Here is a 72,089-nt window from a genome sequence, read left to right as displayed (position 1 = left end):
GTACTTACTTGGGTGATTATCTGTATTTTGCTTGTCTCGCCTCCTAGACTATAAGCTCCAAGAGTGCAAGCAATGTCTTTTTTTTTTTTATTCACGACTTCCATAATCCATTGAGTCAGCTTCAATGTCAACTTCTACCCAATGGGTTCATGCTCTGTCTGCCACAGGCCAAAGCAAGTATCATGAAATTTTCTAAGAGCTAGGATATGTCATTGAAGCCTTTTCTTCAAATTTAAGTGTGCAGTTATATTTTCTTTATTGCAGAACAGGAAGTCAAGTAGTTTCTTTTGCCAGAAATGGGGAAATCTTATATTAATAACCCTAGCACTAGGAGAGTGAGAAGTCTTCAGGTCTGTGAGTCCAGGCATGACATAGCAAACTCCATAGATTTTGGAAGGCTAACTGTCAGCAGTAAGGAAGAAGAACTGGTAGGAGGAGAGAATAGGGGCAGGGTTATTTGTTGTGATTCTGTTTCAGGGGAGAGCTGATGAAAGCCTTTGCTCATGGATGGCCTTGAGAATAGAGAGGTGCTGAGATCACCTTAGTTGGGGAGACCCTAACCCAGTGGCGCTAGAGGAATTAAAGACACACACACAGAAATATAGCATGTGGAGTGGGAAATCAGGGGTCTCACAGCCTTCAGAGCTGAGAGCCCTGAACAGAGATTTACCCACATATTTATTGACAGCAAGCCAGTGATAAATATTGTTTCTATAGAATATAGATTTACTAAAAGTGTTCCTTATGGGAAACAAACGGATGGGCTCTGGCTAGTTATCTGCAGCAGGAACATGTCCTTAAGGCACAGATCGCTCATGTTATTGTTTGTAGCTTAGGAACGCCTTTAAGTGGTTTTCCACCCTGGGTGGGCCAGGTGTTCCTTGCCCTCATTCTGGTAAACCCACAGCCTTCAGCGTGGGCGTTATTGCCATCAGGAGCATGTCACAATGCTGCAGAGATTTTGTTTATGGCCAGTTTTGGGGCCATTTTATGGCCAGATTTGGGGGCCTGTTCCCAACAGAGGGGAAAGGAGAGACTTTCAGTGATGAAATAACAACTGATTGGGGGTGAGATGGTGGGCAGTGAGAGGTGGCCCAGAACCTGAAGACTCTACTGCTTCAACCAGCATCCTCTCCAATGGGCCCTCACATGCATGCTGTTCTTACTCCCTGGGAGGACCTGCTCCACCCTTCTCTCCTTGTAATTCTATTTCTCCACCATGACCTCTATGAAACTCGCCTTGACTACTCCTGGGAAAGTAACTCTTTCTTTCCTCTTTACCCCAACAGCAGTTGTCAAATGGTCAGTTTTATTTCCAGTTGTATGCAACACGAGTGCCCGTGCAGTTAGCTATATCAAGGCATTGTGCCATCTGTAATGAAATGGCTAAAAAAACCCATACATTTGAAGAAACACACTTGCTTTCTTTATTTCCTTGACTTGCAATTAGTATTAACTGACCAAAAGCATTATCTTCCTCTTTTTGCTTTTTTATGAAGTTTTGGTAGGTCGTGTTAATAATACCCATTACTCATTTCTCTGATAAGATTATAGAATTCCAAGGTCTTGGATGATATTGGCCTGCTCCTTCTGTTATGGGTGGGTCTTTGTTCTTAGCGATCCCAAGATGGGGTGGGCCACTTCCAAGATGGCAGCAAGGCTTTCGTTCTCTGACCTGGGGTTCTTGGCCTCACAGATTCCAAGGAATGGAACCTTGGGCCATGCGGTGAGTGTTATAGCTCTATTAGAAGCCATGGGTCACGGAAGAGAACCGTGGAACCCAGTGACTAGTGTTCAGCTCGATTAGGATGAACCCAGGCACTTAGCCATGCAGGAACAATGGCAAGCCTCTAGACCGATCGGGAGCAGTGATGGGTGCCTCGCTGGATAGGAAGGACAGTGGACACCCTGCCAGATCCGGAGGGGTGGGAGTCAACGGCAGATCTGTGATGGTGGCATTCAGCAGTGGTGGACTGTGAGTGAAAGCTCAGCTCGAGCCGGAACAAACACAGACCAGAAGAGTGTGCAGTTGCAAGATTTAATAGAGTGAAAACATGGCTCCCATACAAGGTGAGGGGACCCAAAGGGGGTTGCCCATGCCTGGCTCGAACGCCTGGGGTTTATAGCCCGATCATTGTCCCTCCCGCTGTGCTCTCAGGTGATATATGATTTGACTATTTCTTTACCTCCTGCTTTTAGCTTAATTTGTATTTTAGTGAGCCCTCTTTACTACCCGATTGGCCCAGTGTGAGCTGAGATACAAGCCCCATGTTTAAAGGTAGGTGCAGTCACCTTCTCCAGCTAGGGTTTAAGAATTCTTAGTCGGCCTAGGAAATCCATCTAGTCTTGTCTCTTACTTCCTTTGATTTTGAAGTAAACAATCTCTTAACTTTGGGATAGCCTGAGACACCACCTCTGACTAAATGACTCAATATCCTGAAAACCCATGGTAATTGTGCTCCAGCTCAGCTGGTTCCAATTAACCTCTTTCCAAGCTATCTGTGTGGGCCTGCTTTAGCCTTTTAAAAGGAACCAGACGTTGTTAGTCACAATGGATGCATATGATAGCATAGTTTACCTCAGATATGCTGTGGGTTAGCTTCTATAGGCTTCCTTGTATTTAATGCTTTCCCTGACTTCACATTTAATGCTTTTCCAAAAATTTCCCAAACTAAGGCTTCAGCAGCCCTTTAGGACCAGTATTTCTGGGAAAACACTCAAAATACATCTGAATCTGTGTGTTATATCATCACCTACAGCATGCTACCATCTAGTTTTAGCAAAATCCTAGTGATTCCACCAGACAAGAAAGATTGCCTCACTGTGAGACAGCTGCTGATTCCTGTTTCCCTTCCCTGTTCTACTTTGATAATTTGCATATGCCTTTCCTGCAGCATTTTATCACATAAAGCTTTGCTGTTTTTATCTATGTTCGTGTCTTTCTCTCTAGTTGTATCACTAAAGGCAAAAACAATATTCATTTAGTGTTCTTCTTACCTGTCCTCTTCTCCCCAGTACTGGAATCGTAACACCATGCATTACACTTTTTTGGTGTTCAGGGTTCTAGGAAAGCTGATAAATGGATGAAGCATAAAGGTAATTTGGGGCAATTTTTTCACAAAATGTGTCACCCATCTTTGTCTTTTCTCTGCCCACTCATACTGGCTTTCTGTGGCTTCTCCCCATCTGTCTAGCATTTCTCTCCACCTCTGAAGAATGTCAGTCTGGTGCAGCCCTGGCACCTGCACCATCACTCCCTCTTTGGACTCATTGTTAAAGATGTTGAGGAAGGCTAGTTCCAAGGTTTACCCTTTGCATTTGCAGAACTGTCTTACCATGCCTGGTTTCTTCAGCCCTGATAAGACTATGCCATCTTCACCCTCCCTTCTCCCGACCCTTCCCTGGCCACCTCAACCAACCTATGTCAACGCAACAAGAAAAGCTTACAAAGTCTTCCTTGGCAAAAGAGCTGGTTGACTTGGAGCCAAAGGAAGCTAGGTGCAGTGTCCAATTCACTCCCTCAAATCCCCCTTGAAACTGGAGAATTGAACACAATGTGGTCTCTGGGTTCTTTTGTTATACCATGTTTTCTTGCACATAGACAGAATAATGTGGTTGTTACAATTATTTATAAATGTAGTGTATGCCAGAAACCGATCACTGTGTGTAACAGATACACTATTATTTTTCAAGGAAAAAAAAATATTTTGGGCTTTGGTGATTACTAGACAGATGTCCTTGGTGGTAATAATCACAGTAAGTCCCAACTCTACCCAGTACTTCACAATTCTCTCACTGCTTTCACTACTTGTTGTCTCCTGTGATGACGTATCATGTCCTGAACGGTGGGAGGGCGGGGATCATTAGTCTCATTTTACAGATGCGCAGTCTGGGACTGGGAGAGGGATTTCCTGATTTGCCTAAACAGCTACAGTTTGTCAATGATGGTGGGGGGATGGGGACAACACTGAACCTCCAGCTTCCTAAGACTCCCACTTTCTCAAGCTTTTGTCAAATGTGTCATGAGCGGCATTCACTTTGGTCAACTTTGGTTCCTTGGATATTTAGTCATCCACTTATGCTGGCTCCCCATTTTTTTGGATTTAAACTCTTCTAATTAAATAAATCAGATTTACATTTTAAAAAGAAAGTCTTATCTAAAAGACCCCTTAGTTTTTGTAAGTCTTTTGTAAAATTTGTAAATAATTTCAACAGACCTTACCTTAGAATTTCAGGCAATAGGTACATATCATACACCTCTTAGTTCTTCCAGACTGGTCCAGGGGTTGGAGATGGGAGGGAATAGATGGGGGAAGGAATGTGGGGCAGGGTGCCTGGACTGTAGTCCAAGCTCTGCTGAAAGAGGGCCTTTTCCAAAGTGGACCCTCCTGAAGGCAGAGGCTCGTCTAGAACACATAAATGTGCAGCATTGGCTAGTAGGGGTCCTGCTGGAACAAGGCTGAGGCACATACAGGATAGTTTATAAGAGAGTCAAGTCGCATGCATAAAAATTAAACAAGCACGTGGGCTTTGTTGGAATAAAGATATGCTAGAAATGTCACCAAGGATATATACCAAGTGCCGAATGCAGTCATGTACAATGAAGGAGAGCAGTGGTAGGAGAGGTGTCAGCAGGCTGGGGAGAACGACAAGCGCTGTGGGCTAGGAACTGTGATTTGGAAGTATGCAACCCAAACTAAAAGGAGAGAAAATGGTCCCAGCCACTGGCAGCATCCCAGAGTCCTACCTACTGCCTCCGGTCCTTTGCAAGTAGGTAGGATATAAATATAATGTTAGCTACCCAGCACAAAAGAGAGGGGAGAAAAGAAAGCAAGAGGCAGTCAAGAGGACAGAGCCTAGTTCTGAGTCCTATTTTACCACTCAATCCTTGGGTGACCTTGAGCAAGTTGCTTCTATTCTGGACTTCTATGGTAACAGCTACCTCACAGAGTCGACATGAGGATTAAATGAGACTACTGGCTAAAAGGTGCTTAGAATAGTGCCTAGCACAGAGTAAGCTCTTAATAACTCTTAGCTATTATTATGATAATACATGCATAGAAATATATGCACACATGTACATTTACCAGTATGTACACATTTGCACACACAAAATGCCCGTTGCGATCTGCAAGTAGTACTAGGATCCATAAACTGAAAGTTATTATATTCCACAGGGCACCTTGAAAAGTCAGGGGTAAAAAAAACTTGACCTTCATGTGTTGTTGCTGTTTTTAAGTGGCTCAGCACTTTGAAATAACATTTGGAGGAAAGCATTGCAATGGAAGCTGTGCTGTGTGGGATTGATCTTGGGGACCTGGGCTCAGGCACTGGAGCACAATGTCCAGGAAGCCAAGGCCTGTTTGGGTTCCTTACACTATGACATGGAGGCAAAGCTTCTCTTGGCTGCCAACCCAAGAGCCCACAGTCCTGTGAGCTTCACCCCTCCTAGGGGTGTTTGTGGTCTGGGCCCTTGAGGCTGTGGGAGACCAATTTGATTGCTAAGGGAAAATCCCAGAATGGCTCTTCTTGTCCTTACTGAATCACTACCCTTCACCTTGCTGTGTCCTGCCCCAGCCTGGAGGGCTGACCTAGGCCTGCTATTACTTCCAGCCCAGAAGTGTAGCAAATTGGGGCCATGACCACAAGGTTTACACTTGGTTACCTGGTGAAATATGAACTCTTGGGCAAGTTACCTAATGTTGCCAAGCCACATCTGTAAAGTGGATATGAGAATAGAATCTACTTTATGGGTCTGATTGTGAGGTTTAGATGTAATGAGGTGAAGTTTGGCACTCAATAAAAGGTAGCCATGCTCATTCTTACTAGCAGCAACAAGGACAGTATTGATGCTGCAGACAGAGAGAAAGGGGGTGGCTGCCGCCTAAAGCACCCTTGCCACTCACATGTAATTAGGTGACGATACAATTTATTATCCAAAAGGGGACACTTAAGATTGAAGGGGGTGCAATTAATAATGGTGCCAGAACAACAGACATAAATTAGGACAGTCTTAGGCAGACTTGCCCATGATTCCTTACCCACTGGCCACCCATCATCTGACTACACCTCTTTCTTGAAAGCATAGTTCTCAGTGGGATATTTTTCTTCTCCCTGATCGCTTTGTTTTTTGAAGGGTATGATTCTGCTATTAACATTAGCTATCACTTACTGAGGAGCAAACATGTGTTAGCCATTGTGTTAGGTGTTTTATGGAAATGAGCTCTAAAATCCTTGCAGCAACCTTGGGAGGCAGGTGCTACCTCCATTACTCGGTTGTAGAATGTGAGGCTCAGGGAGGTTAAGTCACTTGCCCAGCCAAGGTTACAGGTCTATTAAATGGTATATTTGGCATTTACCACTCACCATTTTAACAGCATTTTATTGGCCTTTGCAGGCCAGAATCTTTAGCAGTGACCCCAGAATGACTTACGCAGGACCCCCACTCCCACCCCTCCCCTGCTGCACTCATGGGGTAGGTGTCAGGGTGTATATCTTCCTGTCATACATCCACCGGTTCCCCAACTCTCAGGTCAGAGCAGTGGGCTGAATAACGATTGGCTGACCTCAGATTTCCGCAGAAATGGAAGCTTCTTAAATATAGGTTGTGAAATCTGGTTTGAGTTTCTTTGTAAAAGGAATCTTGTATAGTTTTCATAACTCCTAAAGATTGTATAGCTAAGCCTGCTGAATAATTTATCCTTATTTTTTCCATTTCAGATATTCCCAGGGTTGGGTTGGGGGGGTGGTGTTGGGGGCTCTCATCTCTAGAGCCAATGCTGCTTATTAATATGCTGTACAGACACGCTTCTTCCAGGAATACCCACTTCTGATTCTGCTGTGGTGATAAAGATACATTACCTTGCCCATTAAGTGTTTGTTGGTGGAAAATATTAACTCTAAATGTCTAGTTCCATGTGAGCAAAGCTAGGGCTCCTGTAAAACTGGGCAACGATACTCTGAATTCAGCTGAACTGTTTGAGCAACTTTGTCACTTCTGGGGCCATCATTTTCAGGATAGTTTCCACAGTGTGAGAAAAGGACTGCTTCCTGTAGTACTGGCACGAGTGTGAAAAGAGAGCTCTTTAGCAAACACATTATTTATCCACCCTTAAAAAGCTTGTCATCCCCAGGATGCTTGTCCAGAAGCAATCTCATTACTTAAATCATAACCTAGCATGTGGAAAAACTGCCCGAGTCCCCCACCTGCCCCACCTACTGATTTCTCAGGACCACTGATAACAGCTTTCATGTGGAATTTGGGATTAATATCAAGCAAGCCACAGATTTTGTCTCCACTGGACTTGGGCCTCAGGGACAGTTTGCATTCCAGGTGTTAAGGGCTTCCTGACTTTCAACAGTGGTGCTGATCCCAGTTCTGAGGAATGGAACATCAGAGAGCCTCCCCTCCTCAGCCACTTGTAAGCATAACAAACTGAAAATGTAATCTGCTTTCAAATATTCTGTTGAGTAAAGATTCCTTTGAATTACTTTCACTGGGTTTTTGTAGAGACAAGGGACCATTCTCTGTTTCCCATGTCATAAATGACTTTAATGAGGAATGGTGAAAACATCAATTAGGGCAAGCCCACCTGTACTGGGGCTACCCTCCCTTCAACTCCCCATACCCTGTTGGGTAGAAACCATGTGGGAATTTACCGCTCAGCTATTCCAGAGACCCTTAGAACAAATAGCGTTTGCTCCCAATTACTGAATCATGCAGACTTCCTACTTTTGGTAAGAACATTGCCTTCCTCACCATCAGGGCCTTTGAACACACTGTTCTCTCTCCCTGGAATAAGTCACCCCTTTGCCATTTCTTCTCCTGGTAAATACTCGCTCACCCTTAAGACTCAGCTTAAGGGAGCACATGACCGTGTTTGGGGTTCTGGAGGGTTTTCTGTTACATTCTCCCATAGGACCCCACAGATCCCTTTGATCCATCTTGTCTCATTTTTCCTGTTAGCCAACTGACTAACAGGAAATTTCAGCCACAAATGAGCACATACTAAGTAATCACTGTGCATTTGAGGAATGCCAGCACCTTGAAAGGAAGCCATAAGTTGTAAACAGAGTTTATACCAGGGGAGACTTACTGATCATTCAAAACATTCAATATATTCAAGTATATATTGAATTGTTAGCATCAGAGACACAAGCAGATATTGCATCCATAAGAACATAAACAGATAATGGACATTACTATTTTGATTTTTGAAATAAAAATATGAATGGACAGCCTGAAAGGACAAACAGATGACAAACTGAATTGAGAAAGTCAATCAAGGAATTATCCCAGAATGTAGCACAAAGAGAAAAGAGATGAAAAATACGAGAAAACAGGCAAGAAATAAGAAGGATGGATCCATGAGACTGAATGTTTATCTAATAGGTATTCTAAGAAGCAAAAATGGTAAAAATGGAGGGGGGTGGGGACACAGTCAAATATTAAGAAAGAACTGAAGACTGCTTGAAGTCTCAGAAGTAAAAAGTCACAGATATCTCACTGGGGCCAATCCTTCAATCAGTAGCTGAAGGTAGACTTAATTTGGAAAGCAGTCAAAGGTCATTTGCAACCAAGTGTGATAGAAGAGATGGATGATCAAACTTAGTTCTTGTCGACAATGAGTTGTAAGTTAAATTAGATGAACATTTTAAAAATTATTTGCAAGGCTCATAATAGACTTCTGAAGATGCCTGCCTCTGCCATCAGCACCCATAGGGAGTTTAGTGAGTTGAGTTTGCTCTGTCTTTCTCAAAACCTCCTCTAGTTTCCTTGTATCACCGAATGGGAGGTCATGAACAAATTAGAAACCTGGGGTCAACTAAGAGAGCACTGCCTCTCCTGTATCCTCCCTCATCAACTGCCTTTCTACTTAGAGTTCCACAATAGATATCATTGCTTCCTAACACAAATCTAGCCTCTTCATTCTTGTTATCCCCCAACTGCTGTATGTACTCCTACCTCCAGAATTGCAAATACCTCTCCTCTACTTGCCATCAAAATCTCAACCACATTTCAAGGCCCAGAACATGTCCCATCATTCACATGAAGCCTCCTTTGGTCTGTATGCTAATATCTCTTTGGACTTGTCAACAGTACCAAGCTTCTTAGTTTTTCTCTCCCAGTAGACTGCAGGCTTCCCTAGAGCTGAGAGTGTGCCAAACATTTTCTTAATGATCATTAGGAACTGCTCCAGGTACATGTTAACATGAAAATATCCCAGCAGGGAGAACAAGTTAAAGGATTAGCCCCTGGATACGAATTATTTTGATAAGGTAATATCCTCTGCCTGGGCAGAGCATAGTAGGTGGATAGAAAATGTGGGGAAATTACACAAAAAAAGAAGTGTGGGTGGGAAGGGGCACTGGAGGCAAATGTTGAGAATCCCACAAGTGTGTTCAGTGACCTCGTGGCTCTCACATGATCCCCCAATATAGCTGTGACAAGAGGGATGTATTGGGAGCTACGAGACTACCCCACTCCCCAACCTGCTGCATGTTCTCAAGACAGATATAGTGAGCTGTTCAAAGGCATACAGCTCTTTAGGGACCCCTGAGGGTACAACTCCAGTCCAAACTGTTCCAGCTATTCCAGGGACTGTCCATTGTTACTTCTGCTCTTGCTGGAGACAGAATCACAATAAGTTTATCGAGGTTTTACCATATGCTAGACACCTGATAAGGCCCTAACAGGCTTTATCTTGTTTCTTCCTCCTAGTAACCACATTAAGAAATACTGCTGTTTCCCTCATGTTTTTGTAATGAAGAAACTAAGCAGAGATCTAGCAGTGGACACAGTGATAGAGGGTCTCCCTGGACCCAGGAAAGTGAGTGGTGTGGGGAGGGATGCAGAAGCAGCTTTGAGTTTCCCCCTGCCAATTCGTTTCTCATTCCCTCTATCTGCAATGCCCTTCCTCAGCTTGGTGTCTTGCAGAGTAATGCTTCTCCTTCAAATCCTGCTTGTAAAGCCATGCGTGACCTTCCTAGGGTAGTCACTTTCTCCTCTCTTTTCATAGCTGTTTATGCCTCTGGTTGAACACTTGTGCAGTCTGGCTTATGATGATATGGGTGGCTCTGTCTTCCCCAGATTAACTCCGTAAGAGCAACAACCTCGTGTCCCCATGTCCCTAGAGCATAAAACAGCGGCTAGGATGTTGTAGATTTACTCAGTGTTGGAGGTGAAGACAGTGGCCTCCACATGCATGCACTCCGTGTGCCCTCCATGCACTGGAACCCTCCTTGGCAGAACCCTGGAGATCCCAGGAGCCTTGATGCCCTCTTCAGGGCCACAGTGTAGCCATGGACAGTGTCAGTCTGAGGGCCCATAGATGGGATATCAGGGTACCAATTGTGCCCCTCACTCTTTCCTTAAACCTTTCTCACTGGTTCTGTGGACCGAAGAATGTAACACCCCATTATCAACTGTAATTTGGGATCTAGTTAAAATGAAAAATCTTCAAGAGAGATTGTATTCACTTATAACCTGGAAACAACTTTCTATTGGTCAGTGAAGGCGGTTTTAATCAGGAAAGAACCTCTGGGACATTGGACAGCTTGAAGCAGAAGGTTGAGAAAGGAACTGGGCCCAGGAGTTGTTCATTTGAGGTCTTTGGATGGGCTTCAGAGGGTCCGGGATCCCAGAATTGTACTGAAAGCTTTGCATGTTGATTCCTGAGTGTGTTTCTCCAGAGCAAGATTCCACCACGTTCACTGGATCCTCAAAATGGGGACTTTAAAAGAAATGAGAAGAGATAGAGAAGGTGACCAAAGTGGGCCACGTGCACCCCAGCCTCCCTGACGTCTCAGTGTATCTCTGCAAACCTGGGCCTGCGGGCACCACTGGCTGGCCTATGACAACGCGAAAGAAAAGAACCAAGGAAGGCGACAGGGCAAAGGCACAGGGAAGGGCTGGGGGAGGGCAGCTAAGACAAATGGTAAGAATGCTGGGCAGCAGATACAGAGATAAGAGGGGCCCTGTGACTCAACCCCCTCATTTTATAGATAAGGAAACGGACGTCCAGAGAGGCTAGGTGGCCCCAGCACTCTGGGGTCAGCCAGGGGCTTCCTTGCCAGAGAGTGTCCCTGCTCTAGGACATCTCTATGGCCTCACAGTCTGTTCATTAAACAACAGATAAGCTCTCAAGGAAAGGCCAGCAGTGCTGCTGCTATCTGACTGTTTGGGTGGTAGCTATGGGCCACTGTGTTGCTGGGACTTGGCATTTGGAATCACTGCTAAGATGTGCAGAAGGCAAACATCCCTCTGAGGATATGTGAATGTATCATTCTTTGACAACTCCGGGCCTAAAAGGCTTAAGATGCTAACCATTGGTTCACTTCATTTCACAAACGTTTACTGAGCACTTACTGGGTGTGAGGCACTTGTGGTAGCCCCCAGGGGCTAGATAGAAAAGCGAGATGTGAGTCCTTGCTCTGGAGGAACTTATGTTATGGGAATATTGACAGACATCCCCTATTTCTTCCGTTACAAGAACTTATCATATCCAGCTAGATGAGCGGAAGGAAGCAAGGCCACTTGGGACTGCAGTGCCATAAATCTTGGATGCCAAGACTCAGGCATGGCTCTGGATCTTGCCACAGAAAGAGGTTCAGGGGGCCTCTCTGGCTGGTGGCACCTGGGCTGCCCTAAGGATTGTGTATCCATTTAGGGACCTTCCGTCTTTACTACCAGAGACAAGGAATCCCACAACTCCATGTGCCACAGAGACCTTAAAGCTGGAGGAACGACAAACACCACCACTGGCGCTTGGCTCTGGAGGCTTCCCTTTCACCGTCACCTCAGTGTCCTGAGGCAGCTTCAGTGCACCCCCTCAGCCAGGGCATGGCAGGCCTGGGAAGTAAGCACATCTTTGAGACTCGTACTCAGCTCATCTGGCCCCAAAGCCTGTTCTTGTGATGTGGTCTCTGGGACTTGTACTCAGCTCATCTGATCCTAAAGCCTGCTCTTGTGCTTTTGTCACTTCTGCCTTTTCCCTCCTCCGGTTAAAAGCCCAATTTTGGCTGGAAAATTCCACTACCTTATCTCCTGTGGGGCCAGGTAACCCATTAGGTCTTATGAAATTGAATTGAAAAGTGAAGTCATGGGAAACCTCTTAGAAAAATGACTGCTGTTGCTGGAACAGTCCCCAACTGGCCCTTTCTGCCTTCTCCGTAAGGCGAGGTTGAACTCCTCGTGAAAAAAACTATGGTTCGGGTGTCAGGCAATCCCAATACAATAGGAACTGAGGGATCAACCCCAATTCAACAGGTTCCCCAAATACTGCCCTGACTTGGTCTCATGGCCTGAAATGCCTTAAATAATCAAGAAGTCTTTTAAGACAGTCATTTCTCACTGTTTAAAAAAACTTCTCTGGGAGACTCTATCAGATGCAGCCCACTGGGAAGACAATAGATTAGGTATCTGAGGAACCAGAGGCACCATCAGACAGGCAAAGAGGCTAGCTGAGATAAGGGCACTCTTGGACTACTCTTGCTTTTGACTACCAATGTTCCCAAGTCCCAGGCTTGCTGGTAGTCAGCCACTAAGTCATTGTGAAGAAAGGAGTGATTCCACGAACCCACACAGAGCACCTCCTGGGGCAGGTGTTGTGCTGGAAATCATGGGACCTCACAGGTGAGTGAGAAAGTCACAGTCCTGTTTGATGGATGCCCAGGAGCCTTGGGTCTGCACACACATGTGAAATGTGGGTGTTAGCAGCAGGTACCTTTCATACACCGTCAATAGTCTTCCCTATGTGGGTAGAACCCTAGGGGCTGAGGTCTCCCATTGGTGCCTTCAGGGCTTTTTGCTCATTCCACACAAATGGTCAGTCAGAGACCACAGCAGGGATGGGAACTATAGGGTGGACAAGGCATTTGCCCTGAAGGTAGTCCACACCATGTGTATCTATCTGCATTTTTCCTGTTGGTTCCTATTGTGTCACTCCTGCTCCAGAACGAGAATGTCCCAGGGAATCACTGGAAGCTTGCTAGGAATAACAACTGGAACCTCAAGTGTCATGACCCCAGTGCCAGGGAATGGAAATCAGATCACTGAATGTGCACATGGGTGAACCTTCCCTGCTTTTAAGTAACCATTGACAAGTGACTTTCCCTGGATCTCATGTAAGTGGTTCATTTTTAAAGGGAGAGAACCATATTATTAGAAGATCACAGCATTTCTTTCCAGTCCTGATACCCTGTGTCTCCTTGATGTAGAAGTTCATGGGCAGCTCTACATGTCTTTCTAGAGAACTGTGGTTCTCATAAGATGTCCTAGCTAGCAGCACCTTCAGCTTGCTTGTCTTACTGCCTCCCGTGTCTAGAAAGAAAACTGAGTGTCTGAATGTAGTACCCTGCTCAGACAAGGTTCCTAATAAATGTTTATTTAATGAAACGCTCCAAGGCTCTGATTTATATAGTGCCTTGGCAGTCAAAATCAATAGTAGTCCAAGACTCATGTCAGAGAGAAAAAGAGGAGGAGTATTTATACCAGGTAAGAGATGGCTCAGGCAAGGAGAAGAAGAAGCAGACTTGTCATGGGAAACCAGTGGGGCAGAACTGGACGAGCAGAAAAACGTGCAGGAGGAAGAACTCAGCAGGTAAGATGTTGTAGTAAAGCAGGAGTCAGACGTTGAGGGGAGAGAACCAAAAAATAAGGCTGGGTCAAGATGAATTTGTGGTGGGGCGTGGTGGCTCAAACCTGTAATCCCAGCTCTTTGGGAGGCTGAGGCAGTTGAATCACCTGAGGTCGGGAGTTCAAGACCAGCCTGGCCAACATGGTGATAACCCTGTCTCTGCTAAAAATACAAAAATTAGCCGGACATGGTAGTGGGTGCCCGTAATCCCAGCTACTCAGGAGGCTGAGGCAGGAGAATCCCTTGAACCCAGGAGGCGAAGGTTGCAGTGAGTCAAGATCTCATCACTGCACTCCAACCTGGGTGACAGAGCAAGACTCTGTTAAAAAAAAAAAAAAAAAAAAAAAAGAATTTGAAAGCCTTGCAGACAACTGGAAGCAAAGAAGGGTTTTTGGCAGAGGATTGACATGATGTAAGCTGAGTTAAAAAGCAAATCTGGCAGCAACGTGCAGAAGAGAGTAAAAGAGAAGGTCTGAGAAGGAAGGTCTTGGATAGTTTACAATGGGGAATAAAAGCCGAACAAAGCTGGAGATAGTGCAAACTCAGGCAACGGGTTTGTAGCAAGCATGTACGAAGGCCTGGACACTGTTCTAGAAGTGGAATACAGTTGTGAAGGAGAGAGACACACAGATCCCTGTCCTTTGGGAATTCACCTTCTAGAGGGAGAAGAAACAGATGGAAGAATTTGACTTTTCATGAATGAATGCCTCCTTTTGCTCTGTAAAAGGTGTGAGGAAATTTACAAACATATATCCACTCAGAATAATAAAAATAAGTGATTTTACCGATTGCCTTTGACAACATCCTTTCATTAGATAAAATGGTGAGTTCCCTATGGTTGACCTTACAAAGTCACTCAGAGGTAGCTTATGGCCTGGCACCAAAGCATGGCTAGACAAAGGTAGTTGCACGAAGAACACAAGTGACTAGTTCCCGGTTTGTAGCTCCATGAAGGTTGTGATGGTTGTTTCAGATACTGAGTAATGGCAGCATATGGGCTGGAGTCTTGATTGGGCTCATGGAGAGATGGTTTGTTTGGCATCATGCCTGGTCCTTTGAGAGGAGGGCTGTGCTCTAGAATGTGTTGCAGTCCATTCCCCACCCTCCACATTCATGTCACCTGTGTTGCCCTTGAAGACATTAGAGCTTGGGGCTGCCAAAAGAGGATTGAGGGTCCACCAGGAATCCCCAGTAGATTTTCCACAGCAGAGGCTTTTGAGAGCAATTAATATTAGAGAGTTTGAGGTAGGGGTAAGTTTTGGCAAAGAAGGAAGCCGGGAATTTGCCTTCAACTGACCACTGAGATATCCTTTGTCATTAATAGAGCAGAGGGTAGGGTTAAGGCCCATTATAAAAATTAACATATAAGCCAGAAGATTAAAAAAATACAGGGACGTATCTTGAGACAGGGACACGACATTATTAAGGACTATGCCTAGAACTTTGTGACTGGATATGGTTAGACTGGGATGGGAAGGGATATGGTAGGAAAGTAAAGGGAAAAGGGAAGTACAAAACACCCAAGATTTTGAAGCTGGATGATAGGGTAATGATATATAAGGAGGTTAGGGCTCTGATCACTTGAGATCAGAAGTTCAAGACTAGCCTGGCCAACATAGTGAAACTCCATCCCTACTAAAAATACAAAAATTAACTGGGCATGGTGGTGCATACCTATCATCCTAGCTGCTGGGGAAGCTGAGGCAAGAGAATCACTGGAACCTGGGAGGCAGAGGTTGCGGTGAGCTGAGATTGTGTCACCACTGCACTCCGGCCTGGGCAACAGAGCAAGACTCTGTCTCAAAAATAAACAAAAATAAAAATAAAAATAAAAAAGTTAGGACAGAGGGAGAAGGTCAGGAGGAGGTTGATGGATTGGGTTTTAGATGTAACTGTGGAGTAATGGTGAAGTATCTGCATCGTGGAGTTCACTAGGCAGTCGGTGCTTCAGATATGGAGAGGACAGAGGCAAGAAGGGAATTGGGGGAGGTGCCTTCACAGAAGTAAGAGCTTAAGACAGGAAAATAATGAGTTCTGAAAAGGAGAATAAAGAGGGCAAACGGTTTAGGCTGGAGAGATGCTCATGGTTTGAGGACTGACGGAGGAATAAGAACAGCTGTAGAGGAATAGAAACAATGAGAGAAACCTGCCACAACCATCATTGGAGAACAGATATAAGAAGGAGGAATGGCCAAATGGGTCCAACGCCGCAGAATGAGATCAAGAACAAACATAGATGGGGAAGAGGTACAGATCAGGCAGTAGTCACGTCATGTGTCAACTTTCAGAGACAGGTTTTAGTGTGATCAGGCAGAAGTCGGGAGATAAGAGGAAATGGGTAGAGAAAAAATGCATTTCTCCAGGAGCTGGGGTGTGAAAGAGGGATGGGCCAGGTTTGCTGGAGAGAATAAGAGGGAGTGCAAGCTTGGCACCCAGCCCTCAGATCCAGGGTGACTGGGCCTGTTTCCCTGCTGGGCCAGTAGCCCCCATGCTAAAAGGTAGGATTTAGCAGAGTCTGGACGTGCTAGGCAGTGCTTCTGCAAGGCCAGGGCCTGTCTCCCCTCCCTGTGGCAGGCTAGGGTTAGGGCTTGAGCTGTACTAGAGGATCTGGGAGTCCTTCATGGCACTGTAGGACCCTGAATGTGTTCAGACTGCCAGGTCACCAGGACACCTGGGCTCTGCTGTGTCCCCACAGGTTTTTGCCCTGACTCAGGCTGAGGACTTTGGGTGTAGGACTCGCATTTCCTTACGCAGAGGTTGGTGGGGCATTGAATGAAGGTGTGAATAGGCTCCATGTAGCACAGGCACACGGGCCTGGTGCATCAAGTGGCCAGAGCCCCTGCTTGGTGCCAGGAAAACGTGGGATATCTGAGCAGGCAGAGACCACTCAGCAGATAATAATGGGGTGACCCAAGAAAATGACCCTCAGAGGGCAGTGGAGACCCAGGCATTTGAGACGGCCTGGCAAATGCATAGCACCTGAGGGCCGTGTGCATGTATGTGTATGTTTGGGGGTGAGAGGAGGGTATTACTCGCCAAGGAGACATATGAACAACCTATGTGCAAGTTCTAGGACCTTCCTATACTCCTGTACCCCTATTTGAAGACTTCTGTTCAACATACCCACGTGGCCCATTAGAATGTTCCACTGAACAGGAAAACCAATGTGCAATCAGGAGAGAATCTCAAAGGACCTTTCCAGCTGTGGCATGCAGAGATCCATAAAGCTTAATCCTTTAAAAGGAATTATTCTAAATAGCCCAGGAGTGAGCATAAACGAATGAAAAGTCCATGAATGTGGGGACTGAATCCCATAATAGGTAGCAAAACGGCATGATAAAGAGCATGGGCTCTGGAGACAGACCACCTAGGCTCCAATTCCAGCTCTGTCACATGTGAGCTGGGTGCCCTAGGGCAAGCTGCTTAACCTCCCCAGGCCTCAGTTTCTCCATCTGTAAAATGGGGATAATTAGACTTAGCTCTGAGGCTTATCATGAAGATGAGTGGCTTAATATTTGTAAAGTGCTTAGAACAATAACTGACACATAGCACACGCTTTCTGGGTGTTAAAAAATATTCTTACCCTGTTGGGTTTTTAAGTGATGTTCTTCTCAGGGATCTTTATGACATACTTTTGAGGAAGATGAGAAACCAGGCTTCTTAGCTCTGTTAAACATTTTAGACACACAAACAGTCCTCACTTTGCATGGCAGTATGGGACTGTAAAAATGACCATGCAAGCTAAAACTGTGCAAAGCAATCCTAAAAATCAAGAGAAAAATTACAACTGTTCTGTGACCTTTAAAATTTTTTGTCAAAGCATTAGAAACTCTTACCATAGGTTGTAAGTGTGTAGGGAGACAAGCAAACAAAAATAGTAAAACAAATATTTTAGTACACAGTAATTTGAAACATTAGAAACAATGCAACATTTTAAGTGTTTTCTTTCTTTGTGAAAATAAACTTATTGAAAGGTTTTATTTTAAAGTTCTTGCCTTCTTCTCTTTGCATAACTTACGATACTGAGGGAACATCTTTTCTCTGCCAGTGAATTGCCATAGTCCTTTATAAATTTGCATCAGCTTCCAACATCTTATACTCTTTGCTTTCAATGTTGTGAAATACCTCTGAAAGTTCCTATAATGTGAAGATTTTTGCTGGCATCACTTCCTGTGGGACATCTTCATCCTTTTTGTCGCAACCACTTTCCTCATTTATGCTTTGAACAATGGTTTCAGGTTTCATCAATATAAATAGAAACTTTAAGGGTCCTGGCTGTCAGAAAGTCACATAGAGCTTACTCAGAATGATGTCAAATTCCACTCTAGAAATTTAAAACCTCAGCCTGTTAAAAATAGCTTGTCATCAACAAAGGAACCAGATGATAACAGACACAAGGCTGACTTTTTAGTCTCAACTTATATATATGAAAAAAAAAACCCAAAACTGCTCAACATAAGCGCAGGCATTTTCAGTGCCCTGCATCCAAGCATTAATGATTATTTAAATGGTAGAATAACATAAAATGATGAAGCAACTGGATAAATTCAACTATGTTGTCAAATTTTTGTAGTTAACGGAAATCAGTCTTTGGACTTTAAGATCTCATATAGATCAGAGGAGAAATACAATTACATACTCCTTAAGAATCTGATGAAAGTTATGGTCTTTCTCCACCAGAATGTGCACATGAGCCGATACAATGTTATGCAGTGTTTCAAGGAATCCACAGAGTCCCAGATATCCAATTAGAAGCCCTAGCTATGAATCTAGAATTTTATTACTTTATTACTAGGTGAAACCCAGCCCGAGTCTGTCTGAGAGCCACTGCAAGTTCCAAAAACTGTAGGCACTATCTAAGTAAAGGCAAACCTTGGAGCATGTCATCTGCCACTGAAAATGCATTTAATGATGACTCACTCTTTCCTCACTATACAAGTTTGTTCAAACTACACCTCTTCAGCTACAAACTACCTACCATCCCTGAAACTCTGTTCTGAGAGTAAAGGGATTACAAAACCTGGCTGAAAAGATAGACTCAATAGAATGTTGAAAAACACAATAGAACCAGCACATCAGACTGTAAATTGATTGTCTTGCACAGGATGTTAGCTGCTCTTCGAATGAGGTTCCTGAATGGCACCTGAGCCTATTGCTGGTGGCATCCTATTCTGCCTGTTCTCTCTTTCTTCCTCCTTCCCCATTCCTTTCTTTCTCTTCTCCCTTTATTCTTCCTCTGCAATTCTTTTTTTCCACACTACCGTTGGCAGGTCCCTAGGGACACTGTTTAATCCGGACCATGGTACAAGAGATTTTAGATCTTCATTGAAGTCACTAGAGATGGCCTGAGTGAGTCACTTTGAATTTAATAGGCAAACTGATGGAAGGCTCTGAGAAGACCTCGATGCCCAAGAATTGTGTTCTTACTGTAGAAACTATTTTGATCAAAAAAGTCATTTTGGTCAAAAAGGGGAGTTGGGGGAATTGCTTTTTTTGTTTTTAAATTGATTTGGCTTCAAGGGAAGAAGATTGCCTAAACAAAACCTGCTGATGAAGTCACGGAATGACTCCACCTCTGGAATGAGCTTTATTTTCTTATATTTTGACAAGAAATTTGGCTTTCAATTGGGAATGCACGTCACTCTACCCACTCAAGGGCAAGATGATAAGGTTCTATCAAACCAAGCGTCTAAAGGAACCTGAGACTCTACCAAGGTCAGAAATGCTGCAATTCAAGCCAAAAGATCTTTCTTGGGCTTCCTTGTTTTGACTTGTAACCATAAATTAGTCTTGCCTAAATGTCTGATCACATTATAAAACAGTGAGTGAATCTGTACTGTGCAGCACCGTCTGAAGCAACAGGAGCTGTAGATGAACCTTTAAGGGGATTCTGTAATTTTTTTGTCCCTTTGATTTCCACAGGACTCTAAATTGCCCCCTCTGAGGTCAAGGAACACAAGATGGTTTTGGAAATGCTGAACCCGATGCATTATAACATCACCAGCATGGTGCCTGAGGCCATGCCTGCTGCCACCATGCCAATCCTGCTCCTCACTGGCCTTTTTCTCTTGGTGTGGAATTATGAGGGTACATCCTCAATACCAGGTAAGTCAGTTGTTTATTTCCATTTCTAAGGAGATTATTTACTTGGGATTTTGGTCCATGATGGTAAAGAAAATTTTGAAAAAGGACAAAAAGCACACCTGGTAAGATCTCTGAAGACTATGGCTGTGTTAGCAAATAAGGACTTGGGTGAAAATTTTCAAACCAATTATCTGCACATTTTAAATGAAAGCACTTTAAAAATATCTTAGATAAACGCTTCCAGTCTGCACTGTGCTTTCGTAAAGTAGACTTGGCACAAGTACCTTTAAAACAAGCTCAAGATGGGGTGGAGTAAAGTAAAATTCCAGGGTTTTCTGGTTAACTTTTAAAAATGAGATTGCAGATTTGCTCTGAAGGTGAAAATGTCTCTGGAACGCCTTCTTCACTGCTTTTCTTCTCCCTTTCATTTTGCTTCCTCCATGCCCCCTCTTTGTCTTATATTTATCCCTTCTCTTTATTCCACTCATCATTTTCTCTTATTCTTGGGAATGTGGTGATAGTGGTCCCCATTTTTCTCCCACTACCTGGCTCCCATAAGGGTCAAATGGGATCCAGGCAGTGGGATAAAAATGCGGACCACTGCAGTACTCTTGGAACATCACACCTCGAGAGAATCTTCAACAAGATCTGTGGGTCAATCAAAAGTGGAGAATAATGTAATTATCCAGATAATCCCAGTAGAAAACCCCACCCTTCCACCGTTAAAGCTACAGTGATCAGATATCAAATTAATTCAGAATGACCTGAAATTTCAGACTGCTTCTTTAGTTTTCAGTGAAGATGCCTCATTGCAGACACATCTGTTCCCAATTCCATAAGATATCCAATGAGACTCTAAGAGCGTAGTTATTACACACTGGTAAGTGTGGTGGGCCTCGTCTCAGTGGGATCAGAAGTGGGAGCATGGGGCTGGCACAAAATGCTCTGTGTCTGGATTCTTTTTAACATTGCAGTAATTGCCTGTCTCTCTGCCTGATTCAGCCTGATATTTTAGATTACTTTAATGCCCAGTTTAAAGGAACATTTAGTTAATTTTGTTCTCTGCTCCCTGACAGGGTCAGCTCTAGAGAAGGGAGGCTCAGAGCTAAGGGATGACTGTTTCATCATGTTTAACTTGAACTCTCTTCCCCAGTGTGGCCCTTCTTCACTGGATTTCTTCCTTCCCAAGCGGGCTTCATGGTCAGGGTCAGTGAATGGTCGGGGTGGGGTGAGTACGTAGAGGGGTGGAAAGCCTTCTTTTTCCTCTTCTTCCCTTCATAGGCCCAGGTGCTAAATTCTAATTTGTCTGTATTATCAGAGAATCAGGCCAGGAGAGTCCAGCACTGCCCACACAGCATTGCCCATCCAGTAAGCCACAGGTTCTCAAGCTTTTAAGTCAATGTAAGAACACCCAGCAGGTAGGAGCTTGTTAACATTTCTGTTCCTGGACTCTGCTCCTGACTTTTTGACTCAGGCTCTTCAGGTCTAGAAACATGCATTTTTAAAAAGTCCCCCCGGATGCTTATGCTAATCAGCACTGGTGGAATTTCCTTGGACCCTTGACCAAGGAGGTCAGCCTGTTAGGACAAGCCTGAGAACCAGCAGCCCTAAAGCTCTGGATCAGCAGAAGAGTAGGCAGCATCTCACTCTGTCCACCATTTCTGGGCCAGGGCCATCATGCTGCATCCACTGACAGTCAGATCAAGTAGCACAGTGATTCTCAGCACTGTCTGAGGTAGGGGCTCAGCTAGTTTGGGGCTGCTATTTTTTTAAAAATCTCCCCTCCTGATTTTTTATGAGCAGCTAAGGTTGAGAGCCACAGATATGGGCCTAACTCCTTCATTTGACAGAAGGGGAAACTGAGACCCAGGGAGCTGATCTGCCTTGCCCAGGCAAAACGCTATGACAAGCATGAGAAGCCATGGAGTTCAAACTCCTCGTTTTACAAGTGGAGGGTTAAAGCCCAGAGAAGGAAAATGGCTTGTCAGCTCCCCAGCTGGACAGGAAGTGGGAATTAGGGGGGCCACCAGGAAGTCCTAAAGCCCAGGTTAATGATCATTTCGCTAGACAGCTAGTTTCTAGTTTCACACTTTCCCTTTGAAAGCAGAAGGTCTAGTTAGAATCCACTAGTAGCACAGACTGTGAGATCCTATGGTTTCTGGTTGGGGGAGGGAAGATAAGAAAATTGGCCTTGTTCGGGGTGGTTTTTGCTGATCAATACTCCTGAGCTCCTGCCAGCTCACTTGAATCAGTGGCTCTCTAGGTTCTTGGTTTTAGAGGTTTGGGGGAAGCGCAGAGTCAGGAAAGCTCAGGACCAGTGAAAGCTGGAGGAACTTAACAATGATTTAAAGTCCTTGAGTGAGTTATAATTTACAAAGCAGTTTCATGCCCATTTTCTATGGTGAGGTTGGTGTGTTTGTGTCTGTTTTGTAGGTGGCAAAACTGAGACTCAAAGAGTCACACAACTAGTAAGTGATGAAACTGGGGCTCATATCTAAGCTTCTTCTAGCTGTATTTACTAAAAGGCCCTGTTCTCCTGCTTAGGGGCGGGAGGATGTGTGAAAAGATTGAAGAGATGTGGTTTCTGCCCCGAGGGGATTATATAAAAGTAGTAAAGACAGTCGGGGCACACACATAGGTGGCTGACTTAGTGCCAGGTAGGGGCTATGAAAGTCCTGAGGAAAGGGTCATTCCTGCGGGGGAGGGGGAGTGGCCAGGGTAGTGGGGGGCAGGGTTGGAAGCTTCAGTTCTGAAAAATTGCTCCCCGTCTACTGATCTGGGTCACCTGGCACTGGCTGCTCTCCCTTCCCCAAGGACATACAGCCATCCCCAGCTCTGAACAAGGGTCCTCTCCCTCCATATGCCATGCTGTGCCCTGGGTACCACATGCCAGAGCAGAGAACTGGGGGGAAAAAAAGCATGGCAACTGACATTCCACTTTTTCTTATTAAGATAATGTTTCACAGAAAAGTGCACAGCGCGGTGATAAATTTGCCATCAGAATGCAGCCTGAGAAAGCCGATGTTACCCTTGTTCCAGAAGCTCCTCGCGTGCCTTTGTGATCACTCTCCCTCACTCCAGAGCAAAACACCGTCTTTGATTTTGTGACAGTCACTCCCTTGCTTTTTTTTTCATCATTTTACCACATAATTTCATATCCCAGAGAATACAGGTTAATTTTGCCTTGTTTTAAACGTTTTAGCAGTCAATTCATACATTATGTATTCTCATATCTTGCTTCTTTTGCTCAATAGTGTGTTTCTAAGATCCATCCACATTGTGGCATGCAGGTGTAGTTCATTTTCATTGCCATAGGGTATTGAGTTATATAAATATCTCATGGTTTAATTGCCAGTTCCACTGTTGAGGGACACTTGAGGTGTCTTCAGTTTGGGGCTATTGTGAACAGGGCTGTTCTGAATGTATATGTGCACACAGGTTTCTCTTTGGTGTATAACTGTAAGGCGTGGAAAGCAACAGCTTGTTGATTAGGACAGCTGGGGAGAGGTCCCAGCTGCTGGCTCCAAGGAGGCTGTCTCTGTACAAAAATGCAGCAAAGCATTCACTACTCCTTTTAGGGGGTGAAAGAGGCTCCCACAATCACTGCATGCCTAAATAAGCATTCCTAAATCTGAGAAGCAAAGATCAGCTTAATGTGGATACAACCAGAATATTTCCCTAATATTTTTTTCCTCCAGCATTCTTCTCTCCAGCTGGAGGGTGGGTAGAAGCATAAGATATACACATAAATGAAAAGGTCACACTGTGTTAAGATTCTTTTATTTTGTAATTATTTTTCACATACTCTCCTGTCTTGCCCCTAGACTCTGATGGGGACCATTATACTTATAATATCTCCAGTCCCTAATTTGGAGCTAGTGTCTATACCAGTAATTGTTTGTTGGATTTGTTGGATGAATTAAGCTGATACAGAATTGATCGCTAAGGACTCAAAACTCTGGTTCTCTTCTGGTTAGAACACTAAGGTTCTTAATCTAAGCACAAGGTTCAATCTCCCTTTTTCAGTAGATACATCTCTCCTGCGTCATAGCTTACATTTGAATGGCAGGTCCCAAATATTAAGATTTTTACATGGCAGGCTGGGTGTGGTGGCACAAGCCTGTAATCCCAAATCCCAGCTACTCAGGAGGCTGAGGCAGAAGAATCGCTTGAACCCGGGAGGCGGAGGTTGCAGTGAGCCAAGATCATGCCACTGCACTCCAGCCTGGGCAACAGAGCGAGACTCTGTCTCAAAAAAAAGGATGGCATTTAAAACTTCATCCTTTATATTAGATACACATGCCTAATTAATTTTTAAAATTTATTCAGGAAATATTTGTTGAGCATCTACAAAGTGCCAAGCTGTAAATATCCAGTGAGGTAATATTATGCATATATTAATTGATTAAAGGTTAACATATCTAATGACAGTTTAAGGAAATACATATTCAATCAAATCTGCTGTGGAAATCTTTTGAAGAGCTTAATGAAATTATCTTAATACGAAGTCAGTCATCTACTGTATAATGTAGTGTTACTAAAATAATCACAAGATTAACAACCTTAGACCATATTTTGGTTCTATAGGTATCAGCAAACATCTTCTATTTAAAGGGAAAAAAGAACCGACAGTCTTGCTCATATTAACTCAGCTATCGCAAAGTAAAAGACTAAAAACTGTTTGCTGTGTTTGGGACTAAACATCCAATTTAGGTGATTCAAGCAAAAGCTTACACTATGTATATCATTACACAACTCTTGCCCATAAGGTGAGAATGCTGTCTCACGTAGTTAGGTGTGTTTTGGCTTCAGAATGATTTCACTGACAGAATGGAATTAAAGGAGAAAGATTCGGAAAAACTACTACTTGACAATTTCTAAAAAATTCTAAAACTTTTTAATCTAACTTTTTACCACCACCAGTAAAATCAAAGTACCAAGTTTGTTCTCTGATATAAGCAACATCAAATTTCCCAGTTGTTCCCTGGGTTCATGTTCTTTATAATTCTGCCATCCTCTGCATAAGCAAGGTTGTAAGCAGCCACTACTCTCAGCTAAAACCAGATTATGGGACTCAAACTCCAGTCTAGAGGCTCAAAGACCCATTGCCTGACTCCTCAACTCTTAGCTTTATTTTGCCTAATGAGATTTAGCTTAAGAGCCTTTTCTTAAACAGTCTTTTTTGAGGGGAATAAAATAGATGTTCTTGGATTGGACATTGTCCTTGTAGATCTTGTTTCTTTCAGTCGAAAAATTTCCTACAAAACTACAGACCAGTTTTAACCCACCCATTCTGTCAACTGGGGCACTCAAACCAAAAGTTTCCAGAAAAAAACTAGGCGCCAAACAGATCTGCCGGCTTGTCATTCGTCAGCGTTTCCATGTTTGCTACCAAACGCACGAATTGACTTGTATTCGAAACTCATTGATACCGGTTAACCTGGGAAGAAATTAGCACACACACCCCAGTTCATTCAGACTGAAATGATTGAGACCAAATAAAACTAGTGTGGCGTGGATACTGAACTTTTTACTCACGGAGGGGTGAAGAGCCTCATGTTAAGTGTGATGCTTTTGTTTTTTTTGTTTCAAATCACTTTATTCATGATTCACAGATATACATCAAATGTAAAGAACACTTAGCTATAAAAGAACAAAAACAGGAGTAACACAAAGCAGTTGCAATTTTTGGTGTGGCTAAGATGTAGCTTACGCTCTGACACCTGTCCTAGGTCCTGGCTACTGCATGGGAATTGGACCCCTCATCTCCCATGGCAGATTCCTGTGGATGGGGATCGGCAGTGCCTGCAACTACTACAACCGGGTGTATGGAGAATTCATGCGAGTCTGGATCTCTGGAGAGGAAACACTCATTATCAGCAAGTGAGTCTGTTCATAATCGGAGACATACTCTTTTTTTTTTCTTTTTTCTTTTTTTTTTTTTTTTTTTTTGAGACGAGTCTAGCTCTGTCGCCCAGCCTGGAGTGCAGTGGTGCGATCTTGGCTCACTGCAAGCTCCGCCTCCCGGTTTGACGTCATTCTCCTGCGTCGGCCTCCCGAGTAGCTGGGACTACAGGTGCCCGCCTCCACGCCCGGCTAATTTTTTGCATTTTTAGTAGAGGCGGGGTTTCACCGTGTTAGCCAGGGTGGTCTCGATCTCCTGACTTCGTGATCCACCCACCTCGGCCTCCCAAAGTGCTGGGATTACAGGCGTGAGCCACCGCGCCCGGCGGGAGACATACTTTTTAAATCGAGGCTGGAGTTTTTTCCACTTAAGACAGCTTTATTTTGGTTCTTGATGTCTTTGTTTCTAATTTTATATTTTTACCACTGAAATGAAGGTGAGCAGTCCCCAGAAATCTAACATTGAAACAGAATAATTGGGTTTTGCTTGAAATGAAGTCAGCGGTACATAAAAAATAACTCTGGAAATTTGGGGAATTATTTACAGTCTCTGTGAGCAGTGAATGTGGAAACTTGGAAGCCAGATAATTTGATTTCAACGAAACATACTTTAGGGAGAGGTGTTATCTTTTCTGCTTTCCCAAGTTTTTTGGTCTTAACCACAAATAAACATTAAAAAGAACCAAGCCAAACAAACAAAGAAAAAACCCATACAAAACAAAAATAAAACCCAAGACACCACTGCACTATAGTCTGGGTGACAGAGCAAGACCTTGTCTTTTAAAAAGTAAAATAAAACCTGAGGCAGAGGTATCTGATCAGCAATTTGCTAATTTATTCTCCTGCCAAGCCACTGAGCACCTCTAAAAGAGCAGATGGTAAGCCGACCTTGGCTGAATCTGATTAAAGAAAAAAGAAAAGAAAAGAAGAGACAGTAGAAAAAGAAGTCATTCACATGCTGCTCTTCCATTTATGACTTTATGCCAGTATCCAGTGGAGGGATCTTACATAAATCAGGAACAATATTACCCATTTAAAAAAATAGTGTCCTCCCTCTCTGCATTATTATATTTTGTGGATAACTAGCAGATTGAATTAGTTCTATGGTTAACTAGAAATTGACTATAAAGAACTAGTTTGGTGAAATACTCGTTTTCTTGTTTATTGCTCTTAGAAAATGGAGAATTTCAAAGGCAGCATATTTCCCTAGACTTTCAGCCAGTTTTAGTAGATTTTTAGCAAAGCTATGTGCAAACACTGTCTCATTAACACATTTTTATATTTGTAATCCCTGACAGAGCTTTACCCACAAACCAAAGCTGACCAGGGTGTTTTACCAATTTGTTCTAATTATTCATTCAGATACAAAGACTATAGCTCAAAAGCAAGTGAAGCTTTTCTAGAAACTACATAATTTTTTCAGGTCAAGATTACATACATCATCTCATAAAATACCACGGTATCCTCAAAGCCCAAATATTTGAAGCAGATACTGAAAGAAGGAAGCAGGAGAGAAATCGGTGTTATTTTAATACTTCCAAATATTTCAAACTATCCAAAACAATTTTTTTTTGGCCTGGGATTTTTTTTGTTTGTTTCATTCAGTTTCATGTTGTAGCACTTCTAAGAGTAGCTGAGGCAGACCTCACACAACTAAACAGAAATGGCTTCAGGTGGAAACAGCATTTCATTGGGTTCATTGTGACGTACATTAATGCAGTAGTTTTCAAAGTGTGGTCCTTCAACAGGCAGCATCAACAAGCCTGGGAACTTGTTAGCAATGCACCTTCTTGGGCCCCACCCTGACCTACTAAATGAGACAGTCTGGGGTGGGACCCGCAATCTGTGTTTTAACAAAGTCTGCAGGTGATTCTGCTGCACACTTGAGTTTGAGAACCACTGCTCTAAGAACTAGATCATAATTACTTTTTTAATTTTAATTCTCCTGGTCTATTAGGCTTTAGTCAGCCAAATTTAAGTGACTATGATATGTTCTTGATATGTTCTCATTTTAAAAATCAGTACTTGAGTCACTTTTACAACTGGCTACGGTCTCACAAATATCCTGGAAGCGCTGGTGTTTGGGTTTGTGGGTAGGGACATTTGCTGCTGCTCTTACATTTCCCCACACAGCCACCTGCCTTCCAGCTCTCCCCAGCCCAGGGTCTGCCTTCCCCACCACCTCTTTCCCTCAGCAGACAGGTGAAGTGATTGACCCCCAGGATATTTATCTAGAAGGATATCTACCTGCTGCCCAGGATCTAGCACAGTGCCATGCTTCTCACCCTAGCTGTACCTTAGTCACCCAGGGAGATTTTCAAAGCCCCACTGCCTAGGCCACACCCCCACTTTTAGATCAGAACCTCTGAGGGTAGGACCCAGGCATCAGTGGTGTTTAATACTCCCCAGGTGATCCCAGGGTATGACTGAGTTTGAGAACATTCCATCTAGAGAGGGGGTGGAGGAGGAAGCTCCCGGGGCAGGAGGGCCTCTCCCCGGGGTTAGGGGAAACAGTGATGCAGGTTTGGTTTTGTCTTATGCTGAGGTGGTGGCAGTATAAGACTAGAATTGGTGTAAAGAATGATGGAATTGAGAAAGGACCACAGTACCAGGATAGAAATCATTCTGACATGCTAGATATTTCGATGCTAGATTCTTAAGTCTCCAGAAAAACTCCCTGAATTCCCAAAGACAATTCCTGAAGTGGTTGCTTGTTACAGTGGGGGTGGCATCTGACCACTCTGCTAGTCTTAATTAGGAAACTGACTCCAACAACGCCGACCAAGTCAGGCGCTTGTGCACGCAGAGACGCGGCCACAACCCACCCACCCTACCCCCAGCTCTCCCAGTTCTTTCCTTTTCCTGTCCTCTCAGACTTTTCACTTGTTGGAGTCTTTGTGTTCTCCTTAATTGCCTCAGAGCAGTTCAATTTTGTTGTTAAAGGCTGAGCTCCCCGCGGGAATAGGACATGTTTGTCCCCATCTCCTTTCCTTGCCCGCTCTTCAAGTCCCTTCCAGAACTCCCCGTACCTCTTGAAAAGATCCCACTGGACCTCAGAAAGCTTTTTATTTTTATTTCAATAGTTTGCCAGATTTTTTTTTCTTTTGAAAAGTTTGAGGTCTGTAGTCATTACAACTGTGTAGAAATTATGGTCCAACTTTTCCAACCAGCTTTGTCCCAAAGTAACGGGGGCTGCAGAACTTCAGGGGAGAAGTCAGGCATGTGGGCTGCTGCGAGGCCACCTGCGCCACTGGGTGAGATGTAGATGATGTGTGCACCGTTCTTCCCCCAGGCAGCTACCCAGGCAGCTGTGCTCTAAATTAATGAGGGTCTGTTGGTGCTGCGTGACACTATATGTCCATTATATGTCCCTAGATTCGTTTTTGTCGCGAATACAAAAAAAAATTTATGTAGCACTCATAAAGGGAAATTAGCAATTAGCATGCTAATTCGGGTTCTATTTGCATATCTGTTAGCAATTAACATACTAATTAGGGTTATATTTTTACATCTGTCTTAATGATGTGCAAATTTACACATCATTTGCAGGGGTTTCCTTCATTTATTCTTCGAATGTACATTTACTGAGAATTTATTATATACTAAGCACTGAATGATTCTAAGTTGTAATAGTCATTACTGGCTCTTCATCCATTAAATATTTATTGAAAACTTACTATGTATAGCAGCAGGTATTGTTCTAAGCTCTGGGAATACGGCAGTGAAAAAACCAGCCAAAATTCCTTTACCTTGTGGAGCAGTATGTTGTCACTAGGTCAACAATAAACAAGTAAAATATATAGTGTATCAGCAGAGTGACCAATTGTTTCAGTTAGCCTGGGGGGACCAGGGCCTTTCCCAGGATGTGGGACTTTCAGTGCTGAAACTGGCATAATCCTGGGCAAACCAGGATAGCCGGTCACACTGTTATGAGGCAGATAGGTATTACATAGAAAAAGAATAGGGAAAGCGGATGGGGGAGGACGAGTTGTAGAGACGCAGGTGTGATTGTAAATAGGTGGTTCAGGCAGCCCTCACTGAGAAGACAGTGTTTAAATAAAAACCTAAAGGAAATGAGCAAGTAGCCCATGCAGAGACCTGGTGGAAAAGCATTCTAGACAGAAGGAACAGCAAGTGCCAATGTCCTAAGGCGAGAGCCTGAGTGGAAGAACACAGGAGATGAGATGAGAGAGGCAATAGGGTACCAAATCACATCAGGCCTTGCAGGCCATTGTAACAACTCCAGCTTTTACCCTCTATGAGAAAGGAAGCCACTGAAGAATTTGAGCAGAGGAGTGACGCATGTGACTCATTTGTGTTTCAGCAGAATCATTCTGGCTGCTCTGTTGATAATAGGTGCAAGAAGACAAGGGATGGGGACAGAGAGACCCGTTAGGCAAGAGGTGATGGTGGCTGGTCCAGGTGGTAGCAGTAGAGGTGATAAGATATGAGGGAAAATTCCAGACATATTTTGAAGGCAAAGCCAACAGACTTGCTAACAGATTGGATGTAGGATGTAAGAGAAAAAAAAAAAAAGAGTCAAAGTGCTGTCCAGTTTTGCATTGAATGGGGACATCGTGTCCTAAGATAGGTGGAGCAAGGTGGGAAGGGGAGAGATTAGGGTTCCATTCTAGACATGTTAGATTTGACATGCCCAGTTGACATCTGAGTGGGATGATTGAGTAGAGAGGACTGAACCTGGAGACCCTCTAGTGTAAATAGGACAGAAACTAGCAACAGAGACTGAGAAGGAGCAGCTGGACCGAGAAGAGAAAACCAGGAAAGTGTGATGTCTGAAAACCAGGTGAAGAATCCATATCAGGGCGTAGGAAATTGTGAACCATGTCAAATACCACAGATGGGGAAAGGGAATGCATGGAGATTTCAGTACTGCATTTAGCAACAGGGAAGTCACAGGTGACCTTGACAACAGCAGTTTCAATGGACTAGTCAGGGCAAAAGTCTGACCAGAGAAGAGAATAAGGGGAGAAGAATCAGAGGCATCAAGTGTAGACAAGTCTTCCAAGGAGTTTGCCATAAAGAAGGCAGGAAATGGGACAGTAGCTGAATGAGATGTGCAGGCAAAGGAAATTTGATTTTTAAAATAGGAGAAATTACAGCATGCGAGTTGTAGGGGGAATGGTCAGTTATGGAGGAAAATCAAATGATTGTTGATGGAAGAGAAAGAAAGAGTGTGCTAAGTGAGATGTGAAGAGGTCCCTGGGGACAAGTGGATGGGTTGGCCTTGAATGGGGACATGGAATTTCCATCGTAATAGGAGGGAAGGTGGAATATACGGGCACAGGTCCGGGTCGTTGGGGCTTGTGGAGATTCTCTTGTAGTTGTTTCCATTTTCTTGGAAAAATTGGAAATAAAGTCTTCAGCTGGGGCTGAGTGGGGAGAATATGATAGTCATGTAGAAGAGCGAGAGAGTGAACGGGCTGGGGACTTGCAGTAGCATTGCCAGCGACACTAAGAGCCCACTTGAATTTAACCGAGACCTGACAGCAGACACATGTGTGCTCACGCACACACATGCACCCACACGTGTGCACATACATGGTTTTTCTTTTCTTCCCAGCCTCAACTGCCAGATGCAAGCACAGAATAAGCTCAGAGTTGGACTTAGCTGGAGTTGTGGTTTTACCAGGCAACCATGACAAAGTAAGAAGAGGGTCAAGGGAGTTGAGGATTCAGGGAAGGGTATTTTAATTTTAATGATTGACAGTAACTTCTTCCCAACTTTCTATTAAGAAAATTATCAAATGAGTAGGAAAATTGAAAGAGCTGTCCCCCAGTCACACTTTTCCCCCTATGACATTGACCTTTTGAAGAGACCAGGTCAGCTATAAGATATCCCACATTCTAAATTTCTCTCACTGTTTCATCAGGATGTCATTTACTATATTCAACTATTCCCTGTATTTCTTGTAAACTGAAATTGGGTCTAAAGGCTCAATTAGATTAAGGTTGCACATTTTTGCAATAACACTTCAGTAGTACTAGGAACTTCATATCACATCACATCAGAAGATGAGTAACGGGTTGTCCCAGTAGCATTGATGTTAAATTTGATCACTTGGTTGGGTGGTTACAGTAAGATTCCTCTGTTATAAAGATTGCTTATCTCTTATAGTCACCTAGAATTTAAGCTGGGTAAGTGAGGATATTAGAGACGTGAAGGACAGTGAAAAGGTGACAGGATTGATGGAACAGATCTACACGAGGCAACTGTTTTTAAATGTTTGTCACCAGCTGGTGCAGTGGCTCACACCTGTAATGCCAGCACTTTGGGAGGTGAAGGTGGGCGTATTACTTGAGGTCAGGAGTTTGAGACCAGCCTGGCCAACATGGTGAAACCCTGTTTCTACTAAAAACACACACAAAAAATTAGCTGGGCCTGGTGGCGGGCGCCTGTAATCCCAACTACTCAGGAGGCTGTGGGAATTGTTTGAACCTGGGACATGGAGTTTGCAGTTAGCTGAGATTGTGCCACTGCACTCCAGCCTGGGCGATAGAGTGAGACTCTGTCTCAAAAAAAAAAAAAAAAAAAAAAAGTCACCAATTATTCCATTAATTGCCTCCTCATCACTGTTGAACCTGCCCACAAGTGTGTGAGTTGTTTAATCCCAGAACTCAGATGGCTTCCTGCTCATCACCTAAGAGCTTACTCCCTGGCTACTTTTCATTTTGAACAGACAATAGGTCTGCCATCTTTGGAGATGTCTTTTGTCTTCAGTCATGCTTAATGAGGGATAATAACCCTAGTGACCAGACACCCAACACTGTGCCCTGTCCCTGCTGAGGTTGGGGACTCAGTTGGACTCTCCTCAGTGCTAAGAAATCCTCATTCTCCCAACTAATGAGTATAACACTTGCGTTGGACTCTCCTCAGTGCTAAGAAATCCTCATTCTCCCAACTAATGAGTATAACGCTTGCCTATGGCAGTGTTGCAGGCTGGCTCACAAGCCAGAGCCAGGCCTGTCTTGACTGCCAGGAGGAGCTCTGGGCTGGGGTCCTTAGTTCGTCACTGACCTTCTGTTCTTCACTTCTCTGATTTACTCTGGCTAGATCAATCCAGCCTACTTTTAGTAAGTGACCTTGTTTTAAATTGCTCATCTGTGGCCAGTCACACATCCCTTGCTTTATCACTTCTGCCTGATTAGCTTTGTCCCTGACAAGCCTGAGCTTTGGATTCAAAATAGCTGAGATGTTGGTGCCCCCTAAAGGACACATGAATTTTAAAGGTTGACTCTTTGTTACTAATAACTAGCAAATATTTAGTTGGGTTTGTTTTATGTTTGGAGTTTCTTACTCTCTTTTGAAAACTGGTTAGCAAGTTCTTAAATGAAATTGACAGGCCAATATAATTAATGCAGTATGCAAAAGCCCTAGGGTCAGAGCAGAAAAATAGAGTTTGTCCGTTAAGTGCTTAAAATTTTTAGATATGAGTTTGTGAACAAAGAATATATAAATTACTTAATTTCTGCTTTAATTATGGAATGATGGAGGGGAAGGTAAGTAAAGCTAGAGTTTTCAAATATTTTAATTAGTAAGAATTTCATGCCTTCCTATAGCATAATTTTTCTATATATGAAAAAATTTGAAGTGTCAAATTAATTCTCTAGAATGCAAATGGAAGCATCTGTATTTTTATTTTTTATTTTTATTTTTATTATTTTTATTTATTTATTTTTTTGCTAAGGAGAGGCAAACATATCCAAAACTTAGGATTATTTGATGAATATTATCCAGAATCAGATCAAAAGAATATTTAATGGTGTTTTTATTTGAAAATAGGGGATTTTTCCTGAAATAGATATCAAGTAAATAAGTTATTTATACAATAGCTCTGCTTTTTTTTTTTTTTTTTTTTTTTTTTTTTTTGAGGTAGGATCTTGGTCTGTCACCCAGGTTGGACAGCTTCAACCTCCAGGACTCAAGCTATCCTACTGCCTCAGCCCCCCAAGTAGTTGGGACTATAGGCACACACTACCATGCCCAGCTAATTTTTGTATCTTATATAATAATAATCCTGTTCTAATTTCTTGACACTACCATTATTTCAGTGGCTTACTTTTAAAGCTTAAATAGGACTATGGAACATATCACAGATGTGAGAGCTGGATTAATACTTAGCCCACAACCTAATCCGTTGAACCAGAGCAGCGCTTTTTAGGCCTAGAGTCCTCTGGGAAGGTATTTCAGCAGGTAAACTGAACAACCTCACTAAGGCAAAGGTATCCTTTTAGGAGCCAAGTGTCAACTAGGAGATGGAGGAACAAGAGTCTCTCCAACCTGTCTGAGAACCAGTTGCAGATATTATAGTAACCACTTCTAATCTTTGAGGGTTATGTGTTCTGAAAACCTCCATAGTAGGAGAATTTGCATTGTGAAACGAAATTTTGGGAGACCAGAGGGGAGGGAGGACCAAAGTTGAAATTAATACATGAAATTTTGTATAAATATTAAGTTCACCGAGAAAGTAACAACATCTGAAATCAAGATAATACCAATGACATCTTACGCATCTTGAATTTGCATAATTGAGCATCATGCAAATTGTACTATCTCATGATTCATCACATCCTATGTCATGGGAGAACTCTGTGACCCTGGAGACTTTGATGAGTCATGATGGAATGCAGAGCCCCAAAATAGCTTCCTTTACTACCACAATGAACTTTGCATGCCAGCCCAGCCAGGCCCTGGCCAAGTTCAGGGCCAGAAGAAGTGCCCAAGGAGATGTTTTTCAAGCTCTGACTGATACTTCACTGGAAAGGGCAGGCCTGATCAGAGACTAGAGTTGGGTGGTACTAGGCAAAACTGCTGGTTCCAAAACAGGAAAACAAGACTTTGGTAATTCCACAAACTTCCGATTCTGTGACTCACTCTTGCAGTGGGTGGCACTTTGTGGAGTGAGGCTGGGAGACCTGGGAGGCTGGAGGTTCTTCTGGTTCTGGTGATATGAAGAGTTCAGCTTCTTAACAGCCTTGAAGCTCTGACTCCAGTAGTGGGTAGTATTTTGGAGAGGTTAGAGAAGAAAGAGAAATAAGGAATGGTATGTGGGTATGTGTGTGTTTTCTATCTTTGGTGATGTTTAAACAGGGAGTCCGTAGGTAGAAATGATGCAACTGGAGAAGGATGTCCTCATGCTAACAGAAGTGCTTATTCAATCTGAATACTAGAAATCATGCACATTGCATTTGGAACGACATGCATTTGCTAAGAGAGCTACCTCCTAGTCAAAATGTACCACCATGAGTTCTGCTGACCCTTAAAAATTGACACCAAGGTTTCCTTTCTTTTCAGGTCCTCAAGTATGTTCCACATAATGAAGCACAATCATTACAGCTCTCGGTTCGGCAGCAAACTTGGGCTGCAGTGCATCGGTATGCATGAGAAAGGCATCATATTTAACAACAATCCAGATCTCTGGAAAACAACTCGACCCTTCTTTATGAAAGGTAAGCAGGTACTTAGCTACAATCTTCGTTTTTGTCTATGAATATGCCTTTTTTGAAATCATATTTGTTAAATATTTTATTTACTTATTTATTTATTTATGGAGACAGAGTCTGACTCTATCACCCAGGCTGGAGTGAAGTGGCAAGACCTTGGCTTACTGTAACCTCCGCCTCCCGAGCTCAGGTGATCCTCCCACCTCAGCCTCGCAAGTAGCTGGGACTACAGGTGTGCACCACCATGCCTGGCTAATTTTTGTATTTTTTGTAGAAATAGGGTTTTGCCACATTTGAGACCAGGCTGGGCTTGAACTCATGGAGTCAAATGATTCACCCGCCTCGGCCTCCCAAAGTGCTGGGATTACAGGCATGAGCCATCATGCCCAGTCTGAAATCATATTTTGAATTATACTGCAATAAAGGAGGAAGAGCTAACATTCATTATACCTTTACTCTGTAGTAACCATTGTTCTAAACACTTGAATGGCAGCCCCATGTGGTAAATGTTGTTATCACCTACAACTGACAGAAAATGAAGGCATAAAGAGGTTAAGTAACTTGCCCAAGGTCCAAACATTAGTAAATGATAGCCTGGAATATATCCCCGAAGCCTATATTTCTTAATCACCACACATTCTTTTCTTCTTATTGATATGCAAAGCAATTTTATAGGCATAAAGAAGAGATGAAGATATATATTTAAAGTCATTTCAGTTAAGAATTTAGCATGTCACCCATATGTTTGATTTAAACATGGCCACACAATGTGTTTGCTGAGTGCTTGACTGACAGCCCAGATGATTCAGCAGGAAGCAATTTGTGAATGAAATTAGAGAATTTTAGAACTGAGAGGGACCATATCTGTCATCTAACCTCTGATTTTAACAGTTGAGGAAATAAAGTCCCAATGAAGTTATGATTTTCACCCAGGCAAAACAGGGAGTAATGAATGAGCTGAGACTCAGTTGCAAGCCTCCTTATCCAGTGATTTTTCTCCCTTTACCTCATCATGCTGGAAATGAAACTATTGGGGAATACACATGACTAACCCTAGACATTACTATCAAGCATCAAGAAAAATAATCGTGCCCTAGAAACCTTGTTAGTGGTGGAATCTGGGGCTAGATGATTTTAGGTCCGGCCCTGTCTATTCACAGCCTTCCCTCCAGCAGCCCGTGCTGTGAACCCAGGTAACCACCTTCCGTGTGCCTGCTAAGATGGGGAGAGCTATGCCAGTACCTGTGCCCACTGGGTGTTGAGTCCAGCCTTCAGAGCTGCCCCTCACCAGGACTCAGCACAACTCTTGCTGTAGACCCCAGTGTATCACTTTCCTATTGCTGCTGTAACAAATTGCCACAAAATAAGTGGCTTAAAAGAACACATTTATCTCACAGTTCTGTAGGTCAGAAGTCTGACATGGATCTCAATGAGCTGAAAATCAAGGCATAGGCAAGGCTATGTGCCTTTCTGGGGGCTCTAGGAAAGACTCTCTTTGTCCTTTCCAGCTCTAGAGGCCAGCCACATTCCTTGGCTTGTGGCCCTTTCCTCCAGCTTCAAAGCCAGCAACAGTGGATTGAGTCCTTTGCACGTTACATCTCTGGCCCACCTTCTGTTATCCCATCTCTCTCTGGCTTTGACCTTGGCTTGGAAAGGTCCTTTGCCTTTTTTTTTTTTTCTTCTTCTGAGACAGAGTCTTGCTCTGTCGCCCAGACCAGAGTGCAGTGGCGCCATCTCGGCTCACTGCAAGCTCCACCTCCTGGGTTCACACCATTCTCCTGCCTCAGCCTCACAAGTAGCTAGGACTACAGGCACCCCCCACCACGCCCGGCTAATTTTTTGTATTTTTAGTAGAGATGGAGTTTCACCATGTTAGCCAGGATGGTCTCGATCTCCTGACCTTGTGATCCACCCGCCTCGGCCTCCTGAAGTGTTGGGATTACAGGCATGAGCCTGTAATCTTTGCTTTTAAGAACTCATGATGAGGTTTGTCCCACCCCATTTCAAAGACCTTAACCTTAGTTATATCTGCTACTTTTCATGTAAAGTAATGTATTAGTAGGTTCTGGGGATTATGACCCAGACAAATTTAGGGTGCTATTATTCTGCCTATCACTCATGTTGGGGGAGATAAATCTCCTTATACCTTATAAAACTATGGAACGAATTAATGGGAAAAGTATAGGACTTAGTATTACAGGTTGTGAGTTTGAGTCCCAGCACTGCCACTTGCTACCTATCTGACCTTAGGCAAGTCGCTTCACCTTTCTGAGCTTCAGTTTCCCTATTCACAAAAGGTGATAAATGTTATAAAACTTGCACTCTAGGGCTATTGTGAAGAGCAAATGAAATAATGCTATAAGATCCCACGTTTGACTTTTTCATTTGGCTCAGGCATATTAGGAATATGTGAACTAGTATTTAGGAGTAGTTAACTTTCACATACCAATATCCTCTACCCTGACATGCAAGAGCTAATTAAAAGAATCTCTAAGTTCATCCATTTGTTTGACAAACCACCGTTGTCATCACTGAACTAGGTACCAAGATACAATGACAAACCAGATGTGGTTCCTGCCCTCGAGGAACTTATAAGGGTGAGGGGGGTTTGAATTAGGAAGGGGCAGCCCAGCACATCACCAAATACTACCCTAGGTGATAGTAATGCTGGTGGTTGCACGGAGTGATGCCAAGTACAGATGAACAGGCCATCTAAAGCACATTGAGGGGCAGGGGAGACTTTTCAGAGAACTGGATGCTTATAATGAGTAAGGTAGAAGCTAATTAAGAAAACAAAAGACAAACATTCTAGGAGTAAAGAACAGGATAGCCAAAGGCACAGATGAATAGTTAGACATGATGCATCCAGGGCCCTGTCAGTAAGTCCTTGTGCCTGGTGCAGATACATTTAGGGACGTGGCCAAGGGGAGGGCAGGGCCATATCACCAAAAATCTCCCGGTTAAGGCAAGGAATTGAGCTTATCTCAAAAACTATGGAGAATCACTAAAGATTTTAAGCAGAATGATATGAACATATTTGTATTTTATAAAAATCCCTCTGGTAGCAGAGAGAATGACTAATCGGAAGGAAGCAGGACCGTGAGCAGTGAGAACATTTAGGAGCTACTGCAGTGATGCAGGAAAGGTGGAGGGGAGGCTGTGGGTTCAAGATAGTCAAAAGGATAGACCCTACGGTAGTAGACCCTATAGTACTTGGAAATTAAGCCAAACATCTTTGTGACTTTTTTTTAGATAGCCGTCTATAGGGAAGATCAGGGTTTCTACAAAAAAGTGCTACACAATTGGACCCAAATTCATAATCCCAAGAAATAGGAGGCTAATTGCTTATTGGAAAGTTCACTGTGGTATCTGACATTTCTATAATCAATGAGAGTCCTAAGCATTTTTCAATGAATTTTCTTTTAGAATTAGACTCCCTGTTGGTTTTCCTGATATAGTAGAAAGTTTGGCACAAGTTTCAGTAACGTTAATGAGAGTATTGACTTACTGGGTGAGTCTGTAGAGAAATAGTTAAGTGCAATTTAGGCAATGGCCCATCTTGGGAGGTGGGGAAGGGTGGGAGCGAGGGGTGAAGAAATAGCATATGTTTCCCAAAACTGCCGAGAAATGTGTCCATATTGATGGTATTTTCTGATTGCTTGCCCAATTTTCTTTTGACTGGATAGATTCAATACGTTTTGGCACATTTTAAAAATTAAATCATATCTACATCATACCACTGCCTATAAGCAATGTTATTACATTTTTGCCCATAAGTTTGGCATGTGGCTTCAAGCTCTTTAAACACAGAGGCAAATCATGCATGAGCCTGGGAGAAAACCACCAGTGACATTCTAAGCCAACCCTTCCACACAAAGGGTTGAGTCATTTGTCCTGTTTGCTGAAGTGGCAGTCACCCAGAGAACAACATCCTGGTCTTTCACATCTGCCAAGTCCTTCCTATGGTCAGAAAGCCTGCTCCTACCTCTACCTTCCTTCCAAGATGTATGGAAATCTCAAAAGTCTAGGACCAGTCCTCAGGCCTCCTTTCTTGTTTGCAAAGTATACCTTTAGGTATCGGGGTTCTGCAGCTTAACCCAGTGTGTGTGTGTGTGTGTGTGTGTGTGTGTGTGTGTGTTTAAGAGACAGAGAGAGAGACAGAGGATAGTCTTCTTCTGGAGTTACATCTACAAAGTTTCCCAATAATTTTTATCTCATTTCAAAGACTCTGACGTTAACAACAAACATGAATAATAAAAGACTTAAAAAGAAAGATTACTCCTAAAAGAAGCTTAAAGAAACTTAACACAAAGAGAGAAAGGGGCACTTTAAGGGTTAAACCCTCCTGTGTAGGCCACCCACCATCAGGACTGCTCAGATAGTCAGGAACAGGGCAAGAGTGAGATCAGAGCCAGTGTACTCTGTTTTCACTCATTCATTCTTTCCTCTATTGAAAAAATATGTATGAAGGCCCCCATGGACCATCAGCTTGAAGTGCAGTGCTAATGAGTGACTGTCACTGTCCTTAAAGAGCTCTCAGTTCAGTGAGGGAAGACTGGTAAGCAAGCAAGGAATTGCTTAGCTGTCATGCCGTTGGTTGAGTAAAATAAACCTGGAAGTAGTTTGAAGAGAAATCAAAATTAAGAGAAGGGCACTTTGGGGGATTTTTACAACTAGCCTTTTACACTTTAACAGGAAGCACCTTAGATCAAATAGGATCCAATTTGACCAATTTTCCAGTAATATCCTGCCACCTGGTGAAACGCAAAATAAATATGATCCTAGGCAAATCCAAATCAGCTTTGGAGGGAAATGTATACAATAAATATGAAAAAATCACTGATTTGTGAGTTATGACCACAAGTACTAAATGTTTCCTTTGCAATCTCATAAATGGCTGGCTAGAGCATGAAAAAAGTTTAATTTTTAACAGTTTGTTTAAAATAATGTTTGTCCCTATCTTCCTTCCATTCATTCGTTCTTAACTATAGGATAGTACGTGCTTATGGAAAATCACAGAAAAGCATAAGAAAAGATGATGAAAACTTCCACCCAATTATTAAATAAAAAATTGTGGACAATTAAGCTCCAACATAAAAAGCCAGAATGGCCTGATTTTGTATGTGCCCTGGAGTTCATGATGGCTGATTCTCTGATGTGTACCCTGCAGCTCTGTCGGGCCCCGGCCTTGTTCGCATGGTCACAGTCTGTGCTGAATCCCTCAAAACACATCTGGACAGGTTGGAGGAAGTGACCAATGAATCAGGCTACGTGGACGTGTTGACCCTCCTGCGGCGTGTCATGCTGGACACCTCTAACATGCTCTTCTTGAGGATCCCTTTGGACGGTACTGACATTTTCACTCTCGCATCTTGACCATCGGTCCTTTATTGAACAAGGAGCTAGGAGGGATAGCAGACCAAAGGAATCACATGCCGTTTTCTACATTGCTCTTGTTCAAACATTTCTAAGTACTCCTCGTTTTTTTCCCTAGTGTTTCTGCTTTATTCACTTATAAAATATAAATTTCCATAAAGTAGGGGCCAGCATCTATTTCTTTTGTATCTTTCCTCATTACTCTAGGAAATAGAATTCTACCCACAGTTGAAACTTAACAACTGTGATTAGTTCATTTGGTTATTAGCATATCCTACCACCAATCAACTTTATATATTTAATCATTTCCAACTGTTCTTTTGGGCATGATATATACAAGCATATATACACACACGTATATACACACACTCCTCCCTCAAAGCTACTAAACATGAAAATATCGTGCCTATATGATAAAAATGTCAATATTGCTGGTGATACTGATGCTGATGGAAATGACGATATTAGCTGCCATTAAGGTAGTATCTAATGTGTGCCAAACAGTATTAAAAATTGCTATATATATACATGTTTGCCATTTATTGTTTATAGTCTTAACAAGATGTCTCACTCAAAAGGCTAGTTTCCTCACTATGATACAGAAATGAATATGAAAACATGTGCGTGCTCACGTCAAACTCATAGAACTTGGTTTTATTTTGGCAGGATTAAACCAATTTGCAACTTGCGTACAACTGCCAATATTTCGGCTAGTTCTTGAAAAGTTGTGCCATTGTGCAAAAGTCCTTGAATTTTTGATAACTTTTTAACTTAATGATCAAACACCTGACAGGAATGGAATTCACTGGACTTGTACCTAATTGTTTTACACTGTTTTCTATGGGTTACATTTTTTATTGCCATTGCAACCTTTATCCACACACTAACCTGGAAAGTATAGGAATTAAAAAATTGGTATTCTTTCTGATATACCTTTTTCGTTTTCTTCTTAAAGTCATTTAAATTATATATTACTCTTAAAGAATGTTTTAGTCTCCATTTTAGTAGTCTGTGCATAAGGCACTAATACATGTACACAAAGAAAAATTCACAAGCCCATTCAGATGTCTTTTAGAACATTACTTACCACTAAATATTTGTACAGTTGACATAATGCTTATTATGCCCTTGAATAATAGAATTTGTTTTTTTATTACTTCTTATCCATAAGCATTGGCCTTATATTATCTCAAGAGGAACAGAATTTATTATTAAACAAGATTCTTAAATCCATTATTCATATCATGACTTCATACATTTTGTAACCCTAGCAGTGAATATACCCTAAAAACCTGTAAATCCCCCAAATCACTCTACTGATTAAAAAAAAAAAAAAAAAAAAAAAAAAAAACATGTACATGCAACTCTACCACCACACCAAAAAGCGTAAATCATTTGAGTAGTTTGGTGGTTACCAGAGGAAGGGAAGGGTAGTGGGGTAGTGGGGAGAGAAGAGATGAAGAGAAGTTGATTAATGGATACAAAAATACAGGTAGATAGAAGAAACAAGACCTAGTGTTCGATAAATCAGTGTAGTGAAGAAAATAAATAATAATCTATGTACAACCAAGTAGCTAGTAGAGAATAATTTGAATGTTCTCAGCATAGAGAAAAGATAAATGTTTAAAGTGATAAATATCCTCATTACCCTGATTTGGTTATTACACATTATACAAATCTATCAAAATATTACATGTACCCCTAAATATGTATATCTATTATGTATCAGTAGAAAATTAATCATTTGGATTAATTCCATTCTGCTGTTGGCATTAAGTATGTACAACTCAATGTGACTTTTCCTGAATTAACTTAACACCAGTGTTCATTGATTCAAACATTCATTCATCAAACATTTATTGATTGCCTATTTTATGCCAGGCACTGTTTTAGGTTCTGGGGACGTAACAGTGACCCAGACGGATAAAGTTCTTGCCTTCAAGGGACTTACATTCCAGTGGGTGATATGGACAGGAAAAGAAATAAATATCTAATAAAATATTAGGCAATAGTAAGTGCCTTGAAGGAAAAATGAAGCAGGGCAAGAGGACAGGAAGTGAAGGAGGGCAACAGTGGGTGTGGGCACTCCGTATTGCCACACTGGCTGTATGGTTTTAGGCAAGCTTCCGAATTTCTATGAATTGCAATTTCTTCAACTGCAAAAGGATGACATCACAAAGCCCATGGCAAGAATATGAAGATGAAATTAAAAATCTCTTTCACAAAGTGCCTAGCATGGTGACTGGTATTTAGCAGTTGGAAATAAATGTCTGTTCTCTTCCCTTTTGTATATTATCTGGTATAATTTGAAAAAGTAAGAGTTTTATTTCCTCTAGTATTCAATTTAATTAAAAAACATTTATTAAGAGCTGATTGTGTGTGAGGCTTAGGACAAGGCATTGAAGAACACAAGATGAATTCTACACTCTGGACTGAATATAAATAACTATGAAAGCTACGTGATGAGTGCTATGGGGGAAAAATGAACAAAGCACCATGAGAACATGATTAGAAGCTATTAAGTGTATAATCCGTATAAACTATCCACTTCATGGCTCTGCTTACCCAACACCAAATGAAGTTAAAATGTGCTTGTTAGCCACCTAACAGGCTCCACTTTTTGCACTCCCAGGTACCAGAGTGAAGGCCATAACAGCCGTAATTACTAGTTCTATTTGTCCAGAGAAACAGGAGCAAGTTGGAAGCTCAGCCCGAGGAGAATATGTGAAATTCCAGGTTGAAAACTTGAAAACTAGCAACTCATTTGTTAACTAGTCCAATTTGGATGGCAAGGAGAACAAATCAGTGCTTGATTTCTCTAGTGGTATTCACATGGCTAAGATTCCTACTGAAGATGGAACCTCCCTTAGCTTAGAATCCCGCCCTGTTAGGAGAATCTACAGGGAATGTTTTCTGCCCAGAGCACCCTTCTTAAGCTCACATTTTGCTCAACTGCTCTTCCTTGTGCGTTTTTTTTTTTTTTTTTTTTCCCCTACAGAAAGTGCTATCGTGGTTAAAATCCAAGGTTACTTTGATGCATGGCAAGCTCTCCTCATCAAACCAGACATCTTCTTTAAGATTTCTTGGCTATACAAAAAGTATGAGAAGTCTGTGTAAGTAATACAACTTTGGAAGATTTATGAGTACAATTGGATTGGTTTTTTCCCCTTGTGTCTTTGCTGTTTTTGTTGGCCTTTCCAGTAACTTTTCTGCTCTCTAGAGCCCACAGGGAGCTGTTGATTAGGTTGCTGATGAAACACTTTTTACAGCAATCTGGCTGCATTTGGCCAGACCAGAGAGTAAATGAAGCCTTTGGCTGGGCGGCTTCTCGGCAAGGGGTCTGAGTGTGTGGTCTAGGAGCTTCAACTCGGGAACTAGGACACTAGTGTGTTTTGAGATGAAGAGAAGGGTTGACTGATCCTGTCATTAATATCTGTCAAAATTATCTTTGCACAACTGAAAATCTGGAACCATAGAATCAATTTATAGTTGTGTTGTTGTTTTTGAAAGAATTTAACATAATTTAACTTGTAAGAACTGACATTAGTCTCAATACAATTTTTTCTTAATGAGTATAACTAACTTCAATCAAATGTGTGTGGGTTTTTTAAATTATGTATCTTGTGCTTTCGGGGTCCTGAAATTGTCATTAAATGGCTTTGTTTTGATCTTAGAATTGTCCATCAGAAAACCGGACAAACGCCCAGTGGCCTACAGGCTAATCAATGGGTTGGTAGAGTACAAGTAGCCAGTCACTAAACACTGCTACCTCTAACCACCAGTGGAAAGCTATGGAATCTAGAAGCCTATGCTTTGTGTCCTGTTTCTAATGGCCTTGGGAAGTTATTTAAAGTAAGATATAACCTATCTTCTAGAGTAGGGGCATAGGTTAATGACATCGTATAAGTAAGGCAATTAGCATAGAGCATGGCACATAGAGGGTACTAAATATGTTAGTTTCTCCCTTTCCTGTGTTCATATCTTCCTCAGATGTTCCTAACCATCTCAAGTTCTCCATCTCTAAACGTCCCCAAGCTTGTCTGAAGACCTAACTTTATTCTACTTGTGGATTTTGAAATTCAATAATATTAGTTTCTAGAGAAGAAGCCAACTTGATGTTGTTTTGTTTATTCTCTCATGGTTGATGAGTACTAGGTGAATGTTTTAGACACTTGGTTCCTTATACATTTCATTCCCAGCAGAGCTTATTGTGACTTGAAAACAAATAGATAAAAGATTCATCTCTTCCCTGTGATCAGAGTTGGTGGCAGTGGTAGTGGTCTGAAGAGTTCATTACATAGTTCTTAGTCATTAGTTTAGCCTTGGTCTTGGCCATTGGACCTAAATAGAAATTTATTGTACAAGTCTGTGTAAAGGTTTCTCTTAGGTTTCTGCAGTTCTGTCAAGGAACTCTGTATGAATTTACAGGCTAGGGGCACTCCAACACCTCCCAGACCATTTGGGGCTAGTGCTCAGATGGGAATGCTATGAGCATTCTCGGCCTACTAGGAAGAGGGCACCACAGCCCAACTGAGTGAATATCTGTTAATTGTATGTAGGAGTTGCTCAGCAAACATTTGATTAATGCATGGATCAGTAGGGTATTTAAGTGTATCAGTGAACATGTCAATTAGAATTTGAAAGATGGATTTATTGTACATTTAACGTAATACAGAACATTGTTCCCTGGGATAAGGGAACAATACACTTACAAAGAACACATACACTTAAGGACAGAGATAGGAAAAATTGAATTTAGATTCAAGGTGACTTTATTTTTCATCTAGTGTGATCCCTTCACTTTAAAAGGATGTAGGGCCCAGAGACTCAAAGTATCTTACATAGAAAGAGAACAACCTGAACTAGGACCTGACCCCACCCCGTCCAAGTGTTCTTTCAACCACACTGCCAAAATACCTATACATATTTATGCAACTGTTTATTCATTCAACACATATTAGTGTTTACAATGTGGCAGAAACTAACAAGGCATGAGAATAAACATCAAGAATGATACCTAGTCACTGGAGTTTACTGTTTATAACAGGAATCTCACACTCAACAGTCTTCAGGACTAGGCAAAGAAAAGCAGGCTATGGGGGCCAGGTGCAGTGGCTCATGCCTGTAATCCCAGCATTTTGGGAGGCCAGGGTGGGCAGATCACCTGAGGTCAGGAGTTTGAAACCAACCTGACCAACGTGGTGAAACCCTGTCTTTACTAATAATACAAAAAATTAACTGGGCATGGTGGCGGGTGCCTGTAATCCCAACTACTCAGGAGGCTGAGGCAGGAGAATGGCTTGAACCCAGGAGGTGGAGGTTGCAGTGAGCTGAGATCATGCCACTGCACTCCAGCCTGGGCTACAGACTGAGATTTTGTCTCAATTAAAAGAAAAAGAAAAAAAAAAAAAAAGCAGGCTGTGGAAACATAAGACAAGGAAATGGAGGTGCCTGTGGCAAACTGAAGAGCACCTGACGGCACTCACAGGTTTGTTTTTGTTTTTGTTTTAATTTAAACATTGTGCCTGCCAAATCAGAAATTGGAAAATATTGCTAGATTTAGCCTTTTGCTATCAATTTTTAACCCTTAACTAGAAGTCACAGCCTTGATTTTGCTACCAGAATCCAGAAATCTTAGCTAACTCTGGCACCTTAACATGAAGTATAAGGTCTATGTAATTTAAGAGTATTTATGAAGAAATAAAACAGTAATTCACTGACTCATAAGCACCAAGGGTTTCAATTAAAGCAGATCATTTTACCTAAATACATGGCAAATAAATCTGTTTCACTAGATGTCTAAACTGAGTACAAATAGACTATATTTTGACTTTTTTTCCAGCAAGGATTTGAAAGATGCCATAGAAGTTCTGATAGCAGAAAAAAGACGCAGGATTTCCACGGAAGAGAAACTGGAAGAATGCATGGACTTTGCCACTGAGTTGATTTTAGCCGAGGTACTGACCTGAACTAACCGTAACTCCCATGCCACATATGTTATGACTGTGTAGAGGTGTGTAAAGATCCCCTTTTGTAACTGTTGTGTATTTCTGCATTTAAATACTTTCTCTAGCAGTTCTATAATCCCAATTCAAATAGCCAACACATTAGGTATTTCAGCAAGGCCTTTAAGATTGGAACATTCTAGTAAGACTGACTGCTAAGATTGTGACTCTTCTGTGTAACAATATAAAATATGAAAACAAGTTGGGGGAGGCCAAAGACACTGCATACATAGACAACCAGCCTAATTGTTCATCTTTCAGCTAAAGATTGTCATGTAAAATGTCCACAGTCAATCACAGAGACATGTGGTTTCTATTATTTCATTTTGTTGAAGTTGTTGATCCTTGAGTATCACCTCCCCTCATTTTTTGAAACTTTGATTCACTTTCCAAATTTTTCCTGTCTTCCAATTGTTCAGAAACGAGGTGACCTGACGAGAGAGAACGTGAACCAGTGCATATTGGAAATGCTGATCGCAGCTCCTGACACCATGTCTGTCTCTTTGTTCTTCATGTTATTTCTCATTGCAAAGCACCCTAATGTTGAAGAGGCAATTATGAAGGAAATCCAGACTGTTGTTGGTAAGAATTTATCAAATAAATAACACAGCTTAAAAACAATTTCTTCTGAATGTCCATTTCTTATGTCCTAAAAATCTGATATCAAACAAAATTTTTTGTAATTCACTCCAAACAATAAAGCAAGACATTCTGTCACATTTGATTATACCAGATAGACTGAAAAGATGGTTCTTTCTGTTGTCTTAATCATAAAAGTAATACGTGCTCATTGGGAGGAATTTAAATCACAGTGATGTGTAAAGCAGTAAGTGACATCCCCCAATCTTTTCCACTCTCCTCTCCAGCCTCATCCCCACTCTCCAGTGGCAACCATTGTGAATAGTTTGCTGTGCATTTGCTAAAATCTTTTTCTGTTTGCCCACAAACACATATTTACGGTTGGATTTGTCCATTTTACAAAAATATGGGATCACATACAGTGTTCTGTCTCCCTTGTCAGTTACAAAAGACTTTTGTGGAATCTCCCAGGGAAATGATCGTCTCTCATTTATAGCAGTGTTTCTGGGCTTCAAGCCACCTGTTCACAAATGAACTTCCAGTTTGTGGCAGAAGGAAGAGGAGAAGATAACAGCAAAGACAGGGGAGTGATACATATCCCTCTCCACTCCAATCCAGTGATGCCAGCCCCTTCCTCTCCCCTGCCCTCTGCTCCTCTGCAGCAGAGCTTCCAGGTCCACACTCAGGCCTTCCCCAACTCTACTGCTTCATTGCTGTGTCTCCACTTCAGTTTCATCCTGCTCCACTCTTCTACAGCAACAACCATGCCAACTTTGAAAGAAATCAAATTTGCTTTCTGGGAGAAAGCATAATTCCTCATTTGACACTTCCTTCACATGAGTAATCTTTTAGGATTACTCATTTCTTACAAATGTGAAGAGATATCACAGAATGTAGACTTCCCTCTCTTGACTTTACACAGACCCTGCAAAACAAGTTATTTGGTTGTAGAAGGGCATCATCTTTTTCAAACCATGAGAGTGCTGCTTGAAATAGTTAAACGTAAGGAGAAATTTCACTGAAGGGTTAAATATGGGAGAGAAGGGATCTGCAGATGCCTCACACAGGTGGGAAGTTTCCTGGCAAGGTAGAAAGCAAGGAGCCGGAATAACATCTAGACTCCAAATTCCAGAATGTTTTCTTGACTGCCTCCTCTCAGGTTCTCAGGTTCTGTGCCAGGTGCAGGGCTACAGCCTTGAACAAGCCAGCACCATCCCTGCGCTCGCGGGGCTCACGGTCTGGTGGGAAAAAGAAAACAAGCTCAATACAGTAAAGAGAGACCGAAGGAGGGCGTTCAAGGAAACCATAAGCCTTTAATACACATTGAATACAATTTATTTGAGAGGTGAAATGTGCATGTACATGTTGATGTTCCCTGACACTTCAAAAGGCCTCTGCAAAGATGGAAAAGCAGCAAAGCCATTTGCAATTGTCCATGCTCCCTCCTGTGTGCCACACACAGACTGGGTAACTACTTCCTAGTGAGCACCTTTGGTCACCATCTCCATCATCTTCCTTTCTACTTCCCAACCCCAGCTATACAGGCCCCATTAGACCCTTGAGTGTGCCAAGGGCAGTATGTAAGGGGAAGGGCCATGAGAGGACTCTGGCCAAACTAGACTTTTCTGAGGAAAGGTTGGTTGTATATGAGACAGGGCTGCCTCAGGACCCTGGGCTATTTTTTATTCTGCAAAAGTGGCATCTCTGAAGCTTTACCATGTCTGGGAATAATCTAAGCCTCTTTGACCAGTGTCAGGCCAATCTGAGACAGTGAGGGTGTCCATCAATCCCCAGCTCACCCGGGGCTGATCTGAGGCACCTATTTTGTCGTGGTGGGGAGAACGTCCTTGTCACTCTACTGCAGGTCTTTCTTGATGAGATGCCGAGGGACTATCAGTGACATGTAAGGGCAGATGACTGCACAGGTAACCAGAGGAGAAAATTTCGTTGAAATGAATCAAATCTGCCATCTCACTTTGACTTTGCAGCAGCCTGTGCATCATCTCTGGGATGGTTGTGGTGCCAGTTTGCTCACAAGTGAAGAGAGGAAATTAATGTCCCCTACAATTTAGAGCAGGGAACAAAAACTCAAAGATATCAGAAAGCAGGCAGATAAGATGAATGTTTGAAGCAGATGGGGCACGATCTAGATGGAACTGTATGACGTATGCCCCCTCTAAACGGGTAATTGGCCACTCAGTGTCAGCCCATTATTGCTATGTGGGAATGGAAGTTCAGCATCACCAAGTTTTCTAGATATTCAGGCTTTTCTATAAAATCCTCCAGTTTTTAAGGTAATTGGCTTCATATCTGAATTTTTATAAAACACTTTGTGGACTGAGCGTAACATATTTGGCCCTGGTTGCTGGTGTGCATTAGAATTAGAGTCACAGTTTTTTTTCAACCAAGAGCAAACTGTTCTGTGGAAAAAACAGGAGCTTTGACGCCAATCACAGATGGAAACTAACATTACCTTATTTGTCCCTTTTATCTGTTTCCACAGGTGAGAGAGACGTAAAGATTGATGATATGCAAAAATTAAAAGTGATGGAAAACTTCATTTATGAGAGCATGCGGTACCAGCCTGTCGTGGACTTGGTCATGCGCAAAGCCTTAGAAGATGATGTAATTGACGGCTACCCAGTGAAAAAGGGGACGAACATTATCCTGAATATTGGAAGGATGCACAGACTCGAGTTTTTCCCCAAACCCAATGAATTCACTCTTGAAAATTTTGCAAAGAATGTAAGAGCCCTTCCTTAAAGTTGAGCATGCCATTCTTGAAAATGTCAACTGTTAAATCCTCTCTGGTTCTTTGTGTTTGCACCATAAACGTTTCATTTTTCTTACTCATTCCCTCTGCCACCTCACCAGGAGCACACATGTACCCTAGCTTGGAGCAGGGCTCCCGTATTCATCCTCAAGCCTTAAAGGATGCTGGGTCTCCAGCTCTAAGAAGTATCTACATGGTGGCCACAAAATAGGTCAAAATGTGAAAAAGCTGGGCCCTTAATTTGGCTAAAATGAGGTGATTTTTGTTTAACCCAACCAACCTACTTTTCCATTTAAACTTTGTCATCATGTCATCAGATTCAGCTATAGCACCATCTGAGCAAAGGAAAGTCCACTACTGCTTCAGATGAAAATCAAATGAGACCAGAAGATTTGGTTTTTGCAAAGTGCCTTTGGCTCATCAAATGGCCCCATGAGCAGTAGGTCCCATTCTAAATAGGACTTACTAATTAGAAGAGAGACAGTTTTTCTTTTTTGTATAATTGATGTGTACTAGAGATTCCACCTTCATTAGGTCAAATTTTAGACAATATATTTTTCAATCTGAATTACATAAGCAGTTCCCTAAGTGCCCTTTTTTCAATTTGCATATGGTGTAGAAACATGATGCTAAAATTCATTAAGTACTCCAATTCATCTTGTTTCTACATGGGCAATCCAGATAATGCCATGTGAATCAGTAAACTAATCAACAAAAATTTGTTGAACATCTACTATATGTCAGGCACTAAGTCCAGATGTGGACAAGACAGATGTGGTCCTCATTAATTTTCTGCATAACTAAAATTAGTTAGATGCTTGGCACTGAATAGGCCAGGAATCTACATCTTTGCTTGCCTTTGTCTCTTATTTGGTATCACAGAAAATAATCTTTGCCTTAGTGACTTATAAAACAGTAGTAAATCTGTGGCTATTCCACAGAGCTACCTGATTATACTAACACTTGCTGTAATAAGATGGTTTGCATTACTTTACCCCAGAACATGAAAGGCAAAACTGGGGACTCTCTGAGGTTGGGTCGGATCACAAGGGGTGAATCAAACAGGACAGAGAAAGGGCTTGAGTTCCAGTTGTTCATCTGAGGGGCTGGAGGGCATTGTGGCTGATAACCACAACACAGTGTTCTGACTGACCCATGTTTTCAGAATGAATCAAACAGAGACTGAGTGACTCTAGCCTTTAATATTCTGGCTGTCTGATCATTTTCACAGGTTCCTTATAGGTACTTTCAACCATTTGGCTTTGGGCCCCGTGGCTGTGCAGGAAAGTACATCGCCATGGTGATGATGAAAGCCATCCTCGTTACACTTCTGAGACGATTCCATGTGAAGACATTGCAAGGACAGTGTGTTGAGAGAATACAGAAGATACACGACTTGTCCTCGCACCCAGATGAGACTAAAAACATGCTGGAAATGATCTTTACCCCCAGAAACTCAGACAGGTGTCTGGAACACTAGAGAAGGCTGGTCAGTACCCACTCTGGAGCATTTCTCATCAGTAGTTCACATACAAATCATCCATCCTTGCCAATACTGTCATCCTCACAGTGAACACTCAGTGGCCCACTGCACTTTATAGGCATATTTCATATGGGTTGTCACCAAGCTGAGTGCTATTGGTCATCTGCTCCTGTTCACACCAGAGAACCAGACTACAAGAGAAAAAGCAAAGGCCAAGAGTTTGAGGGAGAAATAGTCAGTGAAGAAACTATCCGTAAAGGCCCGATTCCACCAAATGTGCTTTGAGAAGGATAGGCCTTCATTAACAAAATGTATGTCAGGTTCCCCACTAGAGCTCTACTGCCTCAACCCAAGGTGATTTTTATGTCTGGGGCAGAAACACTCAAGTTGATTAGAAAGACCAGTCCAATGTCAGGGTACCTGGGGCCAAACGCAACTGCTAGTGTGAATTAAAATACTTTAATTTTGTTTTCTGTGGAGGTGGAACAGTAACATTCATAGTCTTTGGAGAAATGCTTAGAAATTCAGCATTTGACCCTTCCTATGAATTAAGCCCAATTAATTCCTGTTTGTCCACATATGATCTGTCTGTGGCAAAAGTTAAATCAGAGGAAATTCTTTCCCAGTCTGTCAATTTATGCCTCAGCCACTTGCCTATACTACAATTCGTTGTATTACCTATAGATTCAAGTAATACAAACTCATTTCGTAATAGCCTGGGTTAAGTATTATTAGGACCCTGTGTCTGCTGTAGAAAAAAAAAAATTCGCATAATGCACTTCAAATAAAAATCCTTTTGGCATGTTTCCATTTTTGCTTAGCTCAATTAGTGTGGCTAACCGAGAGATAACTGTAAATGTGACATTGATTTGCTCTTACTACAGCTCCAGTGACTGGGGGAGGAAAAGTCCCAACCCAATGGGCTCAAACTTCTAAGGGGTGCTCCTCTCATCCCCTTATCCTTCTCCCTCGACATTTTCTCCCTCTCTTTCTTCCCATGACCCCAAAAGCCAAGGGCAACAGATCAGAAAAGAACGTGGTCAGAGTAGAACCCCTGAAGTATTTTTTAATCCTACCTCAAAATTTAACAGTTACCTGAGAGATTTAACGTTATCTAGTTCATTGAATCATTGTATGTGGTCATGGATAAAATGCATACCTTGGAATTCGCTTTCTAAAGGAAATCAAATGAACGGAGGAACTTTTCAAACACCACTTTACTTGTGTTATATAGCCAATATAACTATCTCTACTGAATGTCATTGAAAAACTGAAAAATTAAACTTATTTACAAATAGGTAAATATTTGTCATTGAATCCATTGCCATACCATTTGACTACTCTTTTCATCCTACTGTGTAGTAATAAGGCAACAGCTGAGTATAAGATGAAAGTGTAATCTCCCTGAAAGCAGGAGCTATTTTCTTTCTTTTGTAATCCATCTGCATTCCCATCTCCCCGTCCTGTCTCCCTGTATTCTCTCCCAAGCCCAGTTCTGAATAGGCACTCCTGCTCAGAGATACTCCCAACTGATGCAGAAACCAAATAAAGAGGTAGGTATTCCAAGAATTCAAGAATGGATATGAGTAAAAACTAAAACATTTAGTTGAGCTTGGAATTATTTGGATCATCTATATGGCCTAAAAATATATGGAGTATGCCTGTATACCTGAATTTGTCTATAGTCAGCTCGAGACAATCATCCAAATAATTTAGACCCCTGAAAGCAAGGCCAGGATTTGCGATTTAATGTGTCCAAATTAATTCACTTGAAAATTAGTAACACTCTGTTTACATTGCCTCTGGGTGGAGCTGCATGGTGGAGGAAGTCCAACTTTGGATCCATGTACTTCACCTATCCAATACACTTGGGACATTTATATATATTTTATCTGTATATATGAAGCCAAGGTCTGTGTCTACACTGTCAAAGTGAAATGAAAGTTTGATATAGTTGTACATAGATAACTATTTTGCAGATACAAAAATATCCTAGGGAAAAACTGGGAGTGGAGGGGTGGGGGGTGGAAATGAGGGATATGGGGGAGGGACAGGAAGAGGGGAAGTGTTGGTTTAAATGATCCAAGCAAACTCTCCCAGAATCAAATACCTGGGTAGTTGTTCAGCTTTTCATTCTGCTTAGCCTGTATAGACAAACCCCATATGTTTGTAAGGCTTGGCCTAGGAATTTTGGAATACCATTGGCTTTTCAGTAGGCTGATGAACATGTATTTGAAAATTCTATTATCTCTTCAGAATTTTGCCTCACTGTTAAGTGCTTAACTGTCACCCTTGAATGTGCAATGTGCTGTGGATTCCATTTTCATCAGTTCTCAAAGAACTGGAATGTGTAAATTATCAGTGAAATGCATGCATATAAGGGCTCTATCATTATCAAATTGTAAGGACAATTGTCCCCTTCTATATCTTTGGGCATACTAGACACCCCCATGCCTTCATTGAGATTCCATTTTCCCTCTCTCAAGTGGAAAATAATCACATCCAGCAAGCTCTCTCATTATTGAGAAATACCACTTGGAAATTGCCACTTTTTATTTCTAAGCAGCACCTTTCACTGCTAATGGTGCTAATATTCCACAAAAGCATGTGCCATTGGCCCACTGAAGGATGGAGGGACCCTTTTCAATCTGTATCAGCTGGGCTCTGGGACTGAATCTCTCACCTATTCTTGCAGAAGGACATACTAATTAAACCTTATCAAAGTAGTAAGTCAAATGGAGCATATGATGCTTTCAGTTGCTCTTAGCTCAAAGAACAAAGTCAAGGGCTTAACCCTTCACGGCTCAATTCTGTCAGGGCTTACCTGTTTCAAATTCTTCATTTCCTTTCTGCAGCTTTTAGCAGGTATTGGCCTATTCTAGGAAGTCAATGACCATAACCCTGTTTCTACCAGGTCAACAAGACAATGGAATGTATTTAGACAGGGCAATTCCCATTCATCAAGTCCAGCCCATTAAGTATACTCTACCCTTCTCTCTCCCATCAAGAAAACATTTCAAAGTGCAAAACAAATAAGAGTCATAAGAAAACAACGATAATTATCATAAGAATAACCTCGAATCCACTGTGATTTATAACAAAAAGCAAATGTTTCACAAACCTCAGTGTTTTAATTTGTTAGCAAAACATTTCTTGCAAAGAAGGTCTTAATTAGAAGGTATGGCAGCTGAGTGCCTGTGGTCCAGGTAATTTTTAAAGTTCCTTTCAGCACTGTGACTCCATAAATAGGGAGGCAGTGGAGCCCTGAATCTGGGCTCAGCCTTTTTGTAAGAATATGCTTTGGGCAAACTGTTTCATTTCTCCATATCACAGTTTTCTCATCAATCCAATGTGGATAATAATTATCTTATAAGCATTGCTATGAGGATTGCAAGAAATAATTTCTGTGAAGGTCTTTAGCACAGTGCTGGTACACAGCAGCCTCTCACTGAGCATAGGGCATGATAATGACAAGCTGAGTAATTAGGCTGAATCATGATCTCCTCAAACCTCTTATTGTGCAGTAGAGGGCGGCAGGAGATGATGTGCCAGATGCTTCTATTATCTCACATTAGGCTTCATGACAACCTTCCCATCAGTATGAATGCCTCAGTAATCCCTGCAGCCTATTGATAAGACAGAGTCCCAGGGAGTATGGGGACTTGCACCCAAGCACTCAGCTAGTAAAGGAGCAACCTAGATTCAAGTCCACCTCTCATTCCAAAGCCCTTGTCCCCTCTCTCGTGCCATCTTTTTGCAGCAGGACTAACCTGCTGAGAGGCTGGAGAGTCTCATTCCACTTGCCCAGCTCTCTCACCATGTGATGCTGGGTAAACCCCTTTTAAGAGCTGCTCATTCCCCATCTCATTGCCCAAGGAATATGAAGCAAGGAATATCTCAGTTTCTTCATCTATGAAATATGGATGATTTTACCTGCCTTCCCTACTTCCCAAATGTGTTTCAAGGTACCTTCTCAAAAGAGATCGAGGAAAGTGCTGTAAAAGTTTAGTTACTATAAAATGGTAGTAGTATTAATGAGTGTATTCCAATAGCTGCCTCAATAAGAAATTATCAGATTCCATTTGGCCCTTACTTGACCATCAGGAACATTTCTAGCTTCACACAATTTCAATTCATTTCAGATTTGTCACTGCATTAAAAAATAAGGAGTGGATTTTATAGTCATTTTCTATAAACACACAGTGTGCAAGGCAGACTGCATGATGGCCATAAAATTGCCTACATTTTGGCCAAATTGGCAAATGCTAATAAGTCTATTATGATTGACAGCTATTATGCAATTTCTTCTTCTGGCAAGGATTTCATATATGAATGAAATATTCAGTCCCTTACATAGTTATTTCCAGTGGGGATAAGCTAGGGGTTTGGTGTGGAGGAGGCAAAACCAGACACATGGGCACAAAGCTTTCCTCTTCTAGCCTAGTTAAGCCTGGATAGATGAAGAACTAAGGGTTGTGAAAGTACATTCATTCTTTCAGGCCAGGAAAACAGTAACTGTAGGTACTTTCTTACTACATTAAGCCCTTTTAACAATCATGTCATTTACTTCTCTCAACAATACTGTGAGGTGGTTATTACTCTCCCCCATCCATCCATCCATTTTTATTCCTTTGCTACCTGCTTGGTAGGGTTTCCCTCCCCTACCCACATATACCCTAACACATATGGCCAGTGTCTCAGCTTCTATTATCAAAAACTGCTCCTGAAACATTTTTTTAAAACTCCTTCGGAGGCTGAGGTGGGAGGATTGGTTGAGCTCAGAAGTTCGAGATCAAAGTGAGCTATGATAGTACCACTGCACTCCAGCTAGGATGACAAAGTGACACCCTATCTCAAAATAAATAAATAAATAAATAGCTAAATGTGTCTACCTAAGTTATAAAGCATAGCTAAGTTTCAAAATGTCATCCTCCCTTACAGTAAAAGTTTTTGGTTTTCTAGGGAATTGCACAAAAGCTTGATAGGCAAGCTGGGCTTGTGGGAGGAGAGGAGGAGAGAAAGGAGATGGTACCTTCCAGATACCCCTAATTGGTCAACAATTTAGGTACTGATATTGGAGGAATTTAGGTATTGGGAAACTAGGGAATTCTGTCTCATATCATAACACACCAGCCACTCCACCATGGGAATAAGTCCAAGAACAGTGACTTGAGATTTTGCCATGTCTCTCCAACCAACAGCTAGGGGTGAGTCAAACCAATTCTACCGATTCAGCTATGTTATGCAACCAAAGTAAACTGATACATATGTGTTCTCTAGTCATCCACGTTTTACTCGTCTCCATGTCTGGCACACAGCATGCTCTCAGTACATTTCTGTTAAATGAATGAAAGAGTGAATCTTTAAACCAGTAAGAGAAGTTAGTACTATCAAATTCCTAAGAATAGGCACCACATGTACACATTCTAAAACGCAGCCTTTGCAGTCTACTAAGTGCCACTGAAAGACAGTGAATGATCAATCCACACACTTAAGCAAGAAAAACATGGCCAAGTCGGGGAAACCGGATAATCTTGGTCAGGGGTACTGGCAGTTGGGGGTAGATATTCCTGCTTGTTGGGAAATTGGAGGAGATGAACTTTAGGACTCCTGCAACTGAAGATTCCACAAGCCCATGGGTTTGTTCCCCTCTTTACAACCAGTTGGTGAGGATTTAGACATTTTCTAAGTTAAACCAAAAAGCTGGCTTTGGGGAACACATAGCCTCAAAGGGGCCATCTTTCAGAAGGATCTCTTTTAGCTTAATAATCAGCCCGTACTCATAAGGGTCGCAAATATATGGTATTTTGTGTTTAATAATCACATTTGATGCCCATTGGTTGCCAGGATAGGTAACACTATGCCTATTTACAAGGCTAATTCATTTCCAAATGAATTTAAAAAGTACATTTCATTCTATTTTAATGCAATTGTTCCTGGTTCTCCTTCTTGGGTCTCATTCTAACCTCTCCCAACATCCTGTATTTCTACTTCTCGCAGGTCTTTTGTGGCTCCTTCCATAATGAATCCTCTCAGTAGTTCTTCCCTTCTGCAGTTCCCCTCGGTCTGTCTCAGGACCAGCTCTGAGGACTGTGCTCTGGGGAAACTCCAGCCTGTCTCCCAGCCCCAGGCTTGCCATCTTGCCCCTATTGTTGAATGCCATCCCAGCAAACCTGGGCTGTGTTTGCTTTGTGTCCTCCTCTTTCTTCTACCTCTGCAGATCCATCTTCCGTATTTCCCTCATTCCCTCCTGAGCCTCCTGTTTTCTACTTCCCCTTTCTCTTACCATCTGCACTCACCATCCTGAATTGCTCTGACTGAGGTCAACCTTTTATTCTGAGCTGGTGAAGTGGAGGCAGCCACCCTCCTTTCATCACAACAAACTCTTGTGTAGATGAGATGTAGCCCTTCCTCCTTATATTTGTTTCCTAAAACTGCTGCAACAAATTACCACAAACTGGGTGACTTCAAACAGCACAAATGTATTTTCTTTTAATTCCGAAAGCCAGAAGCCTGAAATCAAGGTGTCGGCAGGGCCACACTCCCTTGGAGAGGGATTCTCTGGGAGAACCCTTTCTTGCTTCTTTGAGCTTCTGGTGGCTGTAGGCCATCCTTGGTTTCCTTGGCTTGTGGCTGCATCACTCTAATCTCTGCCTCTGTCGTCACATTGCCTCCTCCTCTTCTGTCTGTATCTTTCCCTCTTCTGTCTCAAATTTCCCTCTGCCTTCTCTCCTAAGGACACAGCATTTGATATAGGGCCCACCCAATATTCCAGGATGATTTTATCTCAAGGTTTTTAGTCTACATCTGCAAAGATCCTTTTGTCCAAATCAGGTCACGTTCACAGGTTCAAGGATTTGGATGTGAACTTATCTTTTGGGGGCCCCCATTCAACCCACTGCACCCCCAGAACAGACTGGCACTTCTTGATTTTTAGAGCAGTAATTCCTAACCTTTAATGTGTGAATCACCTAGTGATTTTGATACAATTCAAGTTCTGACTCCATGGGTGTGGATAAGGCCTGAGGTTCCGCATTTCTAACAAGCTCCCAGGTCATACTGTTGCTGACATTTTGAGGAGCAAGGTGAGCCAAAATGTGTAGCTGTGTGATCCCCAGAGCAGTCACAGCAGCACCGCCTGGGAGCTTGTTGTAATAGGAATGCCCAGGCCCCATCTGGACCTACTGAGTCCAAATCTGCACTACAACAGGATCCTCACACACTCTAGTTGCATGTTAAAGGCTGAGAAGCGCTCATCTAGTCTAGAAGGTTTTTTTAACCCTCATGCTTTATACCTAAGACCCCACTTGATTACACTCTGAACTCTATCTTCGTGGAATCTTCAGCCTCGTTGGGGCAGCTCTTCTGCAACCCTGCACAGATTATAACTCCTCTGTGCCCCTAAGTGGAAGCCCTTGGAAGGCAATTAACAACATCTTCCCTTGAACACTGTTCTATTGCATAAATGTCCCCAACCTGCACCCCAAACCAAGTAGCCCTGTGTCCCAAGACTGCTAATTCCATCAAGCCACAACAGTTGTGACACATATGGAAGCTACCAAACAGGATTTTATCCTGCTCAAATAAGTCACTAGAAAATTATCCCTGTAATCCTGGTTTGTTTGTTTTCAATACAGTGATCAATTAAAAGTGCTTTTTCCAGCTGGGTGTGGTGGCTCACGCCTGTAATCCCAGCACTTTTAGAGGCCGAGGCGGGCAGATCACCTGAGGTCAGGAGTTCGAGACCAGCCTGGCCAACACAGTGAAACCCCATCTCTACTAAAAACACAAAAATTAGCTGGATATAGTTGCAGGTGCCTGTAATCCCTGCTACTTGGGAGGCTGAGGCAGGAGAATTGCTTGAACCCAGGAGGCAGAGGTTGCAGTGAGCCGAGATCGTACCACTGCAACCCAGCCTGGGTGACAGAGTGAGACTCCGTCTCAAAAAAAAAAAAAAAAAAAGTGCATTTTCCACTCTTCTGAAGTTCCCATCAAACTCTTTACTCATAAGGATTCAAACTATGAAAATGTGTCTCTCTTCTTTCATCCCAGTGAACTAAGAATGGATGTTCCCACAATTAAAAGCTTCTGTTAGGTATCTGCCATCATTACTTATGTGGTTTCTTTATTCATAGAATTTCCTCTGGAGGGGACCCTCCTGCCACCCTACCTCCTATTATGTAGGAGATACATAATTAGGCAAAGCCTGAACTTGGTCAACTTAGAATTAAATTATACTATTTACCAGCTATGTGTCTTAGGGCAAGTTGCTTAACCTCCTACAGCCTAGTTTTCCTCAGCTGTGAAACACACGCCCCACAGGATTCTTCCATTAGGTAGATCTTGAGTATTAGCACCCAGCATGTAAGGGGCAGCAACGAGGTTCAGAGACTGTCTGTTTCCTTTCTTTGATCTTCCTTTGGTCCTCTTCTCTTCACATGGCTCTTAGGAAAATGAAGACGCCAATTACATATTTTTGTTTTCTTCCTCCTCCTCCTTCTCCCTGGCCTAGAGATCTTTCAAATTATTCATTTGAAGAGAAGACTGTCCCTGATCTTGTCTTAAAAAGTGCATGTATACTTTTCTCTACATCAAAAGAAAATTATGTCAACTGAAAAGAAGAAAAAACTTTGAAACCAGTTTTATAAGTTGTCAGAATGAATTTGAGAATTTTCTACTGCTTAAATAACTCCATCTTATAACAGAAATAATTTATTTTTGACTTATTAATCATTTATTTCTTCAACAAACATTTATTGCCACATACTATGTGCTGGACCTGGTTCTTAGTGCCTATACCTTTGCACCCTATATGTCAAAACAGAAAACAAATAAAGTAACAAATAATGAAACAGATCATTTCAGATAGTGGCAAGGGCTATGAAGCAAATAAACTGGGTAATGAGATAGTAATGGGGGAGGTGGCTCTATTTTGGAATTAAGTGCTCAGGTAAGGCCTCCCTGACATATTGAAGTTAAGATCAAATTGACAAAGAATAGCCAGTCAAGATCTAGAGAAGAAAGTTCCAGGTGGCGGGAACAGCACGTGAGAAGGCCCTCACGTGAGATCAAGCTTGGAATATTTGAGGGTGTATATATGAGGTGGAATATTTGACACAGGCAGGGTGGCTGCAGTGTCATGATCAGAGGGAACATGAAATGAGGTGAAGCTGGCAAGATGGACAAACCACACTGGGTCATGAGAGTCTCAGAAGCTGGATTTTAAATAGAAAAAGTTGCTGGATCTGGCTCATTCTAGTTCATGAGAGCCACTTGTTAAGTTTTCAGGGTTTTAAGAGCTGATTAATGTCAAATTGATAGCTTGAAATTGGCCATAGTGGGAGTATTTACACCATGATAATTGGCAAATACAACAAACCCAGGTTCTTCTCCCAGATCTCTCCTCCAAGAGAGCCAGTTGTTAAACACTTAACAGAATACCACTAGTGTATGTGCAATTTAAGTGCAGTCAGAACTCACTAGAGGGTTTAAGCTGGAGGATGTTATAACATAATTTATGTTTTAAAATAATCCCTCTGGCTGCTGTGTAGAGAATGGCTCCTGAAGGATAAGAGGGAAGCTGGGGCAGGTGTGGGAGGGGCAATAAGAGAGACTTGAACTCAGTTCTTCTGACTTGAAATTCTGTGTTCGTTTTACTATCACACAAGACAGACAGAACTGATGCCTGCACTTAGTATTCTTTTCCTCTTTAAACTTTTGCTCAATAACCAGCTTTCTTCCTCACTTAAAATTACCATCAGACCAGACTTCACATCTGAATGTCTCAAATGAGTCAGAGCCTCAAAGACCCTCATATAGACTCTGGAAGTAAAAATGACTAAGGTTCATTAGGATAAAAGAACAGCACCTTTTCTTGCTAGAAATTAATCATGTCTCAGGGTTTCAGGGAAATTCTTTATATGATTTTACTACATTCATAGCTTAATGGAACCTTCAGGCTAGAGTGGGCATAATCCACCATCTACAAACCCCAAGGTCTTAGAAGTTAAGAATGTTTTGCGTATGGCCACCCAGCTCTTTGGGGCAACACGAGGACTGGAAGCTCGGCCTCGCTCTTCTCAGTCCAGGCTATGCTCAGAAAGCTCTAGCTTTCCCTGCCAGCAAGCTCAGGCCACTGGCTGCCAGCTGTAGGGTTGTTTGCTGCCTCTGCAGTGGTGCCACCACCCCAGGGATGGGGTTAAAATCCCAGTTCATCCCTGGAGGCCGCCTCCCAGCACAGGGCCCTGCCAGCCTGGTTCTGGCCCTTTCTCCTGAACCATAAAGCAAGACCGCATCTCAGCCTGCCTGTGCAAGGCAAGGCAGAAATGGCAAAAGACGCCTTGGCCATTGATGAAGGCAGCTGATTGCTTCGGCATTTCCCTCCTCCGTGGTCTGGACGCGGGCCAGCCTTGGTCTAGTTGGCCTATATTCAAGTTACTTTTCTTTTCCTGATGAACTATGGTTCTATTCATTATGGGGAAAATTGGAGGAAATGAATTGGTACATAAGTTTTCAAATCATCTTTGTGTTTCTAAGGGACTGGCATCGAGCTCTCAGTAATAACACAGTCGTGAGATGCACAGATGGGAAGACGTAATCCCCTCTTTTTTTCCCTTTTTAAAAACTTTTTAATTGTGATAAAATATACACAACATAAAATGTACCATCTTAACCGTTTTTAATACAGCTCAGTGGTACTTGTACGTTCACCTTGCTGTATACCACTCACGCCAGAGCTTTTTCGTCTTGCAAAACTAAAATTCTGTAACCACCAAACATTTCCATTTTTCCTCCCTCCCAAAACCCTGACAACCACCACTCTATTTTCTGTCTCTATGAATTTGATGACTCTAGATACCTCATGTAAGTATAATCACATAGGATTTGTCCTTATTGGCTTATTTCACTTAGCACAATGTCCTCAAGTTTCATCCATATTGTGACATGTGTCCAGATAGCCTTTCTTTTTAAGGCTGAATAATGGTTCATTGTATACATATACTACATTTTGTTATCCATTAATCTGTCTATAGGCACTTGGGCTATTGTGAATAATGCTGCTACAAACATTCATGTACAAACATCTCTTCAAGTCTCTGCTTTCAATTATTTTAGATATATAACCAGAAGTGGAATTGCTAGATCATACACTAACTCTATTTTTCATTTTTTTGAGGAACTACCATACTGTTTTCCATAATGGCTATACCAATTTATATTCCCACCAACAGTGCAATTTTCTGTTTGTTTTTGTTTCCTTAAATAGTAGCCAGCCTGATGGGTGTGAAGTGGTTGAAAATTGACTTTTTTCTTCTTTTAAGAGGCGAGGTCTCGCTCTGACACCCAGGCTGGACTGTAGTGGTGCAGTCATAGTTCACTGCAGCCACAAACTCCTGGGCTCAAGCTATTCTCCCACCTCAGCCTCCCAAATAGCTAGAAATACAGGTAGGAGTCATCATGTCCAGCTAATTAAAAAAAAATCGTATAGACAGCGTCTCCTGTTGCCCAGGCTGATCTAGATAGAAGTAGCTATGCCCAGCAGCCAGACTAGGCAAGAAGCTGGTGAGATGTCACTGTTATAGCCAAACCCCTGCCTTCCTTAGCTGGACTCCTCAGACCTGGCTACACAGCCTGGCTTCCATCTCTCTTGTTCAAACAACTGATCCTGTAGCCTCTACTTGGACTTGAAAAGCTACTTCCCACAGCCACCGTTAGGACTCCGTCTTTTACCTCACATCCTTTAAATGCTGAGGATTAACCACAGCTCTAAATAGTTTGTATTTATGTCCCAGAAGCCAAGTTCATTTACATTTATTTTGAGTAAGAAATTCTTTATGAGTGATGTACATATATTGTGTGGTTTCTTGGAAAATGATACACGTCTGCAAAGTAATTATTTTATCATCTGGCTAAAACCGTTTATTTGCTAATCCATGGTCTTAAATAACCTGTTTCAGTTCATATTACTGAGGTACAATTTATGGAGACAAAGTGGAGCCAACAGTTGAGGGTATTTTGCGTGACTGAGGGATAGATTAGGAAAGGTGCCCTGAACCTGGCCACAAATGCAGGTGCAGGTGCAAATGCATAGACCCTGGAAAGCACAGGGAAGATTATAAAGTGAGAGGAAGACCCTGTTCCAAGTGCCCAGCTCACACTCTTGCCCATTCCTGTCTCTGGCCCCTCTCCCACTGGCTCTCCCCTCTCTACCCCCAGTTCCTAGACCTGTGGTCTGTGCCACCATCATCCTTTACCTCTCCTACAGATTTGTCTCATCCCATGATTTAGACAGGGTAGCAGATGTGGAATGACCACGGTGGGGAAAATGGCTGGATAAAGCTGGAGGATGTGGGCTGAAGAACCTGGAGGGCATGTCACATAGGGAAAGCAGGTGGGAGGAAGAGAGTGGGTTACGTGATGGGACAGAGGAGGGACAAAAAAGTCAGATTCACACCAGGACCCTCTGAAGCATGTGTGCCAGAGACTTGGCATATTGGCCAGAACTTCTAGACCACTGGATCGTCTGCACGACACAGACAAACCCATGGAAGCCAGATCCTAAACCACAGGGCTGCCCCAACATCGAGCGGCAAATGACATTATTTAGGAGCCCCGTTACCCTTGGAGGTCTCAGCTAGATTTTGAAACATATATATAAAGTTTTCCAATTAGTTGCTTCACATAATTTTTCACTGGCTCTCTTACCTACACCTGAATTGACATAGGATAATCCTAAAATTATGTTGTTAGTTTACACATATCTAAAAGATTCCATTACAATTCTTTTCATAAGTCTCAAATGGTTAAATGCAATCATTTAATGTAATATAATCATTACATATCACTGTAATGATAAAGTTTATTAATGTATATCAAGGGTTCTCACCAGCTACCAGGCCTCATATTCTTTCAGGAGGGTTGATTATTGTCTTCCCAGGGTGCTGGACATGGTACCTGGATTATATCTCTGTTGTAATTAATCCTCTAATGCTTGGCTGGTATCTATAATTTTAGTGCTTTACAATAAAGAAACGTGTGTCCCTATTCACTATGCTGAGGAAGACTCCTATCTAAGGCTGTGTCTCCAGTTACCCGGGACTAGTGCTGCTCAGTTCCTATGCTGCAGCTACTGGTACTGCAAATCCCTCACTGTGGTACAATCACACTTGATCCACATGTGACCCACATGTGAAATGCATTTTATTACATATGATTTTGGAGTTGAGCTAAGTGCGAGGTGTGATGTGGTGTAGCGTTTAGGGGTTGTAACTCCTAAGAGGAAGGGGCAGAACACAGGGCAACTATGCCAAGGATACCCAGGGGACATGCAGGAACTTCGTCTTTGATTTAAAAAAAAAAAAAAAAAAAAGCAAGCCTGATCGGGACAACAAGGACTCTTTTCAAATTGTGACCCAGGTGACTGATTAGAACCACAACTATGTGTGCCTTCAGAAACCCTCTGAGACAATCTCATCATGTAATTGTAACTACACTGTGACTACACTTTAATTTCATCATAACTTTCACTGTCTCTAGCGGTGTCTGGGGTCCTTGATTACTTTAATATAGGCACTAGTAGCATGAAGTGCTCTGTGAACACAGGAAGTTAGGAAATCATTGGCTCACATGGAGCCTTTTAGGCCAGTGGCCTCTGTCATGCACAGCCCAACACTATTTCTTATTCATCTCTCTTCAAAACTGTCCACTGAAGGCAATTTCAAAAAAAAAAAAAAAAAAGCCATTCTGAAATCGTTCCAAGCAGTGGCAGCATCATTAGAATAACAGTACGATCCCTAAATTTAATGTAGAAGTTCTGGTATGTCTACTGAAAACCAATATCATTCCATTAAAATCACACTTCATTCAGGGGGTTAGGACTGTCTTTTCCTTCACATTTTCAGGGTGTTTCCAAACAAGAGGATCATTTTGAAGCCAGATTGCTAATGTACCTAAAACATTACACATAATGTTGAAATCCTTATTTTCTAATTTAAAAAATGTAATTCACCTTGTAGCTGAAATCAAAACAGAAACAGATGAAATGCAGTTATTAAAATTCAAAGCTGAAAATAAGTGGAAAATAGGAAAGATAGGTGATGAGCTGACTACTGTCCCATAAGAGCCAGCCCCTGTTTGTGGCCATTTCTGGACATGTTTTTCTCAATAAAGTAACATGGATGTGGGCTTTTAGGGTGAGTATAGTACAGTTTTATAAAAATGTTGTAATGTGCTATTGTTCCTGTACCTTTTACTGTCTGGTATCCTGAGCATGTTCAAGTTTAAAGTAAGAAAACAATAGTCCTAGTGATGCCGAGAAACTCAATTATTCCTCAGAGTGCCATGGTCATCTGCACACAAAATGTATCTTTAATGTGACTGTGTCATTTGTAAAGTTGACAAATAAAGTGCTATGAATACTCCTCTCCTCTTTGTGGAAACTGTCTATTTGTTAAAAATTATGATCCCCACTGATGTCCTTCATCTCCAGAGAATACAGAAGTAAGAGTGGCTTAGACCAGGTCTTCTCAAAGTGTACCCATAGGCTGGGGCCAGTCTGCAAACTGTTTGAGGGTTCCTGGTGAGATAAACATAGATATGAGTCAGAGTCTAGAAAGTTTATAGCAATTTGACAACAGCCACATCATTAAGCACACCACCAGAGGACTTGTCTCATGGAAAAGAGTAGAGGCCGGGCATGGTGGCTCACACCTCTAATCCCAGCACTTTGGGAAGCCAAGCCGGGGGTGGATCACATGAGGTCAGGAGATCGAGACCATCCTGGCCAACATGGTGAAGCCCCATCTCTACTAAAAATACAAAAATTAGCTGGGCTGGTGGTGTGTGCCTGTAATCCCAGCTACTTGGGAGGCTGAGGCAAGAGAATCGCTTGCACCTGGGAGGCGAAGGTTGTAGTGAGCTGAGATCACACCACTGCACTCCAGCCTGGGTGACATAATAAGACTCTGTTGAAAAGAAAGAAAAAAGAAGAGAAGAGTAGAGAAGGAAAGGGAAGGGAAGGGAAGGGAAAGGAAAGGAAGGGAAGGGAGGAAGGAAGGAAGGAAGGAAGGAAGGAAGGAAGGAAGGAAGGAAGGAAGGAAGGAAGGAAGGAAGGAAGGAGAAAGGAGTAGAGACTACTTTCGGTGGTCTTCATTTCATTTTCTAATAATTTATTTTTATTGCATTTTTTAAAGTGTCAGTCCCTATCGGTTGAAAACTAAGAAAAATAATTTGTCCTTCACCCCGGGAACCCTGCCTTAGGCTCTGCTGAGGCTGAATATATGTGTGTATATGGGTGCTCCAAAGTAAATACAAAAATTATCTGGAAAGTCTTGTTTCTTTAGAAAATACCAGGGTTGAACATGAGGTCACATTAATAGCAATAGCCATGAACGGCTGGTTCTACCTCCCACCCCTGCTGGCACAGGAACTCCAGCCCCCACAACATTTCCCTTGGGAATTTCTGGGCTCCTCAGGCATCCACTCCTGGACCACAACAATTTTATGTGCCTTCCCAGAGTTCCTTGGCTCCAGTTTTTCTGGGAACTTCAGCCATTTGCTCAATGGAAAGTGCCGGCAGCTCCCTTCCCCTCACTTCTTGACAGCTCTCGCTGTCTCCGCTGTCCTGTGTTTGGACTTGTCAGGAAGTGACAGGCAAGCTGGCCTCAACACCAAGAAGCACAGCCTAGTTTCTTTCTGAACCATAAGATTCCCATTCTCAGGGAACAGGGCCTGGGGACCTCATACAACGGTGGCTCAGGTTGGGGGGCAGGGTGGGCAGCTGGAGTTAGCAAGTTGTCTGGCCACGGGGGGATGCAGGTGAGCAGGGCTGGAGATGTGGTATGGGGACTGGGGAGGAGCTTTGGGGAGAGAATGTGAGATCCAGCGAGGAGACCTGCTTAGAGGAATCTTTAAAGAGCTTACATTTAAAGAGCTTACAGGTAGAGATTTCAGATCGAAGGACCATTAGACGTCGTGTAGTCTAACGCCTTCTTTTACAAATTAGGACACAGGTTCAGCGAGGACACCTGCCGCTGGAGTAGGTGACCCTTGGACAAGAACCCAGAGTCCCCTGAATGGTGTTCCAATGTTTTTAAAGATGATCTTTAATTTCCCACCGTCCTCCTCCAAGCCCCACTGTTTCCACCCCACATCCAGTGACTACACGAACTAGCTTTGCCAGGACAGCAACCAATTTTAACCAGCCCATCCTAAGACATTCCTATCTGTCAGAGCCCAGGTCCCAGTTTGGGGTTACGGCAATTCATCACTCCCCTACAATTACGGAAGCCCAAGCAGCAGCCGGGGCTTCACTCAGCCTCACTCTCTTCTCCAGGGTGCTCTTGCAAGGAGTCGGGAGAGAGCCCTGCTATGCTCACATCCGCCAGCAGGGGGCAGACAAGGAAAAGGTTTACCTGCTTTGAAGCCAGGCAGCTCCCTGTGAAGGGGAGTGTGCCTCCTGCCTCGGTTTCTAGCAGCGCTGCTCACTGAACTGGGCTGCCTGCCAGGGGCCAGCAGTAAAAAGCCAGTCAGGTTGGTATTACTGTCTGGTAAAATAAAAATACCCCTAAATGCTCATTTGCTCCATCATTTCAGATTCCCTAATGGCTGGCTCCAATCAGGGCACTTCAGTTTACATCATAACCTGGTCGCTAAAGAGCTGTGACCTTGGGGAAGTTACTCTGTGGCTTCCACGTTTGAAAATGGGGAGAACCATAGTGCCCACCTACTGGGGTTGTTAGTTAGGTCAAACAAATTAGAAATTTCTTGCTATGTAGTTGAGTACTCAACACACATAAGCCAGCAATAATACGTGATTTTACTTTATTAACTCATCCTTCAAATAAGCATTTATTGAGCATCTACTATGCTTAAGGCCCTGACCCACGTGTTTAGGAGACTGAAAAATTAATAAGATGTTCCTTCAAAAATGTTACAATTATTTTCTATCATTTATCTATTATCAACACTGTAATCTCTTATTTCTTTTTTCTTTCTTTCTTTTTTTTTTTTTTTTTTTTTTTTTTTTTTTTTGAGACAGAGTCTCTCTCTGTCGCCCAGGCTGGAGTGCAGTGGCGCCATCTCGCTCACTGCAAGCTCCGCCTTCCGGATTCACGCCATTCTCCTGCCTCAGCCTCCCAAGTAGCTGGGACTACAGGCGCCCGCCAACACGCCCAGCTAATTTTTTCTATTTTTTAGTAGAGACAGGGTTTCACCGTGTTAGCCAGGATGGTCTCAATCTCCTGACCTCGTGATCCGCCCGCCTCGGCCTCCCAAAGTGCTGGGATTACAGGCGTGAGCCTCCGTGCCCGGCCTCTCTTATTTGTTTGATTGCCCTTGTTATGAGGAAGCTCAGCACGAAAGCTGAAGGCCAGTCTTTGCTGCTGTTTTGATCCTCAGGACCATCGGCTCTGCATGCTTTCTTTCTGTTGGTTCTCGTATTCCATTCTATTTTATTTATTAAGTCACAGCATACACTTCTTGCCTGACCTGCTCCATGCCGGGGTCTGGGCTTGCTGCCTTACTGATGGGAAGTCAGAGCGGAGCACTTTACGGAATGGAAGGCCACTAAACCCCCCCACTCCCCAGCCCTCCGCAAAAAAAAAAAAAAAAAAAAAAAAAATTACGGGTAAGGAAGTGACTCATGAGGCCTGAGGGGATGAGAGATGGAGGAGAAACAGCAACAATGAAAACACCTCTGAGAAAGACAGGATGAGAGACTCTGGGGAAAGAAAGAAAACACAGTGAAAGTAAAGACCTTGCCAAGGGCCAGCCCATCATGTGGGCAGAGAAGAAAAGAAAGGGACAATGTGGAGGCGTGAGCTGAAAAGCACAGGTTCAGAGATAAGTTGCTTTTTGTATCCATTTCAGGAGCAGAGCAAGGGGCAGCGAGGCCAACTAGCGATGTTTCCCATCAAGAGACAGAGAAGGGCAGGGAGCAGAAATCACTGTTTCCAGAGTGGAAAAACACAACTGAGTGTCTGAACCGCGAAAGTCACAGCGTCAGCTGGCTGGACAGCTGAGCGTCCAGGTTCGCCGGCCAGCTCGGGCAGCTGATGCTCATGTCCCCTCACCCCTGAGCCAGTCTGGAGCCAGGATGTAAATAAGTCACCTGCGTATGTTAAAAATATAACAGGACAGCCATTGGCCTTGCTCAGCAATGTTGAAGAGTCCTGCAGATGGAATGGTGCACTTCAAGGAAGAAAAAGTACAAAAGAAAAATTGCTGATTATGGCAAAGGAGAAAACAGAGTGATTCATGTGTTAAGCCTGGGTCAAGAAAATGTCTTGGCCAAACAACTCACCACTTTTCTTTTAAAGACTAAGCAGACCCCACAAAAATGTGCACCTCTGTGGGCCAAAGGGTATGGGCTGGAACCATACATTGGAAACTGCCCCCACTGTCTGCCAATTGCAGAATGGGTGCATGCATTGTATTTTGAGACAGCAATGAGAATGAACAAACTTCAACTACATACAACAATGTGGCTGAATCTCACAGCAGAACGTTCTGGTTTCTGTGCCCCCACCCAATAATAAAGCAAGTTTCAAATGTATATGTAAAGTTGTTTTAACATTTCTTTATGCCATATAAACCTGTAGTTGTTTTGACTTCTTTGAACCAGTTATAACATCTTACCAGTTCCCTCGTTCAACTAGGGAGTTAAATAAAATCTTTGATATGCGTTCATTGTACATTTCCATGAGAACCATTATTTTACTTATTTAAAAAGACTATCCTCTATCACATGGGAAGAGGTCAGGTTCAGATGCATGGTCCCTGGGTTTCCTGAGGAAGGCCCCCTCTTCATTGTACCATGGTCTGCTGGCAGGAGGCCCAGTAGACCTCATAGGGCAGGCGTGAGGCCAGGGCCCAGGTTGGCCTTGTCTTCTGCTTCCTGGCCAGGGTTGGCATGGACAGCAGAAGGCAGGGTGGATTTTGGAAGGAACTCTGCCTGGCCCAAAGGCAATAAACAGTGAGCAGGGAAGGATCCTGGCAAGGCCAGACCTGCGGGCCCCATCATGGGCTGCCTAGGGGCTGAGGGACCAAACTGGAACGCTGGAATTGGGTGGTGCAAAAAAAGAAAACAATGCAGCTAACTGGGTAAGTGCAAACACAGGATCCTGAAGGACACAGGTTTAGGTTCTTCTTTGCCCCCTTCCTAGTTCTGTGATCTGGGCAAATTAACAAATTCCCCAAGTTTCATTTCTTCCTCTTTAAAAAAACATCGATGATACCACAGTACCTATTTCCTGGGTGGGGGAAGGGCAGTGTGAAAATTAAGTAAGGTGATACACGTGAGGCTCTTGGTACCACTTCTGCCCTGAACATGTGATAAATGGCAGTTATTTTCATTGGTATTGTCAGCAAGAGACTGCAGCTTCTGGTGGAGGATGCATTGAGCAAGTGCTTGTGGCTCTTGGGTTTTTTGATCTATAGAGCACTATTCGTCCCTATTATTTTCCCATGACCTAAAAAACATTGTAACCCTCCCAAGGTGAAGTAAAAAATAGAATGAATCTAAAAAGAAGTCAAGTTATCATTAATTTATCAAAGCAAGAAGTAAGTACTTTATAATTTTTAACCACAGGAACAAAGATGCATAAGGAATTTCTTTCTTTTCTTTTCTTTTCTTTTTTTTTTTTTTTTTTTTTTTTTTGAGACAGGGTCTTTCTCTGTCACCCAGGCTGGAATACAGTGGCATGATCTTGGCTCACTGCAGCCTCCACCTCCTGGGCTCAAACAATTCTACCACCTCAGCCTCCACAGTAGCTGGGACCACCAGGCCCAGTTAATTTTTATATTTTTTGTAGAGGCAAGGTTTCTGTATGTTGACCAGGCTGGTCTTGAACTCCTGGGCTAAAGCAATCCGCCCACCTTGGCCTCCCAAAGTGCTGAGATTACAGGTGTAAGCCACCATGCCTGGACAGGAATTTCTTTTAAGAGAAGTAGCTAGTGATGGCAGTCGTAATGGTTGGCATTTATTAAGCATTTGTTCTCTGCCAGGCAGGATGCCCACGGAGCAGCGTGTCCTGTCGTTTCATTCCTCATTTATCACATGCTAAAGGCAACCTCATGAGGGGGTGCATGTTACTGCCTGTTTCTAGTTGGGAAGTGACAAAGAGCTGGGATTTAAACCCAGGCTAAGCCAACCAGCCCCACTGTGTGTAGAGGAGGCTGAGAAGCCTGATCCTAGATGCTAGGGTGTGAGGGTAGATCTGAGGTGCTGGCAGGACCTCCAAGCAGCACTTTTCAGCCAGAAGTTGAAATGTAGGACTGATGCTAAGGAGAGGTCAGATTCATTTAGCATATATTAATGGAGGGCCTATTATGTGTCAGGCACTGTTCTAGGCTGAATAAAAGAGGCAAAAATCACTGCTTCCATCAAGCTATAATTCCAGTGGAGCATTTAGATAACAAACATAGTAAATAAGTAATACACATAGTATGCTAGCTAGGGATAAGGTCCATAGAGAAAATTAAAGAGAGAAAGGATTCAGACAGCCGGGGTGGGGGTGGAGGGTGCAAGTGTACTTAGGGTGGTCAGGGAAGGCTTATTTAGGGGCATTTGTGTAAAACCTGCAGGAGATGAGGGAATAAGCCAAGCAGCTTTTTGGGAGGAGAACATTCTGGATGGTGGGAACAGCAGTGCAAAGGCCCCAAGGTGGGAGAACACTTGGCATGTTTGAGGAGCAGCAGGAGGCCGTTGTGGCTGGACCAAAGTGGACAAGGGCACGCATGTCAGAGACGTGTCGGAGACAGGCAAGAGGTGCAGACGCAGAGGGGCC

The 72,089-nt window shown here is 42.6% G+C and overlaps 1 protein-coding gene across 1 annotated transcript; it reads left to right on the top strand.

Moving 5' to 3' along the window:
- Positions 1 to 19,518: 19,518 nt before the first annotated feature.
- CYP19A1 (cytochrome P450 family 19 subfamily A member 1) lies at positions 19,519 to 52,505 on the top strand. The gene is made up of 9 exons (XM_008016610.3): positions 19,519 to 19,742; positions 25,454 to 25,604; positions 34,939 to 35,093; positions 40,258 to 40,434; positions 43,462 to 43,576; positions 46,306 to 46,420; positions 46,888 to 47,050; positions 49,551 to 49,792; positions 51,052 to 52,505. The coding sequence occupies exons 1-9, from the start codon at positions 19,598 to 19,600 to the stop codon at positions 51,298 to 51,300; spliced, it is 1,512 nt and encodes a 503-aa protein (XP_008014801.3). The 5' UTR covers positions 19,519 to 19,597; the 3' UTR covers positions 51,301 to 52,505.
- The last annotated feature ends 19,584 nt before the right edge of the window (positions 52,506 to 72,089 follow it).

The sequence above is a fragment of the Chlorocebus sabaeus genome, chromosome 26, assembly GCF_047675955.1.
Source record: "Chlorocebus sabaeus isolate Y175 chromosome 26, mChlSab1.0.hap1, whole genome shotgun sequence".
Taxonomy (NCBI): Eukaryota; Metazoa; Chordata; class Mammalia; order Primates; family Cercopithecidae; genus Chlorocebus; species Chlorocebus sabaeus.
The sequence above is the reverse complement of the archived record's forward strand: the minus strand, read 5'-3'. Positions and strand labels throughout refer to the sequence as shown.

What these genes read in the sequence shown, in the direction of transcription:
- CYP19A1 (XM_008016610.3), top strand. Translation starts at nt 19,598, where the DNA reads ATGGTTTTGGAAATGCTGAACCCGATGCATTATAACATCACCAGCATG. An exon ending in CTTGAGGATCCCTTTGGACG is followed by an intron (nt 40,435 to 43,461) that starts GTACTGACATTT and finishes TTTCCCCTACAG; the next exon opens with AAAGTGCTATCGTGGTTAAA. An exon ending in AAAAAGTATGAGAAGTCTGT is followed by an intron (nt 43,577 to 46,305) that starts GTAAGTAATACA and finishes CTTTTTTTCCAG; the next exon opens with CAAGGATTTGAAAGATGCCA.